This window comes from Lissotriton vulgaris, chromosome 3_1 (genome assembly GCF_964263255.1).
Source record: "Lissotriton vulgaris chromosome 3_1, aLisVul1.2, whole genome shotgun sequence".
NCBI classification, from domain to species: domain Eukaryota; kingdom Metazoa; phylum Chordata; class Amphibia; order Caudata; family Salamandridae; genus Lissotriton; species Lissotriton vulgaris.
Window position 1 is genome coordinate 1,383,821,251 of NC_141689.1, and position 72,089 is coordinate 1,383,893,339.

A 72,089-nucleotide genomic window follows, 5' to 3' on the forward strand; every position below is an offset into this window, starting at 1 on the left:
TGTGTCACAATTGCATTTGCAGAGATATAGCCCATAAGATAAACAATAAATCAATGCAAGCCGGGTCTCTATATATTGTTGATGCCGTTATGATTCTTATCCAAATAATAGGATCATCATAAGGACAGCTAAAATGTAGACCTGGGTAATTGTGACACTAAATGGGTCATATGAGGCGTGGAATCATCAAAATTATAATGAGGAGCTAGTGGTATTGAGAATTTGTCACCCTGGCAGGAGAATCTCGGATCCATGTCAAGCAATAAAAGTAAGGGGGCATTCGAAAATATGCAAAGGGTCCCATTGTGATGTTGCACTTCTGAGGATCGTGATAATTCCATTGGCGCTCCATCTCTTGTAAAAGGCAGTACACACGCTTCCAAGGAAAGCAGTGCTGTTGTCCCCTATCAGAATAGGTGCAACACACAGAGAAAGTGCTTCTGCATCAATTGATGGTGAGAACATTGGGCACGATGACATAATAGGATGCTGAAAATATAGCTTAAAATAGAAGCACCCCATCTGACTTCCACAAGTCTATCACTGTCTGCCTGGTGGAGGTGCTTCCACTGAAATCAGCAGGTGGAGGCATCCAATAGGAAGAGGACAAGGTCACAGAGAACTAGCGCTCTGCTCCACCATTTACAGACTGGTAGCCTACCAAGAATCTACGTGTGGGTAGGAGATGGATGAGCCCCTGTGTGGGTAGAGGCAGGTGTGACTGCAAGCAAGTGGTTATGAGTACTGATGGAGCAGTAATTCGCAAAAAGGAACCTGCTCGAATTAATACCCCGATAATACGTACTAACAGTGAGTAACAATTTAACCTAACGTGCACCTTACACAAACACGAGGGAAATAGCTTTGCGCATTATTGCACTAATATGAAATAATATATGAAGGAACTAAAACGTATTTGCAGTATGCTTTGAAAAAAACAAGCATTAATGCATGACTAGGTATCATGTGCATTTCGTAGTTGCATGTTGCATCTTGCTTTGAAATAATAAATAGTGCTGCTTTTGCTTAAAGCTTATGGTAGGTAACGTTAATAAGGAATAGTGCAAAGGTGGTTGGAAAACTGTGAAAATGGCATTATCATATAATTAATAATTGTTCATATTTTATTTACCATAGTGAGCTGGTTGAACCGCCATCTTTCTTAAATTGTCCGAAATAAGGGAGGGGTGAACAAAGGAGTGAATCTAATCTGTCAGAGGCACGACAGACGCGCTGTACACAGCAGAGGAGACGCACAAGTTGAAGGCCACTGTGACGATTGACTGCCAAGTGATGTGATCAACCATGTGACCAGAAACTCATTCCGTGGATAATGCTAAAACTTATGAATAAAGATTGTTTAAATGGAACTTGTGTAGAAATCGTGAGAATGAGTCAAGAACGGAACCATGGGAAAGTATGTAGAACAATAAAATGACTAAATTGCCAGTGATGTCACAGTGGTGTGACAGCACCACCTTCAAAGCCCACCAATCCCCTGCTGAGTTTCATAAAATGTTTCAAATAATGTGGGATGGACATGTAGGTTTTAGGTTATAACTGGGGTGCCTTTAGGGGTGTGGTTAAAAGTCTTACGGGAGGAAGAGAAGACAGGTGAATGCGTCACCGATTGTTAGTTTGCAGAGGCCTAGCTGTTTCCTGTCCCTGTCCTGCTCCTGGGGTTTAAACTCTTTGTTCCCTGATTCTATTACGGGGAACCCCCACCGTCACCTGGGCCAAGGGGGTGGTTTTACACTGACCAATAGGTTGGTATAATTCTGACTCGTTCTTGCAAATTTATTTGCACATGTATTTTGTCTCTAAAACTTTTGTCTCTTCAACTATCAACTACATCATAGGTGTATTGATACGCATTATTTTAGATGAAACAAATTGTCTCTTCATCTATCCCCTCCGCTAGGTGTATTTTGTTTCGCAACTATTCAACTAATTGGTTCATCGACCAAGTAGAAGGAAAGTTGATGTATAAGTTAGATATGTATTTTGAGATGGCACTATATAAATCTATGAAGGAAAAGTATTGAACGTCTTTATAAATTGACCACAGCGGACCAGGGATTCTGCGTGAATGTGTATGGGCCATTGTAGTGTGATGATATTGAGTATCGATCCCTGATTAGGTATTAGCCACGTGCTGGGTCAGTACTGAAGAGTCTGCTCCTGATCTCAATTGTTGCTCTAGGCCTAATTTCAAGTCTGCCGGTATGAGGACAGCCAGACTCCTAGTGATGTGGTGTTCCATCGACTGCCGCACCGGCGGTCCCACTGCCCCATTACGACTTAGAGTGGTCATGAGGATCTTGACTAACTGAAGCATAAACATGGGCCAGATGCAGGAGGGTGTCAGACTGCAGAAATATGAGTGAGGCTCTGCAAATGTATAAAACATGTTTTAAGTTTTGTTCTTGAAGACAGCAATACTTGGAATGGTCTGGAGTCTTGGCAGAGCAAGTCACAGAGACATACCTTTTCCCATGATTCTACTGTCTGAACCTGGCTTATGTTCTCAGGTTTCCTTGAATGATCTCAGGTTACATTTGGGAATGTAGGGCAGGAATAGGCCCTGCAAGCACTCAAACCCCCATATCGCCCTGTGCTTTGAAGGTGGGGCATTGAATTTTGAATTACGTTCTCTGTTCCAATTGGAGCCTGTGAAGTTATTTGAGATGATGCACTGATTTCTTCAAGCTGAGGCAGAGCCTGGCAGTTTGAGTTTAAAGACTGGCATTTTTCATTGCTTTCTTTGCATGATGATATTGCAATAATAAAGTCTGAAAAACGCCATGGCCTTAACTAGTTCAATACAATGGCTGTAATAGAGCAACAGAAGGCCAGTTCTTAAAAGCCTGATGTGGAACTTGGTGTTGTTCATCTCCCATGTGATTTGATGTTCAAGGGAGGCCTTATTCTTGAACTGTACTCCTAGAATCCTTACTGCAGGAATGGGAGTTGGATAGGCAGGAACTATGTTAGAGTGTACGTAAATGTTGTTTAAATGCTGCTCGGAGTGATCTATCATTGAGCTGCAGGATTTTGATCACTGACAATTAGACCCACATAGGTAATAGCTGTCAGGCATGCTGGTTTAGAGGTCTCCATGCATGTGGATGCAGGTTTAACAGAGTAGAACAAGCAAGAGTGGGGCAGTTGTAGAAGTCCCTCCTTGACTGGCATAATTAAGACTGATTTGTGTTTCTGCACCTATTAGTTTTCAAAGCTAAGAGTTCTAAATAAGGTTTAGTGGGGCTGGGAACTTGGGGTTTTAACCCACAGCCTACAGGAGGTGAGGTTATACTGAATGAGCTGCCAATGTGCACTGGGTGGGTGAGATTTGCCAGGTGGAGCAAAGGGCGTGGCAGTGTTGAAATGTTGTGGTAAAAGAGAATGGAAAGCTAAGTACCCATGGGGAAGAACCCCACTAAAGATGGTAGGGTTTGGGAAGGGTACACCTGGTCCTCTAACTTTTCCTGGAGGGTTCTACCTTAGGAGTATCAGCAGGCCAACAAAAAGCTCTGAAGTGATCCTGCATATCAGTCATAACAGCCTATTCTGTGAGAATCATGCTAACTATAGATGTGGAAGATAAAAGTTGTCCTCACTGCAGACCCACTGGCACACGTTAGTCCACGTCAGTACCAGCTCGTGACGGACTGCAGCCTCCCGAACAAGATGGCGGCACTCATTGTGATCGATACATAGCCGAGGGTACGACTGACGAGTATGGGTGCCATAAATGGGTGACATACATTTTGAGATCTTCCTTTGACCGTTGAGACCAAACTAGCTGAACGATTCCTGGTGGAGCTACCTGTTAGCTAGAGAGGAGATGGGTTGTGAACTTCCCCCTCGGCCGTCACCTACCCAGCCAGACTTTGGGCAGACTTTCCTTCGTCTCTCCATCGTATTCTCCTCCTACCCTTTTACCCTTCCCCCTACCCTTCTACGCTCCATTTATCTTGTCTTCCTATGCTCTTTAAAATGTTTTTTTAACTAAAACCTTGCTATTTGGTCGATGCCCGGTGGAGCTACCTGATAGCTAAAGAGGAGATGGGCCGTTGACTTCCCCCTAGGCCGTTACCTACCCAGCCGGACTTGTGTCAGTCTTTCCTTTGTCTCACCATCGTATCTCCCTCCTACCCCTTCACCCTACCCCCTCTACTCTTCTACACTCCATTTATCTAATCTACTGTGCTCTTTAAATGTTTTACTAGTAACTTATGTACATGTTAACTGATGTAATTTTGTAACTTTATGGTACCTCATGTAAAGCGCTCTGATACCTTCGGGTCTAGCCAGCGCTATATAAAACTCAACAAATAAATAAATAAATAAGACCAGCCCACAGTACTGCTGTCATTGTCCTAGACATGCTAGGAGATTTCTAGGAAGCTGATACAGGACACAGCATAGCTTGAGAGGCCTTGCATGATAGGAACTCTGTGAGCAGGAAGTTTGGACCTAGTCCTACTAGTCATAACATTTGAGTGTGTGTGTGTGTGTGTGTGTGTGGGTGGATGCACACATTTGTCTGTGTGTACATGTATTGGGTGATCTTAATCATTGTACAATTATTATTTTTTCTCTCTGGGAGTGTAAAATACACCCTTTCCTTTGCTCCTCAATTAAGGAGTCAAAATGTGAAACTATGTTCATTTGAGGAATGGTCCAGTAGCTTCTGGACTGTTCAAATGTAAGTGGATGTACTGTGTCTTAAAGGTTTGAGGCTTATGAGACATGAGTCATCCTCTTCCCTCATGGCTGACCTCTCGATCAAGCAAGAGGAGGATGGTATGTATCTGAAAGTGTGGCTGTAGGTGCTGGTTATAGGTGTTCCACACACTTCTGTCCCACATGATGCTTAGGTGCACAAGTTTGCCAGAACATATTTTTTGCATTGTTTCAAAGCTTGCATAGGACATTGAATCTTTGCCACGTAGGCCACACTATAAGCCCACACTTTACCAACCCAATAGAACAAAGGGATAGCCACTTATCTAACCACACAGGAGAGCCCTTTTATACCACAACAGTGGTATTAAGCACTGTACAGACGGTACAATACAGTAAAGTGCAATCTACCTCTTAGACATCTATCATGCTACAATATACAGGTTGCCTGTTTCCGTTGTTGCCTGCTTGGCGGGGAGATGCAGGACCACAGCCTCCAGCCTGCCCAGTGGCCGCCAACGTCACCAGTGCCAAGAGGTGCACTAAAGCTGGTCTGCTCCCTTTCTGTTGTTTCCTGCTTGGTGGGGGTGCAGGACCACAGCCTCCAGCCTGCCCGGCTGCCGCCAACGTCACCATTCAACGTCACCAGTGCCAGGAGGTGCACTAAAGCTGTTCGGGGCAGCGCAGGACGCATGCGGATGCGCCCGGGCCGTGCCCAGGCAAAGCCCGGGTCAAGAGCAGGCACATTTGTGCCCGTCCACGGTTGGTTGTGGCTGGGCCTGGTCCCTTGATCCTTTGACTCGACAGCTCTTGGTGCTGACCCCCGCCGTTTCACCACCATTCGAACCCAGCACAAACTACACACAGATATTTTGTTGAACAAGGAAAAGGACATCAATCAACTTCATGTGAGTACCTGGCCGCTACCTCTGATATTGACGTTGTTGTTTCCTGTTATCATTTGCCTTTGGAAGTGAGAGGCGCTCCAAGTTAATTAAGATCATTTAGGCAAAAAATGCGAAGTGGAAAGCAGGTCCTGTGAGATGCCCCCCCCCCCCCCGGGCCCTTGACACAGTGCTATTGACTCTTTCCTTGCCAAAGTAGTGGGTGCAATCACACAAGAAATAGACAGGGCGGAGAGGCGTCTCTCCTTGGACATAGGTGAAGTTTTGCTTCCCACGCCGGAGGAGCCTTCGTGTCCAGTAACAGATATTCCTATGGACAAACTACTGATTGGAGCTAATGGTCATCCTCTGGAAGGCACTGTGCCTACTGGCCAGAGTAAAGCTATACTAGGGTTCAATATGCACATTAGGGTCTTTAACGTCATTTTCAAAAAGCAGACTTGAATGGCTCCCCGGCACCCAAGAAGTTGTGGAGAACAACCAAGATAGTTGAAACTGTGAAGTCGGGGGAGGGTGTGGGCACTGAAGAATTTTGGGGTCTCTTAAAGCAAAACATAGCGAGAATATTGTCTGGCCTGTTGTCTACATTTTGTAGTGAAATTACCAAAGTCCAATGTTGCCCTTGGTAGCATTGAAAAAGCAATGGTTTCCTTCACCCAGGCCTTTCAAACATCAGCCTTGAAAACACAAGTGGTACCACCCACAATTCTCCTCTCAGAGGCCCCTCTTGCTGCTCAGACCCCTATAGTGCCGACCAGTGCTTCAGGGCCCTTGGCATAGGGCTTAGTCCCTCCATTACGCCCATTATCTAACCCTCAAAGTAGCCTGGTGCGGAATCACCAATGCCCTTCCCTACAGCAATGTATACATTCTACAGACAGCGCATCGGCCCAAAACACCAAAGTGTTAGATCTCCCACCAGCTTCAATCAATCAATCACAGCATTTATATAGCGCGCTACTCACCCGGGAGGGTTTCAAGGCGCTGGGGGAGAGGGGTATGTTACTGCTCGAACAGCCAGGTCTTGAGTTGCTTCCTAGACAGTTGTCCTGACAGGGGAAGCAGGTCACCGGCACCTTGAGCGATAAGGCAACCACCCTATTAATTAATAAGGAGACTCATTGGTTAAGCAAACACGTTAAGTTTAATATGGCAGATTATGGGCATATTCTGATGGCTAGGTGGGTCTCATTGATCTAGGAAAATATTTGATGGTGACTGCTTGGTAATCACGCTCAGATTACCGGAACCACCCCTTAAGATTATATACCATACCTCACATCCATCCTTTCTCGACTCAGACATAAAACCATTGCCACAAGTTTTTTTTACAGGCCCCTCGCATAACTATACACATCTGGAAGTGGGTGTTCCTCCCCCAGGGGGTGCATTGTTGTCACGTAACCGTTTTGCTCCACTGAGAGATCCTAATGAGATAGATTGACATCTAGAGGGCAAGGGTAGGGGTGATGACTGTGAAATGCCCCTCAATAATGGCGAGGGAAAATCGTCTGGAAGCATAGACCGCCCCTCTAGTTCTTGGTATGTAATGTAAGTAGCAGCGGGACTGACAGCCTGAGGGGGGCTCTTCTGACACACCGTTTATACAGACACGGGTCAGTGGCATCAATTTAAATATTATCTCTTGGAATGTGCCAGGGCTTATTGCAAAATTCTCAGATGAACAGTGGCTTGGTTTTATCAGGCGTTTTCACATAATCAGTTTACAGGAAATGTGGGAGCCTGAAAATACGGTTGTACGACCGTACATCACAAGCAATTACTTCGCATGCCTTTTACACGCATTTTTTAGCGCACATTTTTACCTATAAAATGCATGCCAATACCACGCATTGTTTGTATTTTTAAAAACAATGTATTTTTGGGGGGAGATCCCCCACTACTCCCAATTTACCTTAAATGTGTTGCATTGGCATGTGCTTTAAATGCATATTTGCGGTAAAAAAAAATTTGCGCTAACAATGCGTTGTAAAGGCTTACCGAGGTAAAAACCTTGTTGTAATGGCGGTTCCCCAAAAATACCTTCTTTTTGGAAGGAATATAAATGTTTTTCTGTTCGGCAGAGGATTCTAATTCTGGGTGAGCAAGGGGGATGCACATAGAACATACCACTGATGAGCGGAATTTGGGTGCCCTCCTTAATAACAATGGCTTATTATACACAATGGACTTGCACGCTATTCCCCCAGGTTTTTCCTTCCTCCAGACATATAAAGGTTGGGGCTGCTCAACAATAATTAATTTTATTTTTGTATCATCCTCCAGGAGGAAGTTTTTTAAAGTCTTTTTCTTTATTTGACTGTTGACACATGTCATGGCAAACACAATATACAGAGATACAAAAAGAAACAAGCATTTACAATGCAATAGGGTTCGCAGCATTATAGTTTGAGTTATTGGCATTGTGTATGACAATGCGTTGCATACATTTTTTAGCAAACTTTGAATTGGTGAGCAGTGAGAGTGTGTGCAAGAGTATGCTGTTGCTCACAGCTGTTATTATTCACACAGCTCTGATGATGCAACTCACGCACAGGGCTGATGCAGTTATTATTCACACAGCTCTGATGATGCACCTCAGACACGGGCTCACAGCTGTTATTATTCACATAGCTCTGATGATGCACCTGAGCACGGGGCTGACGCAGTTATTATTCACACAGCTCTGATGATGCACCTCAGCACTGGGCTGACACAGTTATTATTCACACAGCTCTGATGATGCACCTCAGCACGGGGCCGCCGGCAGGTATTATTCACACAGCTCTGATGATGCACCTCAGGCACGGGGCTCACAGCTGTAATTATTCACACAGCTCTTATGATGCACCTCAGGCACGGGGCTGACGCAGTTCTTATTCGCACAGCTCTGATGATGCACCTCAGCACGGGGCTCACAGCTGTTATTATTCACACAGCTCTGATGATGCACCTTAGGCACGGGGCTGCCACAGTTATTATTCACACAGCTCTGATGATGCACCTCAGGCACAGGGCTCACAGCTGTTATTATTCACACAGCTCTGATGATGCACCTCACGCACGGGGCTGACGCAGTTATTCACACAGCTCTGATGATGCACCTCAGGCACGGGCTCACAGCTGTTATTATTCACACAGCTCTGATGATGCACCTCAGACACGGGGCTCACAGCTGTTATTATTCACACAGCTCTGATGATGCACCTCAGGCACGGGGCTCACAGCTGTTATTATTAACACAGCTCTGATGATGCACCTCAGGCACGGGGCTCACAGCTGTTATTATTCACACAGCTCTTATGATGCACCTCAGGCACGGGGCTGACGCCGGTATTATTCACACAGCTCTGATGATGCACCTTAGGCACGGGGCTGACAGTTATTATTCACACAGCTCTGATGATGCACCGCAGGCACGGGGCTCACAGCTGTTATTATTCACACAGCTCTGATGGTGCACCTCACGCACGGGCTCGCAGCTGTTATTATTCACACAGCTCTTATGATGCACCTCAGGCACGGGGCTGACGCAGTTATTATTCACACAGCTCTGATGATGCACCTTAGGCAAGGGGCTCACAGCTGTTATTATTCACACAGCTCTGATGATGCACCTCAAGCACGGGGCTGACGCAGTTATTCACACAGCTCTTATGATGCACCTCAGGCATGGGGCTCACAGCTGTTATTATTCACACAGCTCTGATGATGCACCTCACGCACGGGCTCACAGTTGTTATTATTCACACAGCTCTGATGATGCACCTCAGGCACGGGCTCACAGCTGTTAATATTTACACAGCTCTGATGATGCACCTCACGCAATGGGCTGACGCAGTTATTCACACAGCTCTGATGATGCACCTCAGGCACGGGCTCACAGCTGTTATTATTCACACAGCTCTGATGATGCACCTCAGGCACAGGCTCACAGCTGTTATTAGTCACACAGCTCTGATGATGCACTTCAGGCACGGGCTCACAGCTGTTATTATTCACACAGCTCTGATGATGCACCTCAGGCATGGGCTCACAGCTGTTATTATTCACACAGCTCTGATGATGCACCTCACGCACGGGCTGACACAGTTATTCACACAGCTCTGATTATGCACCTCAGGCACGGGCTGACAGTTATTATTCACACAGCTCTGATGATGCACCTCAGGCACGAGGCTCACAGCTGTTATTATTCACACAGCTCTGATGATGCACCTCAGGCATGGGGCTCACAGCTGTTATTATTCACACAGCTCTGATGATGCACCTCAGGCACGAGGCTGACGCAGTTATTATTCACACAGCTCTGATGATGCACCTCAGGTACGGGGCTGACGCAGTTATTATTCACACAGCTCTGATGATTCACCTCAGCCACGGGCTCACAGCTGTTAGGCCGACGAGTGCATGCGAGGTGGGCGAGTAGTGTCGCGGGTCTCGCACTATAGTATACACGGTTAGAGGGTAAAGAGGCTGGAAAAGACAGTGGCGTGGAATGAAAGTGGGAGGGCTCGGTAGGTGCGAAGAGAGACTGTGGCTTGAGGGTGATGCGTTGTTGAAGTATGCACACTGTGCAGAAGGAGGCTGGCATAATGTGTGAGAGATGGGCTGTCAGTGCCAGTTATATTCGGGGGGTGGTGAATGGCTTGCGATGCCTTTGCGAAGGGTGGAGCTCGTAGTGTGGGTGGAATAGCAGAGGAGGCGGGCTATGCTGTTCTTATTCGCACAGCTCTGATGATGCACCTCAGCACGGGGCTCACAGCTGTTATTATTCACACAGCTCTGATGATGCACCTTAGGCACGGGGCTGACACAGTTATTATTCACACAGCTCTGATGATGCACCTCAGGCACAGGGCTCACAGCTGTTATTATTCACACAGCTCTGATGATGCACCTCACTCACGGGGCTGACGCAGTTATTCACACAGCTCTGATGATGCACCTCAGGCACGGGTTCACAGCTGTTATTATTCACACAGCTCTGATGATGCACCTCAGGCACGGGGGTCACAGCTGTTATTATTAACACAGCTCTGATGATGCACCTCAGGCACGGGGCACACAGCTGTTATTATTCACACAGCTCTTATGATGCACCTCAGGCACGGGGCTGACGCCGTTATTATTCACACAGCTCTGATGATGCACCTTAGGCACGGGGCTGACAGTTATTATTCACACAGCTCTGATGATGCACCGCAGGCACGGGGCTCACAGCTGTTATTATTCACACAGCTCTGATGGTGCACCTCACGCACGGGCTCGCAGCTGTTATTATTCACACAGCTCTTATGATGCACCTCAGGCATGGGGCTGACGCAGTTATTATTCACACAGCTCTGATGATGCACCTTAGGCAAGGGGCTCACAGCTGTTATTATTCACACAGCTCTGATGATGCACCTCAAGCACGGGGCTGACGCAGTTATTCACACAGCTCTTATGATGCACCTCAGGCATGGGGCTCACAGCTGTTATTATTCACACAGCTCTGATGATGCACCTCACGCACGGGCTCACAGCTGTTATTATTCACACAGCTCTGATGATGCACCTCAGGCACGGGCTCACAGCTGGTAATATTTACACAGCTCTGATGATGCACCTCACGCAATGGGCTGACGCAGTTATTCACACAGCTCTGATGATGCACCTCAGGCACAGGCTCACAGCTGTTATTATTCACACAGCTCTGATGATGCACCTCAGGCACAGGCTCACAGCTGTTATTAGTCACACAGCTCTGATGATGCACCTCAGGCACGGGTTCACAGCTGTTATTATTCACACAGCTCTGATGATGCACCTCAGGCATGGGCTCACAGCTGTTATTATTCACACAGCTCTGATGATGCACCTCACGCATGGGCTGACACAGTTATTCACACAGCTCTGATTATGCACCTCAGGCACGGGCTGACAGTTATTATTCACACAGCTCTGATGATGCACCTCAGGCACGGGGCTCACAGCTGTTATTATTCACACAGCTCTGATGATGCACCTCAGGCACGGGGCTCACAGCTGTTATTATTCACACAGCTCTGATGATGCACCTCAGGCACGAGGCTGACGCAGTTATTATTCACACAGCTCTGATGATGCACCTCAGGTACGGGGCTGACGCAGTTATTATTCACACAGCTCTGATGATGCACCTCACGCACGGGGCTCACAGCTGTTATTATTCACACAGCTCTGATGATGCACCTCAGGCACGGGGCTGACGCAGTTATTATTTACACAGCTCTGATGATTCACCTCAGCCACGGGCTCACAGCTGTTAGGCCGACGAGTGCATGCGAGGTGGGCGAGTAGTGTCGTGGGTCTCGCACTATAGGATACACGGTTAGAGGGTAAAGAGGCTGGAAAAGACAGTGGCGTGGAATGAAAGTGGGAGGGCTCGGTAGGTGCGAAGAGAGACTGTGGCTTGAGGGAGATGCGTTGTTGAAGTATGCGCACTGTGCAGAAGGAGGCTGGCATAATGTGTGAGAGATGGGCTGTCAGTGCCAGTTATATTCAGGGGGTGGTGAATGGCTTGCGATGCCTTTGCGAAGGGTGGAGCTCGTAGTGTGGGTGGAATAGCAGAGGAGGCGGGCTATGCTGTGGCTTGGGGGCAGGCATTTTTAGGAATATGTGAAGCGCTGTGGTTAGAGGAGGGGCGGTTTGGTTTGTTGATGTGTGAGCACTAAGGAGATAGGTGACTTGTGTAAAGAGATGAACAACGCAGATAGCTTGCAGCTTCCGTGTGAGAATGCCTGTCACGCCATTTTTTATGCCATGCATCTGTTTATATCCGACTGCACCTTTGCAAGTTTGCAGACAATAAGCATAAAAAGCATTAGTGGCTCATAAGGTTCCATTGGTTCATTTCAACACGTTCATTTTACCCTAACAGGTTTTATCATAAACCACCAACCTAAGAACACAGCTTGTGAATGTGAATAACACAGCTGTTTGATCCTAAAGTTAAAAAGGACCTGAGGCAGTCCCCTATATTTATTCTGAGAATTCCGGTGGCTCCTCCGTTGTTCTTCACTGTGCATCATAATCGATACCAGGTAATATTCATGGCATAAAAAATTGGTGCACTAGGCGCAAATTAAACAAAAATGTCAATTATAAATTATTTCCAATATCTTTTTCCCCTCATTAAGGCCATTGAGCAAAAGTGAAGGCACAGACGATTCTAATTGATTTTGAAGTCTCTCTCAATGTCCAAAAGAGAATAACATCAGGTATACATTTTTATTAACTTGCATAAAATTTTCTTACAAAGTAGGGCATTCCAAAACTTTAATGTGTAAAAATGCTAATGTTGGTTTATCAATCCAAAGCGAATAAAAATAGTCTTTCAATAAGCACATCCCTAGAACAACAGGTAGTAATAAGTGATATGTTTCCAGATACACCAGTCAGGATACTCAAATGTTAGAAGCATGATAATGTGTTATAAGTAAAAGTATCTAAAACGATGTTTTTAAATTTTTAGATTACTTAAGAAACTGTCAAAGTGTCCTGAAGAAGGTGTAAATATTTGAAAAACACACCGAAACGCAGCATCGACCCTTTGTACTTTGACCCCTTTTTTTATGTGATTATTTTTAATATTTTTTATCTAGAATGTAACCCCTAGAGGGAGGTATTTTAATAAATTTTGCCAATACTTTTCATTCTACTGGTGTGTTTACCTGTTTGTTTATATATGTTTATAATTTTAATTAGGATATACTGTTTAACCTGGGATAGTGCTTGACATTTAGTTCATCTATGTTTTCAAGTGTGGTTATTACTTTAAGGACCCCCAGTCAATAGGTTTTGTGCTAATACTGGTATGTTTTAGCTAGGACTCCTGACCTTACAGAGTCCACCACAAAAATCACAGGTCCACCTTTTCTAATTGCAGCATTCTCCCCCTACCTGTGTTTAAGTAAACCAGGGGAACCTTCCGCTCAATTTTTGTTGTCTGCTTCCAAGGAGCCATGGGAGACAGGAAGCGCACGTGACCTGATCCGTTTACGCCGCCTGCACATCACTTTTTTCTCCTGTCTCCCATGTCTCCTTGAAAGCAGAAACGATTGCAATAGAGTTTTGCAGCGACGATCGCTTCACGATCGGTTCGCAGTGCGAAACCTAAAAAGGCAATGATACAGAGACTTATTCATAAGAAACATGACATAAACTTAAAAATCCATTGTAGAACCTAGAAAAGCAAAAAGCCAAAGATAAACATACAAAAGAAACAAAGATGACAAGCACGATAGAACATATACCTATATACCTATGCCATTAACAATTGACCCATCTAATCTGTACCAATTATCCCTGGGACCATTCCTTGATAGGGGCCCATATTCTAGTACCCATCTTCCGCTTCCTTTTTCCCATTAAAAGGTACAGAGAGGACTCCTGATTATACAGTGCGAGCATCCTAGATCTTCAATTAAAAAATGTAGGGGCATTGTGACGTGATGCACAGCGAACCATTCCCATTGCCACAAACAAGAAAGTGGCAATGTACCTGGATCTACCGCACATACGGGTATCCTCATAACCCATTATAACCAGCTCTGGGGAAATTACAACCAAAATTTCTAAAACTGAGTTTATAAAGTACTCAATTTCATGAAAAAATTCACCCAGACTTGGACACAGGTAGAACATGTGAATTGCATCAGCCGCTTGAAGCCCACACCTGCCACAGCTATCGCCCTTCCGCCCCCCTACTTTGCTATCTTCGCTTCGCAGGTGTGTAGTATAAATCGAACACTGCCATATAACATTGTGTCCGTAGGATGCCAGAAACTAGACTCTGACTGGCCAGTTCTAAAGTATGACTGATATCGATCCCCATATTGCCAAGTTTTCTCTCCTACTTAGTATTTAGAGCCTCGATATCATCCGGGAAACCAGATAGGAGATATTGATCCATTATACCTATTCTTGCTTTCCTTCGAGCTAACTCGACTATAGATATCTTTTCAAACACTGAAATAATCTCATTTCGATGCTTATCAAGAAAGCTACTAATCTAGAGAAATTTTAAGAAATCATGGTTATTTAGGTAGAACTTCTCCCTTAAAAAGGAGAAGGATGCCATGTGCCCCTCCGAACACAAATCACCAATAACCTTCAAACACAGCCGCTGCCATCTAAAAATTACCTGGTCCTGAAACATCGGTGGCAGAATTCCAACAGCCTTAAACAGCGTATAAGCGTTGACATTTGGAATTTTCCATTTACTACAAATTTTCAGCCAAATCGAGTACACAGCACCAATTACTTGGAACCTCGTTTTTTAAAAATAACTCGGTTACAATATCCGAAATAGAACGCCCTTTGCCGCCTCTCCCAGACCTATTTCATAGATAGTCGGTCTATTAGCTAACGGAACCTCAGCCCTGTCCCCTACTAAAAGCACTCCAAAATGTTGTAACATGGATGACCAATAATACAATAGTATGTTTGGAACCGCCCAACCCCCACGGTCTCTAGGGAGACGCATCCATTTAGCAGCCCTTCACGACCGGCGATAGCCCCAAAGAAATCTAAAACAAATCCTCTCAGCCCTAGTCAGAAATACTTGAGAGAACTCTAAGGGGATGGTTCTAAATACATTCATAAACTTTGGAAGAACCAGCATTTTAAGTATATTACAGTGGCCGAATAACGACAAATGCAAATGGTCTAATCTTTCTAGTTTGATGTTTATAGATTCGACCACTGGCAGGATATTCAAATCGGGGAAACTAGCAACTGAGGAAGTGATTTTACCTCCCAGATATGTTGCTTCAGTGACAACAGGGACTTTGGGAGGGCACATAAAAGCTGAATGTAAAATCTGTGTCTTCTCGATATTCAACTTATAACCGGAGGTTATGCCAAATTGCTCTGCAAGAGTCTTTAAAGTCGCAAAAGCCTGAGCAACATCCCTAGTTAAAACCACAATATCGTCCCTATAAGCTAGAGTCTTATAATCTGTACCATTGACCCTAATCGACAAAATATTTTGATTCCCTTCGATTTTACTATGAAAAGGGTCAATGTACAAAGCAAAAAGCAAAGGCGAACAGGGACAGCCTTGTCTGGTGCCCCGAGTGATGTTAAATATCCCAGTTTCCTGCCCTGAGATACAAATTGTTGCGACTGGAGAAATGTACAGTGCTTGTAATGCCTGTATAAACTCCGTGCTGAACCCTTTTCAGCGAAGCACTGCGCACAAGAAGCGCCAGGAGACCCTGTCGAACGCCTTCTTGGCATCCACCAGGATCACCCCCAGGGGCGACCTTGTGGCCTGCGCCCAATCCAGCAGAGCGTTGACCCGCCTAACATGGTCAGCCGTATCCCTTCCGGGAATTAACCCATGTTGTCGTATAGAAACTAATGGTGTAAGAACTTCAGCAAGTCTAGAGGCTAGTATTTTTGAATAAACCTTGCTATCCGTATTGATAAGCGAAATAGGGTGATAAGATGAGGGATTTAACTGAGGCTTACCTTTCTTCTTAAAGAGAACCATGGTTGTTCGCCTCTAGGATTCGGGTATGACACCCTTTTGCGCCTCCTGAAAGCCGATAGAACATCCTGTCAAATTTCTTGAGACAAAGCTCTGCAAAATTCTAACGAGATTGCGTCAGTTCCGGTGGACTTCCCATTGTCTAGAGATTTTATGGCCATTTCAACCTCCTCCCATGTAATTGGTGCTAAAAGATTCTCATTCCGTTCTGCTGTAATTTTGAGAGTATCAATATCTTGCCGGAACACCACCACCAAAGACTCACTAGATACCACAGTCCTCTCTTTCTTATATAACAGAGTGTGGAATTTTTCAAACACCCCCATAACCCCCTACTGTGTATCCTGAATCTGACCATGCTGACCTTGAACTTTAAGAATTCTGTTTGCTATATTTCTCTGCTGTAACCTTTTACCAAGGACTGTACCAGAATTTTCCCCAAACTCATACATCATGGTTGATATTGAATATATTTTGCAGCCAAGTTTTCCCCAAAGAATTCAAATAATCTTGATTTGATAATAAAACCCCGCTTGTTGGCTTTGATCAGTATTATGGCCATCCTTAATATTCTGCGTTAGCTCCAGCTCTGCTACCCGCAATGCTCTTGAACCATCTTCCAGTGATAAGCCACAAAGCTCTTAGTCTCACCCCGTACTTTGGCTTTAAATGTATCCCATACTATACAATTAGAAGCAGTCTTTCTATTAATATTTCGAAATTCCGTTGTCCATAGAGACATATGTTCCCGATAAGATTGATCCAGCAATAATTTTCTTTCAAATGTCCATGGCCTAAGAACTCTATCCATATACCCCCAGGGGCATTCTACTATCAATGAATTATGGTCAGATAATATTCTTGGGGGAGTTTCAATAGATACGTCCACTACCAGCTGGTCAGACATAAAAAGGTAATCCAGACGGACCATTTTATTATGAAGGGCGGAGTAATACGGGAAGCCATCATCATCTTTTTTATGCCTGAACCAAACATCAACCAACCTGTGTTCAGAGACTAGAGTTTGAAGAGCCTTAAAAACTCTTGGTTTCTTCCCCAGGTATTCTTGATTGCTTGACAAATTAAAAACCTGCTAAATGAATATTTAAATCCCCACAGACAATCAGTGGATGTGGCCACAATGCTAGCTCAACATTTAGAAATTTCATAACCTCATGGTCATCTAGATTTGAGCCATAAATTGTACAGATAGAGATAGATCTGTTGTTAATCATAATTTCAGCTACTTCCCATCTACCCGCTCTATCCTCTTTCACTCTTTTACAGATCCTGACTCCCCGCCTTAGCAATATGGCCACACCTCTGATCATCGATGATTGTCTTGAACAGGCTACTAAATCCAAGCCTAACCCTTTCAGACACTACCGCTTTCCCCATGGAATATGTGTTTCTTGTAAACACAGACCGTCCACTTGCATAGTTTGTAGAAGTTTGGATAGAAGCCCTCTCTCTTTGCCATCATTTAGACCACAGACATTCCAAGTACTGATACGCAGCCTAACCCGCCTCATTTAAGAAAAACATAAATCCTGAGCTCAACTCATCACCAAATAATAATACTATGTTAGTGCCACCACTTTTACTCATTATCTCTGTTCCAACATCACCGTTCACATTGCAATTGCCATGACTACAGTTACAGACCAAAACCCAATGAACCCCATGAACCCCACCCCCTTAACCACCCACCTACCCCTTACCCCGACCCAACCCCTGACCCACCCCAACACTCCACCCCTCTTGTGAGGCAACAGGACCAAGGTCCTTATGATGGTACAAACTGGCTATCCTCGCTCTCCCCTGGACCCGTCCCCCCATTTTTAACCTGAGAAGGGATCTGAGCTACTACAACCAATACAATACCGACAAGCAAAAAAAAATCCACTTTTTCATAAGCTCATCCCCACCTCATTTCCTAAGCAAAGATAATCCCTGTGATGGAAAAAAAGAAGAGGATGAATGCATTAATACTTTCTAAATAGAATTAAAAAATTCCTTCACCAAATTTCCGCCAGAAAAACTCTTGTCTGACCCTGAAATCTTATTTTCAGCTTAGATGGAAAAAGCAAAAAGCTGCCACTTCCGCTCAACTGTTGCCTGACAAAAATTGAGTCTGACAAAAAACTCACAGTCCTTTCTTACTCCCTTCCTGTCTGGCCTCGCTACATCGTAAACTCACTCTCTCGCAAAAAAATTATTGAAACATAGAAATATCGCCGGAGGTTTATCCATAGCTGAACCCGACTTCTGCGTTAACTTAAAAGGAAACCGGTGTGCTTGCTGCACCTCTGCCTGCCAGTCCCACTGCTTCAAGTACGGAAATGCTTCTGAGAAAAGTTCTACGACAAACTGTTGGGCATCCGAACCCTCTCTACCTTCCAGGATTCCTAAAATTCGTAAGTTATTTCTGCTGGCACGATTCTCCAGGTCGGTCAGCTTCCATAGCATATCGTCCCTTTATGCTTTGATCAAATCCGTAATGTATGTCTGTATTGCAAGGTCGTCCTCTAGCATCGGTATCCTTTCTTCCGCCTCAACGATCCTAGAATGCTAGTCCGAGTATGTTTTGGCCACTCTCCGAATTGATTTCTGCATCTCTCAACACGCACCCTGTGTGCAAGAGCTTTCTTGGCGTGTGTCTTCCCGGTGTGCCATAATAATCTGGTAGATGGTAGACAATGTTATCTCTGCGGGGGGTCCCTGAGTAACATCTATACCACTGGACCCATCCACAACGGCACTCTCGATAGATCCAAGCTGAGTTGAGAAATAATAATCCCATACCATTGATCCCAATATCCCAGTGGCCTTGTTTGACATAAGACCCCCTTGGTCTTTTTGTTTCTTGGGCTTACGAACAGTACCCTCTCCTCAAGGTGGTACTTCGCCCTTTTGCCCTTCTCCAAAACGCCATTTAGTGATGTCACTGTCATCATCCGTCCACTCCTAATCCACACCTTCGTCTTCCGATGATCCGGTATGGTCTGACATTGAGTAGAATTTGTCTCCCCCCCTTCAAGCTCCTTTCCAAGCACATTACCATTGCATAGGTCCCTTAAGCCAGTCCCTTGAACTTCTATTCTTATAAGATCCTCACCTTTGCTGAGCGGATTGCAGTTTTGTTGATCACCCACAATCTGAGCTTCAGAGTGCTGGACTACAGTTCCCATAATTCCACTACTTGGGGGAGCCACCATGGTGTTGGATTCGCCTTTTCCCTCCAAATCAGACTAAGAGATATTTCTACTATCCTCAGCAAGCGTCATGACATTGATTGTAGAGCTCCCATTGTGACCACCGCCCGCTCCATATGCTGAGATTTACTTCAGTCGTGGACAGACACTCACTGACTCCGATTAGACGGACTCAAAATAGAGACGTTACCTGCGCTCCGCTCTGCCGCTTCTGTGTCCACATTGCTTGCGGCTTTTCCTGAGGCTGCCAGCTCTTGCTTGCTAGCCCCCCACTCACAAGAGACTCTGCTTTCTTCGTTTTCCCAGCCTGTGCCTTGAAGAGCGAGGAGAGCGTCTGCTTCCCTTTGCCGGTACCAGCAACAATCGACTGGGGGTGTACACCGACTTCAGCCGCCATCTCTGTTCCGCGGCTAGGTTGCGACTCTTTTCCCCTGCTGGAACCTTTCCTGGGGCTAGCTGACTGCGCGATCAAAGCGCGAGTTTTCAAATTCTTTGGCGGTGCTTTCGGGCCATAGCCAGTGCAATTGGAGAAATGGTCCAGAAAAGCCCACACAGATCGGCAGAAATCCCAACCAGGCTGTGCTACTAGGCAAGTCTCTTCGAAGGAGTATCAGTCGCCAGAGCATTACGACCAATTTCGATTTGCACAGCTTTTCTACCTTTTCAACTCATTCCATCACAGATGTAAGTAAACTTAGGAGGAATTGTCCAGGAGAGCTCCCAAAAGCCAGATCACTCAGCCTAGTGACCAGCCTCCATCTTGCCCCTTCTCACTGGTCGGACTTTCCTCTTTTAATATCCAGCACAGCCCATTTAGTGACCACAACCCTCTGACCGTGGAGCTCATAATTTCAGGGTGACAGCCTGAATTGGGCAGAATTACTGGGGCACGATTTCTGCCACAGACAAAGGAAGGCGTTTAAGGTGGTCACAAGTGGACGTTACTGATTTTAACAGATCTTTGTTGAGCAACAGCCAGCAGGAGCTCTTGACCTGATTAGATCTGCAAGCCTCGGGGGAAGAAACCATTCAGGCATTCCTTTTTCTTGCTAATTCAATTAACGCCCTGCTAACAGTCCCAGTAGCTTCTTCCTGTGCGGTAGCCCCAAGATGGTTTGACAGTGAGTGCTCCCCACGCGCTCAGAGACCTGAAGATGATCTTGAAGCAGATTCCGAGTGACAGAGCCCGGATGGCAGTTGCAAAAACTAGCTTGGGAAGAACTAGCAGAGCCATGTAATAAAAGGGATAGCACTGGTTTCTGGAATTTTGGAAGGTCACTAATAACCCTTGTTTTTCAGACCCGGATAAACCAGTGCTTTGTCATAACATCTCCGCAGATACATGGGAGGAACACTTTGAAGCATAGTACAATCATGGCTCTAGTAACTCCACTCACTGAACCAAAGTTCCCTCTATGGGGTGGAACATTTTAGTTTCACTTTGGCAGAAGTCAGAACAGGCATTGAAGGATTGTACCGGAATTAGGCCCCGGGGCCCGACGGGATTCCGCCCAATCTTTTTTGTCATAATCCGCACATATGGGCTCCACTCTTAACCAGAGTTCTAAATGCATCAGCCTCAAAATTTAACCCCACCTCTTGGTCCTCCGCCATTATCGTTCTGATCTTTAAGAGGGTGACAGGAACAGCACATTGTTAAAATCCTATATCTCTCATAGACGCCACAGTGAAAGTTCTGGGGTGGTCCTCCTTAATAGGCTGTCAGATTGAGCAAATGCCAATCAAATAATTACGGAGGTGCAGTATGGGTGTCGGGTCGGAAAATCCACCACAGACCAGTGTCTCAACCTTTACCTTCTAATGGCAAAATATACTCTACCCAAACAAGGTGTGATGGTCCTGGGTTTTATGGACCTCAACGCGGCTTTTCATAGGGTGAATCGTAGTAAGCTATGGAAATTACTTGGGGATTTGGGGGTTGATGCGGCGATAATTAATGTGTTAATACTCTTACACTTCAATACCTCTGCCATGATCAGATACACCCAGGAAGGGAATACCACTGATCACTTTAAATTTTCAAGCGTTGTCAGGCAAGGTTGTATATTAGCCCCTTTTTTTGTTTTCTTTTATATATCAATGGTTTAGATGCTTCCCTGACAACCCTTAAGGCAAATACTCCTAGGATAGGGGCGAGGCGGGTCCCTGTTCCATTATGCGCGAACAATGCGGTTCTTCTCCCACACACACCAAGGGGTTTACAGATCCTTCTGGATGGTTCATGTCTTTCATGAGTGAGATGGATTTGTCACCGAACCTTTCTAAGTCTTATGTAATAGAAATAGGTAAACATCGTACCTGACATAATTCTTATAAATTTTGTTCACACAGCTTAGCTAAAGTTCCGGCTTCTCTTTCCTGGGCTTATCATTTGACGAGAAACTTAATTTTAAAAACCTACAGGAGGGGAAGCTTACAGAAATGGCAAGATCTACAGGAGCAATTGCAAATTATGCGTATAGATTGGGAACTTGGTCACCAGAGATGAATGTGTGTGATGTGCTGGTCTGCCTTGCCCTCAGGACCCCCTTCAGCAAAACAGTCATTCTGTACACGTGGTGGAGGATCACACCCAATCTCACTCCAGGAAGCAGAAAGTCCGCTGAATATCAGTGATTTGGTTTTTGTGCCATTATGGTGGAGTTCCAGCCCATGAAGCCTTCAGGCTGCATCACTCCTTCTGCAGGCACCAGAAAGTCTTTCTGTCAACTTACAGGTGGTGGGGATGACAGATTGGGGTGCTTACCCATGCCAGCATGTCTGGGGTAATCAGAAAACTCACTAGACACTTGGTGTTGGTGTCCAAAAAATGGAATGTGATTGGGGTGTCGCGTGCTGTTTGATCTAAGTATTGGGTCTGTTGGACTTGGCCCTTATACAAGGTCATCCCCAAACTTTGTGTTTTCTCCCTTTTGTTTTCAGAACCTGTTTTTGTTAGCTTTTAGGACTCAGTACACTTTACCACTGCTAACCAGCGCTAAAGTCCTTTTGATTGCCCCGTTAAACATGGTAATATTGGCTTACACTCAATTAGGGTCTTTAATTTACTTGTAAGTCCTTAGTAAAGGGGTACAATATGTACGCAGGGCCTGTAAATTAAAATCTACTGGTGGAACTTCAGCACTAATTGTGCCACCCACTTAAGTAGCCTTTTAAACATGCCTCAGGTCTGCCATTGCATCCTGTGTGTTCAGTCTTTAAACTGCCATTTCAACCTGATAAAATACATCCTTTAAACAGCCTAAACCTTTTTTTTAATACATGTTAAGCAACCCTGGGGTAAGTGCTAAACAGCCCATGGGACAGGGTGCAATGTATTTAAAAAGTTGGACATGTACTTTTAACTATTACATGTCCTGGTAGTGAAGAACTCTTAATTTTTGTTTTTCACTACTGCAAGGCCTACCTCCGACATAGGATAACATTGGGTTACCTTTTTACATTTAACAGACGATAACGTTCAATTGGTAGCTGGTAAGAATTGCAAGTTTTTCTCCAAAGAATTGTAATTTAACACCCTCTTTCATGGTAATTTCTGAAAATACTGCTTTTAGAAAGTTGACCAAAAGCTGGTACCCACACGGTGCACCAGTCCTTAGGTGTACTGCTAAGACACACAGACAAAATAGTCCAATTTAATCTATACTCATCCACATTTTAAATGGCAATATTTAATTCGAAACATGATGATTTATTTTTTTATTTTTATGCAATCCATAACAAAAGTTGCTCCAAGGTGTGAAATTTCCGAGATTCGGAATAGTGATAATGACATCACCCAATGCAGTTTGGGACAAATCCCTTCTTCAGGGGTAACTGTACTATGAGACATAAAAAGAGACCATAGCAGCATCAGCAGTTAACAACATGTTGTCAATTGACAGGATAATCTAAAGTGAGCTGTTTAAAGCCCAGCGCTAATCTGAACCACAGTCATTCTCGAAATTAATCTCTGAATATCGCACCCAGTGAAGTGACCAACCAAGGACTAAACATGCATGCAAAACCCCCATTGAAAAATAAACCCCATTAAACCACCAAGAACCCAAGTGACTCATTTTCCGTGATAATATTTAATCCACCTTCCACGTCATGCTGACTGTAACCCTATGTGACTGGTGATCGTACTCTGTGTATGGTGTCCTATTACAGTTACACAATGGACTCAGTGTATGGTGTCCTATAACAGTTACACAAAGAGACTCGTCCCGAAATGATGTCTTGGGCAGAACCTGCACCAGCGAAGCACACTTAAAACTTTGCCATTGAGAATCTGTAAAGTATTAATGATTTGCAATGACGGTGTGCATTCTATCACTTACACTACAATGTTTACACTTCTGTCCTCTTGTCACTTTGCACCCCAGGATGATGCTTGATTAAAACCTGCAAAACACGTTTAAAGAAAAATGTTTAAAGTAAAGAAATGCGCGCGTTTACAACTGGGAAGAACAATGGGGATTCATATATTGTTTCATTTTAGATTCCATCTAGCTATATCGGCAAACACCAGTGTGACATACAGAGGAATGTATACTTGATTCATACAATACTAGCAGCCCGTCCCGACCTTGTCCGGGAGCAATCATGCTTCAGGACCCCCGCCCGCCCCGACGTTGTCCGTGGGTCCCCCGGATCCTTCCTTCATATATTGCAGTATTATACCTCTATGTTTCCTTTGTACGCTTTTGTGACCTGCACACGTCACATTTTGCTCATGTAATGCACCGTTTGCTAGCTGTTGTATTTTGTTGGCTCACGATTCTCACTTTTGTAATGCACTCACTTTTGTAATGCACAGTTTGCTACCTCTTTTGCTTCATTTAATGCTCACTGCTCCTCCCCGCCTGTATTTCACCTACGCTCACCGCTCCTCCCCGCCACTTTTTCCTCATGTAATGCACCGTTTGTTACCTCTTGTATGTTGTTGGCTCACGATTCTAACTTTTGTACGATTCTCACTTTTCTAATGCACTCACTTTTGTAATGTCCGTGGGTCCCCCGGAGCCTTCCTCCATATATTGCAGTATTATACCTCTATGTTTTGTTTGTATGCTTTTGTAACCTGCACGTGTAACTTTTTCCTCATGTAATGCACCGTTTGCTAGCTCTTGTATTTTGTTGGCTCACGATTCTCACTTTTGTAATGCACGGTTTGCTACCTCTTTTGCATCATTTAATGCTGACCGCTTCTCCCGCCTGTATTTCACTTACGCTCACCGCTCCTCCCCGCCTGTATTTCACCTACACTCACTGCTCCTCCTCGCCCGTATTTCACCTACGCTCACCGTTCCTCCCCACCTGTAGCTTTTGTATTTCACCTACCTCATCCGCCGCTCACCGCTCCTCCCCACCTGTCCGCCGCTCCTCGCCGCTCCTCATCGCCTGTACGCCGCTCCTCCTCGCCTGTCCGCCGCTCCTCCCCGCGCTGATGTCCGCCGCTCCTCACTGGCTCATGATGTCAGCACACGCGTCGCGGCCGGCCGGAGCTACTTCCAAGGGACTACTTTTTTTTTTTAGGTAAATATTTTAAATAACGTATATTTTTTTATTTTATATAGCCTATGTCCATCTACAGACCCTGCCAATTACAACGATGTATTGGGTGTTTGGATTGGCGCTGTGGTTCCCGAGTTTACCCGCCTCAAAGGTTCAAAGTTCTTCCTTTATAATAGTAGTATAGATGTGAGAATGTCCACCGTTATGTCTCAACACAATTGCTTGATTTACTATTTTCAAGTTTTAGTGTGTAATGCTGATCCATAGTCGTAAGGTTTTATTTTTTTAATTTTACTGCATGCAGAGCACTGCATAAACTAGCATTTTGTTTATTTTTCCGTCATGGGTTTGCCTCTGGATCACGTATTTTCAATCAACCCACCTGAGTGCTTAAACGACCTTGGATTCGCTTGTTCATGTTTATGAAGGACACATGGCTGGCCTGTCTGCTTGCTGCTAGTCAGCTCCGGGGAAGGACAGTTGCACACCTCGTGTCACAATGGTTTAGTTTCTTTCACTTCAAATGTCGGTTTAATTTTTTCACCGCATGTTTTTTTATATACAGGTCAGATTAGTTCTTGCTTTTATTTGCAATATGAAAATCACTGAACTGATCTTGAGATATTATAACAGACGTTTTAAATCAATGAACATTATGTGAGTGCCTTATGTGTTGACATTGGGGTAAGTCTTACCCCAATGCCAACACATAAGGCACTCACATAATGTTCATTGATTTGTAAGTGTGATTATTTCACCATACACGGAGTACAATCACCAATCACTTAGTGGTACATTCAGCATGACGTGGAATTCGCATTAAATGTTATCACAGAAAATGAGTCACTTGGGTTCTTGGTGGTTTCATAGGAGTTCTTTATGCAATGGGGAATTTGCATGCATGTTTAGCCCTTGGTTGGTCACTTCACCGGGTGCTATACTTAGAGTTAAAGACTGTGATTTGGAGTAGCGCTGCACATTGAAGCAGATGAGTTTGGGTTATCCTGATAATTGACAACATTTTGGTAGCTGCTGATGCTGCTATGGTCTCTTTTTATGTCTCGTATTACAGTTATCCCTGACGAAGGGACTTGTGCCGAAATGCATTAGGTTTATGTCATTATCACAGTTCTGAATGTAGGAAATATAACATGTTGGAGCAACATTTGTTATGGATTATATGAAAATAAAAAATGGAGTCAGCATGTTTTGAATAAAATATTGGCATTTAAAATTTGGATAAGTATGGATTACAGTGATTAAATTAGACTATTTGTGTCTATGTGCATTAATCGTGCACCTAGGGACTGGTGCACCCTGTGGGCAGCACCTTTTGTTCAATGTTTAGAATGTCTTTGACCGAACATGCACCAAGGTCACATACTTAGAACTTTGCCATGGACCATTTGTAAAGTATTAATGGTTTGAATTGACGGTGTGCATTCTTCCGCTTATACAACTACAACTTTGTGAAAGTTGGCATTTTCTTGTCCTACCATTTGGTGCCTGCAGCCTGCATCCTAGGGCCCATGACAAGGTGTGGTTGGCAGTTGGCATTTGTGTATTGCACCCAGAAAGTAAGACAAAGGGGGATTAGGTGTTATAGGTGTTGGCAGTATGGGCCCTCTCTGACTTGATAGGGGAACAGAGCTGTCACCTACCACACTTGCACATCACAAAGCCTCTGCATGAGCACACTCACAAAAGGTTTCAAACTAATCTTGTATGTCTTCATACAAGCTAGGGCCATGGCAGGGAGGAAAAAAACATCCAAACACCTCCAGGAGGTGGAACCTTCTATAAACATTTCCTACTCCAAAGCTGGCGCCAAGGATAAATAGTGGACCCGCAGACCCAACTCTTCAGAACACATCCGGACATGTGGGATACTCAGAAGGACTACTGTGGTGCTCTTCTACAAGATGGAATGCCACTCTGCTACCCTTCTGCCCTACTGCTTTGCTCCCTAACTGGGCAGGACTGGACCTGCATCTTGAACCCAGGACCACCAGAGTGACTTAAATGGCTAGTTGGCTGGCCTCCTGATCAGAGCCTCAGGGACAAAAAAGGCTCCAACCACCTTGAACCCAACAACTGGACTTTGTCTGCCGTGAATCTTGCTCCCAGGGGGTGCCACCTAGTCCTGGGTCATTGGAAGTGGACCTGAAGGTGGTCTGCCAGCTCAGCTGTGGTCCAAGCAGAACAGAGACAGCGTTATGTATCGCCTCGCAGTCACGCATCTAAACCACTGCATTGCGATGCAGGCCCTATGCAGGACCTTGCAGCTTCTCAGAACCATGCTGGTTGATACATCCTCAATGCAGGACCTCGCATTGCATCCTACCTGCTCCTCAGAACCGCTACTGCGCAATGCATCCCGGACACAGGACCTTTGATTGCAGCCCACGTGGTCCTCATAACTGCCTCTGTGCAATGCATCCTCGACGGAGGACCTCACATCGCAGCTTCAACTCACTACTGCGCGACGGCTCCATGACACTGGTCCTTGCAATGTTCCTCAACCAGTGCCAACTGGGTCCCTGTGTTTCGCCTGTGCTCCATCTCGGTCAGCCTGAACTTGTGACTGGACCCAGTCTACTGTGACCAAATAACTGTGGTTGGCACTTCATGCAGATTAGCGCTTGATTTTCACAAATCTTTAAAATTCATGTCTCCGGTTCTACTAATTGTATTTCTTCATTTCGGTGCCAACATTTTTTATTATTTTTTATTTATTTTTCTAAATTGGCGTGGGATTTTTCTTGTGCTGTATTTTCACTTTATTACTGTTTGAAGTACTGCATAAATACTTTACACATTTTCTCTAAGTTAAACCGGACTGCTTTCGTGCCAAGCTACCAGAGGGTTAAGAACAGGTTCATTTGGGGTTCGCTTGTGTTTCACCTTGATAAGAATTGTGTTGCTACTTGAGTATGGTTTCAACCCCATCAACCAGTAAGCCAATTTCCTACAGCCCCTAACAACCCCACAATTCCCCACCCACTGGTAACAGAGAACCTTTTTAACCTACTGGGGAGGTAGATTGGCAAGAGTATGCCACAATATAACCACCCTGGGGACAGAAAGCCCACTAAACACCAGAGATTGATGTTTAAAAATGAAAATGGCATGGGAGGTTACCCTGTCCAGGCATTAGGTTAACCCCATCTCTAGTTATCAGTCAATTTTTCTGAACCCCAACTCCATGAGGGCAGAAATGGGGGATATTCCCTCTTTGCTGGCCCAGTTCCACTTATTTTCTATGAGGAATGGTAGAAGTATTTTGGCCTTGGGTCAGCCGGCACCTAGAGAACCCTACCAACCCTGGATAGTTGGGACAAATATAGACCCTGGGGAAGCAGGTGTGGTGCGGATTGTGTAGGTTTATGCATGTTTTTCTGCACAGAGTTGTCGCTAAATATTAAAACTATGCCTACAGCACTTACTTTCCTCTCACCCTCCATTGGGGACAGCTGTGTTTTCGTGCATTAGGTCTCCTGCCACCCAGGTATTAATGATTCCTATTGAACTTCAATACCACACCTAAAACACCAATTTGTTTTCTACTTTCCAAGGAGCCTGGTCGCATTATTCGGCCTACCGAACCTTACACATTCATGAAAATTGAAATGAATTCCACTGCTTTGACTTAAAAAAGAATGCCCTGCAAATGTCACGTTTATTAGGAAAAAACTACATTTCCTATATTGATGTAACAAAAAAAGATAGAATTTGGAGCCAATAGCAAACATTCCCAAGCTTTGAATTTCCACTGATGAAAATAGTACTGCACAGTTGTGGGTGGGCATATCATACTAAAAAAGAAACTGATTAAAACTAAGACTAGTTAGCTGTACAGCTCCCCTAATGGCATCACCCTGTCTCCTCCAGATTTAATTGTGGACTTGATCAAGGACTTGATCAATGAGGTGTAACCCGAGAGTAAATTAATGAGGTTGAATATGATGTTTATGCCTTTCTGTTTAATCTCAGTTGCAATATCGGCAGAGGCAAATGGTAGCACAGAAACCCCAGTCGGGCCACTTTACCTTGCACACTGGAAAGTTGGTGTTGCAACTTACTATTTCTGGGTGAGGAGCAGAATCCAGAAATCTGTTTGTTCAGCATCAGTGTCTCTGCAGTCCATCTGCATAATCAGCACACCTATGAAAGTCACGAGCCGCTTGCTGGGCAGACACACATTAACCATAGCATTAGAAGCATCCTGGCTGAATTTGTGCAGGGCGTCTGGACTATTGCAACATCCTGTACCTAGAGGTGACCCAAAAAAATCTGAACATCCTGCAGAAGGTTCAGAATGCCGTAGCTCGACTTATTCTGAATATTCCTATGTGGGCTTCGATGGGGGAGGCCTTGAAGAAATTACACCGCCACCCCATACAGGCCAGAGTTACCTTTAAGGCCTTGTGTTTTAGCCATAGGATCTTTAACAAGAAAGGTCCTAGCTTCCTACACCCTCTTCTCACCGCCTATAGTCCTGCATGTTGCCTAAGATCCTTGAGCATGGCAAAGCTGACTGTGCCTAATGTTCGGTAGGTACGGGCTGGAGGGAGCTCTTTTGGCTTCCTTACCGCTAAGGCCTGGAATGCCCTCCTGGTTGAGTTAAGGACGTGCCCGTCTGAGTCTCTGTTCCTGAAAAAACGTAAGATGTGGCACTTCCAGCAACCCCCTGGTGGCCGGAAGTAGGCCTTCGTAGCGGTTCCCTGAGGGTCCTAGGCTGTAGGGCGGCTGTCAGGTACTATTGGTGTTCTAGCGCAGGGACACTCCGTTGGAGTAACCAGGCCCTTTATAAGCTGTACAATAATAACATAATAATATAAGGATCATATTCATACCTGTTTTTCAGGCCATCATCTGACAATGTAATTGAGTTCCATTTAGATTCATGGTTTGTAAATAAATGTTCGAATATTCTGAAATAACTATAGGACAACAATGTATCAGGGGACCTAGCAGCCCCCACCCCCCTGTTTTCTTTGCGGTGCCACTCAGTGCGCCTACAGAAATGTTACCTCAAGAATTTGGCAACTGATTTGTGCCCCCAGACTTTTGCTAAGGTGGGAGCTGTGCTAACAGGTTGGGTGTGCCTGCATTAAATGAGCAGTGATTCCCAAGAATACACTGTGGCCTTAAACATTTTGGGCCCCAAGGTCAGGGGTCAAGTTCTGCCCTGCCTCACTCTATAGGAAGAGACTTCAGCAAGACAGCTATATTGGGTATGAACAGGTGTGGCTCCCCGCCATGCACCAGAGAAAGAGACTTTAAAAAGGATGGGATGGCAAGGTGTGGCCAGGTTATAAAAGCAGACTGCATCTCCTAGAGGTTGGCAGTTATTAAGAATCTCAGCCAGTGGCAGAATTCTTGCTTGCGCATCTGAACCTACTCCTACATTTCTTCGGTAGACCAGTAAGATAGGAGACTGCATACTTTATAAGCAAAAATGCTCAGGAAGAGTGGTAAGGGGATTTTCCTAGACATTGTGGTGCCATTTTCTAAAGTTTTGGCAGATTCCCCACACCCTCCTCCAAGAAAAATGTTGACTACACGCATGGTTCTTTTGTAGACAGTTTCTTGAGAGAAATAAATAAATTGTTTTGAGACCAAGGATTTGGGTTGCACATGCTTCTTCATTTTGGAGAGAATTTTAAACTGCATATTTTACTTTGATAAGCAGTGAAATAACTATCTCTTAACAACCTAAGGGACTTTCCATGATCATAATGTGCCCTGATAGTTTTTGGAAGTTGTTTAAAAGAGGTCACAGGTGAACACTTATGTCATTGCCATAAAGTAACACATTTGAAGATTGCAAGAGTTATGTTGAGGGTGTGTATTAACATTGTTGTTAATTTACAGGGTCTCAGTTTCAAACCCAAAACTCATCTCTTCTCCTCACATCCCTACTGGAGGGTTTAACTCTCCTCTCCGTCTCATCCAGTAGGCTCAGACGTCTGATACAGGAGCTTTTACTTACCTTATTAACCCCTTGGCCGCAGCAGTAATTCTGCTGCGGAGCTGGGGGGAGGGGGGCAGCGCGGCACCGCTATGCTCGTGACGGAACCACGCCGTCATGAGCCACGGACTATGCTCATGACGGCGTGGTTCCGTCACAACTCCGCCCACTCACTAATTCGCCGCACAGGCGGGGAATCAGTGCCGCATCGGCGGAGCTGCAGCAGCATGACGGAACCACGCCGTCATCAGCACACCGCGCCCGTGGCTCATGCCGGCGTGGTTCCGTCATCAACAGAGTAGGGGTTAAAGCCATTACGTGCATGCAACCTCGAATATCTAGGTCTAACCTCTCTACACCATCTGCAGGTTCAATTCCCCAGAGTCTCTTTCCGAACTCCCTCACCACTTGTCTTGTTGTGGGCTTTCGAGTTCACCCACATCAAGGAAATGATCGTGCTGGTTACCAATCTGCTCGTGAGAAAGTAAGTAGTGGTATAAAAATATGCCTGAGCAGAAAGGAGAACTGACTCACTACCTTGTCTTCAATCTTACAAGCACTAGATAAAGTTCAAAAGTAAATGGTGCCTTTGCAAGCTGAAAATGCAAAACTTGACAACCGATTTGACCAGTTACATGCTAGAATTACCTTATTGCCTTCCCAAGCTCATCCTGGGGTGTTCACTGCCCAGTATCCAGCTCTAGTGCTGGCCTCTCCCTCTGTATTAACTTCTCCATCTTCAAGAACAGATTTCACCAACCACGTGGTGATGGGGGTTCCTCCTGTGCCTTTGGCCACTCCTAAACATCATTCATGGGAGGCCAAAAAGTTTCAATAATGTGTGACCCAAATTCAGCTTCCTTTTCTATGTAGGCCCCTTTTGTTCCCTGATGATCAGACATAGGTGGCATTTTTGATCTCTTATTTATCAGGGGATGCTACATCATGGCCAGTGCTGTTAGTTCAAGCTAATGAGCCAATTATCTCTAATTGAGAAAATTACTTATAAGAATTCAGTCCAATCTTTAACCGACGGTTGATTTTGCAGTCCATAGACAATGAACCTATGGACTTAAAAGTTGGCAATTGAGATATCCTATCTTATCTTACCCATTTAACCACCTAATAGTAGATGCTGATTGGCCCAAACAAAAGTAAACATCTGTATTCTATAGAGGGTTTAGAGATGATTGAAAATATGCTCTCTCTCATGTTGAACCTCAATCTCAAACTTGTCCCAAATTAAATGACCTTGTGTAATGTCTTGATCAATAAACCTCCGAGCAAAAGGGTGTAAGGGATGCCTCTGCTTTCCACCTCCGAAACCACTGAAAAAATCTGAAGCGAAACCAATGCAAATTGGTTCAGGAATCAAAGGCCCTTTAAATAGGGAGGAAAAGGAATGCGGATGAAAAGATAAGTTATATCTATACTATGATAAAGGGGGACATTTGGTACATGAATGTCCCACCAAACCAAAAAGAAAGCTCTACCACATTGGGAAATTCCAACTCCCGACCATAGAGGGAGAGACTTGTTGGGAAGTCAAAGAAGGCATTCTTTCGCATTTGCTTGCTAATTCCCTGCAAGCAGCTATGCCACATGTTACCTTACCTGGAATATTAAAGTTTTCTCGAAAAGAAGTAAACATTGAAATAATGGTTGACTCAGGTTTGAATGGAAATGCTAGTGATGCCTAGTTCTCTAGTTAAATAATTTGCCCATTGGTTAATGTAAAACAGCCATAAATTGTAAGGGCTGTATAGATTGGAAAAAAACTATCCTGTGGTTTGATTAAGTTTGAAACAACTGATGTAATATTTCATTGTCTAGAGTATGCTCATCAAGAGGTTATTACCTGTGAGGTTATCGCTGCCCCACAATTTAACATTTTGGTAGACGTTCCTTTGCTAACCCTTCATGGTCCTAATATTCCTTGGCCTTCATGATTTATAGTTTTCTGGTCTGAATTGTAAAGAGTATTGTTCTGCAGGACGGCCACCTGAAACTATGCCTGCTGTCCCGTGGCCAAGAGCTTGGCTCGTTTAGTGGAACATGTCATAGTTGCAACTGAAGAAAGTTCTGTGCATCTTCTAGCCTTCTATGTGTCCTTTCTGGATTTATTTGAGAAAAAGGAGGCTGAGACACTCCTGCCTCCCCATCCCTGTGGCTGATGTGTATATTTGGTGGAAAGGGCACACGTTTCTTCTAGCAGTGTGCAAACCTTCATACTGCAGAAAATGATTACTTAAAAAATTATATTGAAGATAACCTTGCTATTGGTTGCATTAGGTGATCCTGGTACCCAGCAGGCTTTCCATTATTCTTTGTGCCCAGGCCCACAGGTGAATCGAGACTCTATATGGATTACAGAGCCTTGAATAAGGTAACATTGAAGAACACTTACCTGCTTCCACTCATCTTAGCCTTGTTCAATCAGGTAAATTTGCAACTATTTACACCAAATTGGATCTTTGCAGAGCTGACAACCTGACTCGAGTAAGGGAAGGAGATGAGTGGTGACAGCTTTTAAGACTCGGTTTGGTCTTTACAAATATCAGGTGATGCTATTTGTAATTTTCAATGCACCAGCAATGTTTTAATTGTTTGTGAACTAGAATTTCTGAGAATACTTGGATATATTTTTCATCATTTACATCAATGACATTCTGATCTACTCTGAGAATGGAAAAGGGCAAGTGCCAGGTGCTAAATTGATGTTAAAGAAATTGCAAGAAAACATTGTTTGCAGAAGTTAGCAAATACTACTTCCATGTTTCTGCTGTAGAGCTCCTTGGTTTTGTACTTTCACCTCTATGAGTCATAATGGACAGGAAAAAGATTAGTGCAGTGGTGAAATTGCCAACTCCTTCAATGCTGAAAGAAGTTCAATCCTTTTTAGGAATCACCCATTCCTACTGGAGATTTTTACAAAATTTCCCAGAAATTGTGACTCATATCACAAAGTTATTGTGACAAAAAGTGCCCTGTGTGTGGAATACTGAAGCTTATCATGCCTTTACTAAATTAAAGAAGACTTTCACCACTGCACCAGTCTTAAGACACCCTCAACCAGAGTTACCATTTGTAGTTGAAGCTTACGCTTCTGATACAACAGTGAGAGCCATTTTATCAAAGAACGACCCTGAAACTTCAGAAATTCACCCAGCAGTCTACTATTCCTGAAAGTTAAACTCTGATGAGAGAAACTATGTTGTAGCTGATAAAGAGTTACTAGCAATCCGGGATGCATTCAAGGAATAGAGACAGCACTTCACGAGAAGTCCTCACCCTACAACTATCTTCACAGGCCACAGTAATTTACAATATTTTTAAACTGGCAGTTCAGATGAACGCTATTCTTTGCTGAATCCCCATTTACTATTACTTTCTGGCCAAGGATGGATATCGCAAATAGGGCTATCTATACAGAATACATGCTGAGTCTGGAATCAAAGAAGAGCCAAAACCGAACATTGGTTTAAAGCATTTTATAGGGCCTGTCTATAAGGACTCCTTTCAAGTGGATTTAGCTCAGCAGGTGTCCAAAAAGTGCTGGATACATGGATAGCTCAAAAAGACTCTAAAAATTAAAAATAGAAGCTCTCATATGAAGGAACTTTTATCTATGTCCAGAGAAAAGTTTGCAGAACCAAATCTTAAATGAGTAAGTACCATGATAGCTCATTAGGAGGCCACCCAGGGATCACCAAGAACCATAGATTTAAAAAAACAGAGGTTTGGTGGGAAACTCCGAAAGCAGATGTTACAGATCATATGGCACAGTGTCCCATCTACAAACAACGGAAATCTGAGTGTCATAAACCTTATGTTTTATTAAACTCCATGTCAGCATCACAAACCCTTGGGAGCATATCTCCATAGATTTTACATTCAACGTACTTTCTAATAGAGGCTATAACACTCTTTGGGTAGTTATAGATTATTTAACCAAGATGGCACATTTTGAACCTGTTTAAGGAATTTATTTTTGCCACTCAACTTGCAACACTGTATCTATGGAATATGGTGAGACTTCATGGACTTCCCCTTGGTATTGTCTTCAAAATGGGCACCCAGTTAACCTCGTATTTCTGGAAGGCTTTCTGTGAGCTTCTTGGAATCACTGTAAAGCTCTCCTTCAGCTGGCATCCTCAATCTGATGGTCATACAGCTGGCTGGGATTCTTAATAACTGGCTACATTGAGCAGATGCAGATGCAGTCAGCATTTATAGCCTAGCCCGACCCGCCTTGTTGAAGTCTCTTTCTCTGGTGCAAGGCATGGAGACACAACTTGCCACACCCGAGATAGCTGCCTTGCTGAAGTTTCTTCCTTTGGAGCGAGGCAGGGCAGAACTTGAGCCCTAAACACAGAATCTCAAAAAAAATTTAAGGACACAGTGCCTTCTTGGGTAACACTGCTCTTTAAATGCAGACACACCCAACTTGTTAGGCAAAACAGTTCCCAATGCTTGTTACATTTCCTGCACCTTCTTGCGCCTGATTTGCTGAACTCACAGGGTACTGCTTTTATTAACTCATTCAATAGTGAGAGAATGTGGTTTAACAGGGCTAATTGGTTTGGATCTTATATAAAAGATGCACACAGAGACAAGTAACATTTCATTGAACACACACTTGCACCCATGCGCACATGCACACATGCATGTGTCAACACAGACTTTTGAATACATTTTGCATCAGGGTGCACAAACCCGATGTGGACACTGTCTTGCAGTCTTAGTTCTGACCATGGTAACAGGTTGATTAATGTTAGGTAAAGCCAGGTCTGGCCTGAATCTGGCAGTTCAGTGAGCCCACACTGTGCCATGTTCATTCTTGCTTTTTCTGATATGCGCTATACTATAAAATAGAGTGAAGGTTATTTATCTGAAAATTTAAAGAAAAACACTATGTGGAGGGTTGAAAGGGCAGAAACCAACATGAGGGATATGGGTGGGGGAGTGTGGGACAGCAAACAGCGGGAGGAGGGCGGGGATGAGGGACAATGGACAGTAGGTGGGTAACAAAAGCTATATGCCAGTGTGGAACGTTTCATATCGGTTTTTGTAAAGCCATGCTGACCAGCACCCTGCATTGCTGTGCAAAATGTAAAGAAAAAAACAAACTGTGCTTACAAGCAAGACAAGGGTGGTGATGTGTGGGACAATGGACAGCAGCATGTATGTGGTGATGAAGTACAATGGACAGCGGGAGGAGGGCTGGAATGGGGACAATGGATAGCTTCTTTACAAAGAAAAAAGTAGCTCCAGTAAAGAAAGCTGTGTATGAACACACCAAAGGAAGAGGCACTTGGTCCATGATTGAGAGAAAACACAAACACATATGGAAGAGGGTGTGGCCTAATTGGCTAAGGCGGTCGCTCTCCAATCTGGGGAACTGGGTTCAAGTCTAAAAACAACAACACACAACATCCTGTGATTCTGGGCAAATCACTTAGGGCCAGATGTACGACCCTTTTTATTTAGTGCCTCGCAATTTGCGATTCATTGCGAGTCGCAAATTGTGAAACGCTAAATAAAGTGTACAACAGTGTTATTACACTGTTTTACGATTCCCAATGGGGCCGCAAATGCGAAGCTTATTAATATTAATGAGCCTCTCACAATTTGCTAGCCCATTGGGAATGCCAGCCCTCCCAGGGATGGTGGCCAGCAGACCACCATGTCTGGGACTGCTTTTTTTAATAAAGAAGTTTCTTTTTTTTGAAAAGCAGCCCATTTTCCTGAAGAGAAAACAGGATGAATTTAAAAAGGAAAAATTAAACTTTTCAGTTCCATTTTTTAAGGGCAGGCAGTGGTCTCTGGGACCACTGCCGGCTCTTAAAACGTATTTTCCAACATACTCACAAAGGGCCAGTGGTTTACCACCTACTTGAAGTAGGTGGTAAACTGCAAGTGTTTTGCGGCTGCAAACCATTAATACATAGCATGTTGACTAGCAATTAGAAAGGCACGCCCCTTCCTAATTGTGAGAGTCGCAAATGCTATTTTGTGAGTCAGTGACTCGCAAAATAGCATTTGTACATGCTGTTACCCTTTTTTGCGGCCCCAAACGGGAGGATCTTCCGTTTAAGGCTGCAGAAAAAGGTCGTACATCTGGCCCTTAATCTCCCCGTGCCGATCAAAAATGAATGTCTCCTTGTGTAACGCAACTGGTGCTCATGTAAAGCGCTCTGATACCCGAAACCTTTGGGTCTAGTTTACGCTATATAAAACTCTGGGAAAAAAAATGAAAAAAGCATATTAGGTTCCGAAGAGAGACAAGAAACCGATAGGAATGTGCATGTAGTAACCAATGGAAAGCAAGGAAATTAGAATGATAAGAAGCTCAACAAAGGGGAGGTAATGGGTGGGCTGTAAGCCCCTTTTATGATTTTTTTTATTTACAAGAGAGTTTGTGAGCACAGCGCAAGTGCGGTGCAGGAAAAAACTACAAATCTGTTGTTACGAATGGGGATCTCTAGTTGGCAAGGGCTTACACCTTTGTCCAAATAGGGACCCTTCTTCCTAGTCAGGATAAGGGAGTTACACTCCTAAAATACCCCCTGCTCACCCCCTTGGTAGCTTGGCACGAACAGTCAGGCTTATCTTAGAGGCATTGTGTAAAGCATTTGGACATAACCAACAGTAATACAGTGTAAGCACTACAAAAGGACACCACACCAGTTTAGAAAAATATCCATAATTTATATACAAGACCAAAAACAATAAAAATCCACAAAACAGTACTTAAAAATCAGCAGTTATCAAAATACACTTTAAAAACAGTTCTTTGATGTTGATAGCTCCGTCCAGGGCTATCGCGGCGTAGTGAGCAAACAAATCCAAACAGTTCTGGCTGACCGTGGCATCGCGGGCCAGCTACAGTGTCGGGAAGACCTGCAAGCAGTACCTTTTGGAAATGCAGGGCACCGACGACCTCTCACAGAGTTTCTGAAAACAAGGCGTCCGCAGGCGTTGGCTCCGGAGGTCGGTACAGGAGTCGTCGAACCCTCGAAGTCACATGCGTTGCAGATCGATCTCTCTGTTGAGATCCCCGGTCCACCGCGGCTTGCCTGTGCCGATTGTGTGGAGGGACAGGTTAGGCGCCATCTTGGGTGTCCCGGACCCCTACTGGAACGGAGTTAGCGCTCCAGCTCGGGGAGGGGCTTGGGCGTCAAATAGGATCGGCTTGAGCAGTCCTGTGCGTTTGAGCGAGGTGGTGGCAGCGCCTTGTGACAGCGCTGGGAAAACTAAGGCGAGCAGACTGCGAGTGATTCTCTTCTGCTCTGCTTTTCTGCATAGCACGATCGCTGCTGGCGCTTTCAATGCTTTTTAAACCTTTTTAAAAAAAACGTTTCCGTTTTCACTGACCCAATCGATTGATGAATTGTGTGGTGTTTTTAAACTGTTTGCCATTTTAATAATCATACCTCATTGCTGCTTCCTGGTCCCCCTGGTCCCCGGTCCACCGCGGCTTGCCTGTGCCGATTGTGTGGAGGGACAGGTTAGGCGCCATCTTGGGTGTCCCGGACCCCTACTGGAACGGAGTTAGCGCTCCAGCTCGGGGAGGGGCTTGGGCGTCAAATGGGGATGCCCCCTAGGACGCGCAGCGGTCGCGCTCAGCGGGCGCGCCGTCTGCGCGCCGAAGGAGCGCCAAAGGAGGGCCCGTCTGTGCCCGTCCGTGCCTCGGACGGGCCCAGGGCCAGCCACTCTGCTCGGCTTCCTCTGGTGATGGCCAGTTCAGAGATACGACAATACTTGCGCCAAGATCTTCTGAGACTTGCTCCTCCCGCTAAGGGTCTGCCATGTACACGTGCAGATCTAGCCTGTGTTCTGGGCAAGTGCACTACTTGTGGATTCTATCCCCAACCCTCCCCCCCCCCACGTTCAGTCAATAACGCCACCACTACCAACATTAGGGCGGGACTGATCAATGCTAGATCTGCGGTTAAGCATGCCGCTGATATTTTTGAACTACTAGTGGACGGCCAACTGGAGCTGCTGTTCCTCACGGAGACATGGATGACTAGTACTTCCGCTCCCAGCGTGGAACTTGCGGCCCCCAGGGGGTTCAAGATAGTTAGAGTAGATCGTCCCCTGGGTAGAAGGGGTGGATTAGCAGTTGTGTTTAAGGAGGGATGGAGTTTTGAATCTGAGCCTCAGACTGTGAGTGTAGGGGGTGAGGTTCTTCACTTCTCCTTCAAAACTTCCCCCCACTTTACCTTAGGTGGATCTCTGATCTACAGGCCCCCGGGCCAGGCCACCCAATTCTTGGACTCCCTAGAAGAATATATAGTGCCGCGGGCCTTAGGATTTCCTAAGTTTCTTCTGGTCGGCGACCTAAATATTCATATGGATGTTCCCGATTCCCCTGAAGCCCGCAGGCTTGGGGAAATTCTTGAGCTTGCCCAGCTCAAACAATGGGTCACTGGTCCGACGCATGAGGGTGGTCATCTACTTGACCTGGTGTGCGCGAATTTCCCCATTCAGTCTGTGATTGTTGAAAAAACAACCTGGTCTGACCACGATTTGGTTAGGTTTAGTTGGGAGATGGCAGAGCCCAGTCCCCCACCCTCTACATGCCATTCTCAAAAAATTAACCTACCCGCGTTTAGACAGGCTCTGTCTAATACTCGCCCACAATCTAAGTTGTGTCTGGACGAGGCAGTCTGCGAGTTTAATGAGTGGGTACGACAGGCGGCGACAGCCTCTACTAAGCAAACCATGCTGACCAGAGCCAGACGCTCTCCCTCCCAACCCTGGTTCTCCCCTGAATTGAGAGAGATGAAACTGGGGTGCAAAAAATTAGAACGAACGTGGAGGTGTGTGTACAGCTCTGAGGCTAAATCCGCCCTACTGCTCGCCCAAAAAGACTACTATGCAGCCATTAGGGTAGCTAAGGGGAATTATTATGCTGGGCGCATTAACAAAGCCGATAACAACAGCAGAGAGATCTTTGCCATTGTTAAAAGCTTTGTGTCCCCTGTCGCGGAAGCTGTGTCCCTCCCATCCTATGCACAATGGTGCGAGGAGTTGTCCACCTTTTTCATTACCAAAATAGCGAGGATTCAGCAGGGCCTTTTAGCGGCTCTTCCTACCGACTGCTCTGCAGCTGGCCTCTGGTCGTCCTCTCTCTCATCCTCTGGACAACAACTTACAACCTTCGCACAAATTGCGGAGGGTGATGTTCTCCATCTCCTCCAGTCTCTAAAATCTGGCTCTCCAGCCGACCCGTGCCCTGCCCGGGTGTTTTCGGAGGTGGCGGTAACAGTCTGCAGTGAGATCACGCAGATAGTGAATCTCTCCCTGGCTGCAGGCGTGGTTCCCCAGGTTTGGAAACAAGCCAAACTTCTGCTGCTTCTGAAAAAACCAGGACTGGATGTGTCGGCTCCTGGGAATTACCGACCCATTTCCCTTTTACCAGCACTCACGAAAATCTGTGAGAAGGTGGTTCTTCAACAAGTGGAGAGCTTTGTCGAAACATCTAACGCCCTCCACCCTGCCCAATCAGGCTTTAGGGCTGCGTATAGCACCGAGACGGCCCTGGTGGAGATGACTGAGGCAATTCGGGAATGTTTAGACGGAGGTGGCAGAGCGGTCCTAATTTTATTGGACCTCTCTGCCGCTTTCGATACCGTCCCCTACGAGCTTCTCCTCGGTCGGCTGTCCACCATTGGCATTGGGGGAGTTGTGCTGGAATGGCTGTCCTCTTTTTTATCTGATAGGACCCAGCAGGTCTGGATGCCCCCCCATGCCTCTGAGCCCAAGCCTCTGCTTACAGGGGTCCCGCAGGGGTCCACTCCTAGCCCCTTACTGTTCAATGTGTATATTACCCCCCTGGTTTATCTAGCGGAACAGTTTGGGGCTAAGATCATAGGGTATGCAGATGATACCCAACTGCTGTTTACCTGGCCAGACGACAATCTGGACACGTCTACAGTTCATCTGTGTTTGTCCTCGGTATTTCGCTGGTTAACAAAGGCCCAGCTGAAGTGCAATGAGGACAAATCTGAAGTGCTCTTTTATGGTTCCTTTCCCCCTTCATTTATGAGCACACTTTGGCCTTCTAACATTCCTAGCCCAAAAGAGATGGGGAGACCAGCCAAAAATCTGGGCATTTGGTTTACGGAGGATCTCAGATTCGAGCATCATATTAAAAAGCTTACAGGCACTTGTTTTGCCACTCTGAAAATGCTCCGTAAATTCTTCCCTTTGCTCCCTAGGGAGGCCAGGGAGTCGGTTGCCAGGGCGCTCATATTCGCCCGTCTCGACTACGCGAATGCACTGTTCAGTGGCATCCCGGCATATCTGGTGAGACGCCTCCAAATTATTCAGAATGCGGCAGTACGTCTACTATTTAACATCCCCAGATGGAACAGCGTCCGCGCTGAGCTGCGCTCGCTCCACTGGCTTCCTGTAGCACAACGCATTTTGTTCAAATCTTTGGTGCTGGCTTTTCGCGCAACTCATGACCAAGGCCCCTTGTACCTGAGAAAGAGATTCACCAGCTATGCCCCTGCACGTACCCTGAGATCTTCCACTCTGTTTAAACTGTCCCTTCCCCGCTTTAAACGTGCTAGACTTGGTGGTCAGTCGCTATCTGTGGTTGTGGCTCGGGCCTGGAATGCACTCCCTCTTCATCTGCGCTCTACGCCTACAGTGGCTGCTTTCAAAAAACATCTGAAAACCCACTTATTCAAGAGTGCATTCTAGGATGGTCCCTCTGTGTTCTGCTACCTGCCTTACTTTTTTCCCTCCCCGCGCCAGGATACTCCACAGTAACAGAGCGTGTTACAAAATGGTTTATACTATACTATACTATACTGTTGAAGCCACGGGCGCTGGCATTGGTAGGCGTCGGGTGCTGCGGTGTGAAATGCAGCGTTGCAGCGTGCGGTGTCCTCAGGTCAAGGTGTGAGCAGCGGCTCAATGGCAGCGTCAGATGGCATCATCGGTGAGACAAGGGTCACGGCGTGAGATGAAGGCAGTGCTTGTCACGGTGCTAGCAGGTCACGGTGCAAGCAGCGGCGTCGTCGTTGCTGAAGCGCTGTCGTAGGGTGATGAACTGGAGTCAATGGCGCTGGCGTCGGTAGGCCAAGGCTGCGGTGCGGGATGAGGGCGGTGCATTGTGTAACTTTATGAGCGGTGCCCTCGAACCACAGTGCAAGCAGCGGTGTCGATTTTGGCTTGGAGCTGTGTCATCGGGGATACCAAGGCGTCGTCGTGAAGCAAGGCAGTGCGGAGTGCGGTGCCCACAGGTCGCAGTGCGAGCAGCGGCTCAGTGGCGGCATCAGCAAGCGTCGTCGGTGAGACCAGAGTCTTGGTGCGGAATTGCGGCGGTGCCCTCTGCAGTGCCTTCAGGACACGGAGTCGGCAGCAGCGTCTTAGACGTCGTTGGGTTGCTTTTCCTCTGTTACAGCACAAAACACACAGTCCCCAGTGCTGCGCGCAGAAGACCTTGAAGAATTTGTTGTTCCTGAGACTGAACAGGGGGAAAGCTCTACCTCAAGCCCTTGGAGAAACTCACAAAGCAGTTTGAAGAAAGTTCAGTCCAGTCCTTTCACTACCCAAGACAGAAGCAACCACTGCAGGCCAACACAGCAAAGCACACAGCAAAGTGGTAGGTCCTCCTCACAGCTTCTCCAGCTCTTCTTCTTGTCAGTCTTCTTGATCCAAAAGAGTTCTAAAGTTCAGGGGCCTGGGCCCCAGTATTTGTACACAAAAATCCTTTGATCTGGCAGGCAGAGGGTGTCTGTGCCAGGCCACAACCAGTTTGGCCTTCTGTAGTGTGATTTCCTGGCAGGAGGTGAACACGGCATTGTCAGAGGCAGACCAGGCCCTTTGAGGTGCAAGGGAATCTCCTGCCCCTTCCCCCATCGCAGCCCCGGCGTATTCAGCCCTTTCCTGACCTACCTAGACTATCTGGAGCCTCTCAGGCTCCCAAGCCTTCTCTCATCTAAAACCCAGACAGGCAATCCACATTCCAGCAGATCCCTACTTTCTAAAAGTGGTATTTTAAAACCTAGAATGTACAAATCTCCTTCACTAATATATGCATCTTTAGATTCAGAGTTCAGGCATAATAAATTTGTTTTTCTACCATGTTCCCTGGGTCAGTTAGGATTATAAGATGTTATAACCAAACTGCCCATTCTGTCCTTCTGGAAACAGGTAGCCTTGAAATAGTGAAACATGAAATGGGCTGAAATTCACTAACAGGACATGCCACACACACCAGGGCATGCCCTACCTTTCACTTACTCTGCACCCTGCCCACTGGGGTACCTTGGGCCTACCTTAGGGGTGCCTGACATGTAAGAAAAGGGAAGGTTAGGGACTGGCAAGTGTGTGCACTGGCCAAGTCGACATGGCAGTTACAAACTGCGCGCAGACCCTGCAATGGCAGGTCTGAGGTACCTTTGTAAGGCTACTTATGTGGGTGGCACAATCAGTGCTGCAGCCCACTAGTAGCAGTTGATTTACAGGCCCTGGCACACTCAGTGCTCTTTACTAGGGACTAACAAGTAAATCAAATAGCCAATCATGGAAACACCAACCCATAACACAATTTACCACAGAAGCACATGCACTTTACCACTGATCAGCAGTGAGAAAAGTGCGCAGAAACACTACGCCAGCAAAAACAGAGTCAAAACCGGGAAGGCAGAAAGCGAAAACTCAGGGGAAACACGCCAAAAGATGCCAAGTCTAACAGGGGTGGAATAGGTATTAGGAAAGTGAGCCTGGAGTCTAACAAGAACTCTGTGCATACTTTTGTATCAGACATTTCAGGTGGTCCAAAATCTAAAGAATGAACGCATGACACATAATTCTAAGCCACCAGCCCTTTAACATCAGACAACTTCCATGTTACATCATGTACCCATCAATTAACAAAAATGTATTATGAAGACACACAACACATATCCAGCAATGAGGAAGCTAGGAATTCTGTACAAATAAGATTTTGTCTTTGAATTTATTTACGAATTAAGCATTTGTACCAAAATAGTGTACATAACATAATGGTGGCAGAAAGGTAAGTTGCATAAGAAGTACAGATCATTAGTGAGGAATGGGGTATACAATTACTGTACATTACATGCCATATGCCAATGATTATACATGTATAGAAATAACGTATAAGTCTCTGGGGTTGTGGGTCAAGAGCTAAGAAATTGAAGGGGTTATCACTGGTGAGTGCCAGCCACTCAGGCCTCAAGGGCATATTTCAATGGTGCAAGACAGCATTTGTCTGGAGTTTGCTGGGAAGGGTATTGCAGTAGATTGGTGCTAGTTGTTAAAAGTCCTGAATTTATGCAGAGTAGTTTTGTGATGGAAAGGTATGAGACGAAGAGGCTGAGAGTGGGACGAGGCTATATACTTACTCCTTTAATAACAGTAATGAGGAGGTTTGACAGAGTTATGTGTTTACAAAGAGCCAATCTTCTGTTAGTGGTGGTAGGCAGAAGTTGGTGTAAGTTTCTAGAGGTGGAAAGGAGCCTGGGTAGCCAAAATGATATAATTGTTTCGAGGGGAGGAAGAGTACTGTTGGAGACTGGATATTGGCATTTGTTCCCCTTCACCAGGGGGGCTGATTAGCTATTCAGCAGTGTGAAAGACTAATTAGGAGTGGATTTTCCTGATGATCTGCCAATTAAAGGTAGCAGCAATGGTGGTGATTGTGGTAAAGATTGACAGGCTCATGCTGGTGTAAAATCACACACACATGGATATTCCTGCAAGGGAGACATTGTGGGCCTGATTCGCAAAGGGTCTCCGCACTTGTGGCGAAGGCCCCACAGTCGTGGGGGAGTCTCCACACTTGGGATAGAATCTCCTCAAAAATAATTCAAATTACGGAAATTCTGCCCGGGTGCGGAGACTCCCCTACGAGTGTGGGGCCTCCGCTATGAGCGCAGAGGCCCTTTGTGAATTAGACCCTGTGAGTGTTTCAGGGTTGGAGGAACGGTTGGTGGAGTGGGGGTGGTGGAGATGAATTATAAAGTTAGTGGAGTCTGAGAAAAATGGCGAGGAAAAAACAAACAAAGAAAACGTTAGTCAATGGTTAGGGGGAAAAGTATAAAAGAAAAACACCAGAACAATAAATAACTAAGTGAAATAAAAGTCAGGCCTGCCTTTCTGTCATTCTTCTTCTATGTGCTGCCTTGCAAATAAATGCCAGACTTACTGTTGTAATAGAGAAAGGTTGTCTGCTTGGCTCTGGAGCTCGTGCCCCCTGCCCCAAGATTTTGACAGCAAGCACCAGATTTTTGACCCGTACCTTGTACATGGGACAAACATGCATGTGCTCAGGAGGCATGTGTGTAACGAAGATTGAGACCCAGAGCAGGGCACTATGGTCTGAAGGGACACATAATGTGCACTCTCTTTACTATGTGTGACTACTTATCCATCAGTGTTTTCAAAAACCAATTGACAGAAATAGTACATCACATTTCAACAGTCATCACCAACCCCCTATAAAACAGCATTTACCTGTTTTGCAATTTATGCAAATCAACTGCATTACATTGGATCAGGACACGTATTCGACCACCATAGAAAAATGTCATACTGACTATTCTCAACATGGTTATCCTGAACATGTACGTGATGCAAAAAGCATGATCTGGTCCCAGAATCACAATTCACATTTAGTACTGCACTGGTTAGAACACTTTTGGATGAAGTATTTGGATAGCTTACTACCTATTGGGCTGAACGGTAACATTGAAATGTTATGTTTTTTTAGGGTTCACACAGACCCTGCCCAATATCTTATAGAAATTACAGCTTTACCTACTTACCATGAGCGACAGGCTAGTCATCTGGTAAGTCAAATATGGTTTGATGGCTTAGCAGGTGGGATGATTATATAGGACTAACCTACTATGATGGGGAACTCCCTTATTGATTATTTTCATATGGGTTCATTTTAGGTCTCCACCTTTGGATTTACGTTATTTTGGATATCTTCATGATGGAATAATAATATATGTCCTTATGAACAGAATAGGGTGAGTGAATGCTCTTGATATATATGAGATCGGACACTTTGATCTCGATTTTAGAATTACTGATGTATATGATTTCTGAACAGTTAGGTGGACCAGTGGTCCCCTTTAATAGCACTGCTGTGCTGTTTACTTGACCAATGCAAAAACAACAGTTGATGGACAGAATGCAGAACAATGTCATACATTCACCCCAGTACAGAGATCTGGGCCTAAATCCATTGTTTTTTTGCTCACCATGCCATTCCAGTTTGGAGCCAGCCATATGCAAATCAGTCTTGAACCTGTGCCCAATGGGAACAGTCCAGCCCGAACTGCCAGGCCAGGTCCTTCCTAGACGGGAAACAAGTGTCCTAGGACAGGTTTCGGGTTTTCAGCCATCATCAGCCAGGAGCACGGGACCCATGTCTGGGCATACCCGTCCCACTCGGGGTGACAAATGCAAAAACAACAGTTGATGGACAGAATGCAGAACAATGTCATACATTCACCCTAGTTCAGAGAACAGGGTCAAGACTGATTTGCATATGGCTGGGTCTGAACTGGGGTGGTGTCGTGAGCAAAAGAACAATGGATTTAACACAGACTTTTGTGACTGGGGGTGAATGTTTGCATTGTCCAGCTTTCCGTACATCAATTGTTTCTTTTGCATATGTTGCCCTAAGTGGGAAGGGTATGCCCAGACGTGGGTCCCGTGCTCACTACACCACTGGATTCAAGCTAGCCTGGCTGATGAAGGTTATGCCTAGACGTGGGTCCCGTGCTCACTACACCACTGGATTCAAGCTAGCCTGGCTGATGAAGGGTGATGCCCTGAAACCGGTCCCAAGATGCTTGTTTCCAGTCCAGAGAGGACCTGGCTGTGCAGTTCTTATAAAGTGGTAGCCTTCCACCACTATGAGGGTAGCACTTTGGGCATCACTCCAGGTCCAACCGGACCACAATCCGTGTGACAGGTCTAAGTCATAGCACACACACATAATCTGTGTTTGCCTATGGCAAAAAATTTGCTTTAGGGATCGAGACAACAGTACAGTTGGACACTCAGGTACAAGTCTATTACAAGCAGAGGACTTTTTCATCCCAACAGACGTCGTGAGGAGAGGCCATCGAAGTCACTTATGTGGGCCTGAGTCCTGACTGAGGATCGGAACCAGGAATCGGCGACAACACTTCCCCTGGGGGGAAAGATCAAAGGAGACTTTCTGTTGCATTGGAGGAGCATGAGGACTCCCAGTGGCTGCCCCTCCAGAGCCACATGTGTGATCCTCACCCGAGGCAGATGCTGCAGTCACTATTTTAGGAGAGAGATGCTCTCTGGACTTCGGTCAGCCGATCCCTTCTGGTACGAGTAAAATTAAGCTTCTATCAGGAAGGCCTCAGCGGAACTTGTCTCACGGATAGTGATTCAGTGCAAGAACACATTTGACTGATCTAAAGGAGTCAGAGTGGGACTCTTGTGACTTAGACTACTAGTTGGGCCTAACATGAAAGGCCTCATCCCCCTTGGTTGGGCCCAGTAGCTCATGCTTGCCCCATAGCCATCATAATGAGGTTTTGACATATGCTAACAAACGAGTGAAGTTTATGTAAGCTCTCTTCGTCAACTTCCCCATCTTTGCTATTCCACGGTAATCTATCCATTCCTGCCACATTTTAGAGTGTTTACACAAGCAACCACATTTGAGGGGATCTCCACCTACCCGAAGTGGTCCATCCCTCGAGCCCTTGCATCTAAGCTAGGTTGATTTCTTTTTTTGCTAATTCCTGGTGATGTCTCATTTAGTGATTTCAAACTCCAAGTGTATCAGTGCCAATTTGTATCTGTTTGTGGCCACATTGAGAGTTATATGAGAAAGTTCAGTCTGGGATCTTGGTCTGTTGTATGGCGTTTTAGGATCCGAATGAATTTTCCCCGATTCATGCCCTTATATAGGTACAATTCACATTGCCCTAATATAGGCATAGAAATCATACCCATATTTAGACACAGCCCATGCAGTCCAAATACAGGCATGGCTACTTCCATTCATAACAAAACGCCACAACGATTTCTTGGAAAATCGGCTTAAGCAGTCAGGGACATCCCCTTGTTTGAATATTTATTTGTCCAAGAACTCATGGAGTTCACAAAGAACTACCATTCCCTTGGGGTTCTTTACTGATGTTATTTTGCCCGACTTTACGTCAAACTAGGCACCTTCAAGGTATAAATATGCCTTCACTTGTTCTAGCAAGACACAGTGGTTCGGAGCAGCTCGACTATCTACTTGCCTGACGCAGCTCGCTACAGAAAGTGTCGAAGGAAGCCGACCCACCAGCTGATGCACTGATCGAGAGGCTGCATTTCTCTCGGCGAGAATCCAGCTCCAGTGTTTCCAAGCTCCCCTCGCGGAGTGTTGGGAAATCGAGTCCTGAGACAAAGATACCAGACTTCCTTCATTCTAAACTAAGGTATGGAGCAGATTAGACCCTAAAAGAAATCTTGGATAGATTCTTGGCAAAGAAACGAAACCTATGCTACACCACGCTTACTTCTTCCGTCGTACTAAGACTTAGGTTAGGTACATTGGGGTAGGCGTATTTTAGAAGCACCAGTTGAGTACTTTTAGCCTTTGTTATTTATGTATGTATTTATCTATGGTTTAGAAACCATACCATGCTTTTACAGTATTATTTTATAATACTCTTCTCGCTGTATGCATTATACTTTGCCGCCTGCATTAGAATTGTAGAAGTTCGCTTTACTTGCATGAGAAAGAAGACTGTTCAATAAATCCTTTTATTGAAAACACCCGTCTTTCTCTATTTTCTCTGCACCTCTGATTAAATGAAGCGTGCAAGATTGACAAGTAAAATATCTATCTATTGTTTCCACGACTCTGAAGATACGTTTATTCTTGGGGAAACAAAGTTGTAATGTTTATGCGGTTGTCAGAAACGAATCCCTTCTTGTGAATTCCAGAAAGTTTCTAGTGACCTCTGAGCTAGCTGGCACTCACTATTAAGTTTAGTATATTCGATAGAGACCTAGTAGACATAAGTCCCACATCAAATCTATAGGATATATTATTCCAATGCGCAGAGCCTATTGGGAATATAGGAACAACACTAAAGGTCAAGTACCCTCTGAATCACTTCCTTCAACATGCATCTCACCTTCCCTTAGAAGGGTCTAATCTGGGAACAGTACCATGTAGTGTCAATGAAATCTTACAAATGTACCCCACATCTGAGGCAGTCAGTGACCTAGTTTCCCAAAGCACTGTAGCCTATATTGTGTTATATATACTCAGTCAGGTATTTAAGTTGTTTTCTGCTAAAATGGTTGCCTGTGGCCGCTTCTTTCTGTGATGTCCTGGCTGTTTGCTATTCCCCATCAGTGACTGTTCCTACATTTCTCTGCCAAGAGCGTATGAAATGGTTGAAGATAATGAGGGGGGAGTATCCCCATCAATCGGTACAGAGTTGATATCTTGCTATGAATCATGTATCCCTTCAGCAGTTGACTAAGATCAGGGAGTTCTTTAATATGGGTCTTTGAGACATGTCTCACTTGTAGCTATTTAAAAAAATGGTGTTTGTGCATAATGTGCCTGGCTTAGAGGTCCATGAATGAGCAAATAGTGGCACCTGCCATTACATTACTCAATTGCTTTTTGCCTTCCTCACTCACTTTTTCGAAATTCCTTTTTGTTGGCCTTAGGACTATGAGCACTTTGCCACTGCTAACCAGTACTAAAGTGCATGTACTCTCTTCGTAAAACAGGGTAAGATTGGTGAACCTTAAGTGGCATATTTATTTTACTTATAAGTCTCTTGTAAAGTGTACTACATGGTCCCAGGGCCTGTAATATAAATGCTACTAGTGTGTTGCAGCACTTATTGAATTACCTATGTAATTAGCCCTCTAACCATCTCTCAGGCTTGCCATTGCAGAGCCTGTATGTGCAGTTTACACTGCCATTTTGACCTGGCAAAATACACCTTTTTGCAGGCACAAACCTCTTTTTCAATACACATAAGTCACCTCTAGGGTAGGCTCTGGACAGCCCAGAGGGCAGGGTGCAATGTATTAAAAAGTAGAACATGTACTGGGGTTACCTTATTACTTATTATTTTATAAATGTAATTTCCAATTAGGAAGAGATAGAACCTTCAAGTCTGATTTCTCAGGGATCCTAATTTAAAACCCTAATTTACAGTGAAGGTTGATTTTCAATTCCGGCAATGTCACTTTCAAAAAGTTGGGAATTTCTTACTTTACGCATTTGGTGGCCGCTGCCTGTTTCTGACCACATGTCTGGGGTGTTTGACAGCTGGGCTTTGTGTAGTCTCTCTAGAAAGCCCCACATGATGGAAGCTTAGGTGTGACTTGATGGGCAATACTGGTGGAATGGGAGGTAGGAGCTAGGCATAGCCTCACTTACACTTGAATATGATGTGTCCTGTCCACACACAAAAGGCTGTGTACCCCCTGTAGTGAGACAAAACCGACATATTGCTGCTGCTGCGTGGATCAGAAATGATGCATCATGTGGATCGGCACTGATGCATCGCCGCTGCTGCCCGGACTGGACCCGATGTACCGCTTTCAGGACCACCACTGTGCAACGCTCTTCCCAGCACAAGCTCCTCGCATCTCTGTCGATTGCAGCCTTGACTATGCCACTGAACCTCCACATCACAGCTGATCACTCAGTGGAGTTGACTCATGCTGTGCAGATCAGGACCAGGGCATTGTTGCCACTGCGCAGCTTGGCACTGACACATCACCTCAACTGCACCACGCATCCTCGACACACTCCGGATTAAGGTATGTTAGTTCAGAGGGCCTCACTGGAACCCCGTATCTGGCCCCCACTCCATCGTGGTTAGCCTGAATTTTTGACCTTGTCTGGCTCAACCAGATATTCTGATAGCGATGTTTGCTTCTAGGTGCTATTTTTCACTGAAAGCTTTGGAATTCAACATCTTGCATTCTACTTATTGTTTTTTTTTTGTCATTGTCATCTTTATTTATAAAACTAAGCTCCATTTTTCTAACCTGATCTGGAATGTTATTCTGTGGTGTTTTCACTATTTTACTTTTTGAAGTGTTGCACAAATACTTTACACATTGCCTCCAAAATAAGCCAGACTGCTCTATAGCAAGCTACCAGAGGGTGAGCACAGGTTAATTTAGGGTTTGACTGCTTCTTACCCTGACTAGGATTGTGGTTGCTGCTTGACTAGGGCTCATACTCCGGTCAACCTACAACCCAGGTTCTAACAGATAACAATGTTAACCAACCCAGGAGAACAGAGAGGGCGGGAAAGGGGTGTAGAGAAGCCGGGGAGACAGCAAAGTTCAGATTGGCAGTTTAAGAAATGGCGCAAAGAAAGAGGTAAAAAGGTTGAGAGGAAGGGCACTGAAAGGCCACCGAAATGGCACAAAGAGGCAAAAAGAGCGAAAGAAATGGCCATGCTGAAAGGAGCTTATTCACTTTTCCTAAGAAGACTGAAACGCCTTATAATAATCAGCAAACTGGCTGGCCATTGACAGTATAAATCAGAATGCTTTACAGACTACTAATGATAGTTTTTAAAGACTTAAGTTGCCTATCTGGTCACTACCAATTTCAAATGGTAAGCAGGTTTGTGTCCCCACGAAATCTCTGCTCAAAACATCTACATTTTAATGTGATTTCTAAACCTTCATGTGATGATTCACATTTCCACTGATTCCATCTACTTAGACAACATCACTGGATTGGATTGTAAGGTGAACTACTTTAGGGCCCGTATTTATAACTTGGAGTTCAGGCCACCGTCTGTCTCGGTGGCGGAGGATATTACCACTACTCATCATATGTAGAGATCATTGCCAGCCTGGAGCACATGCAATGCAAATGGGATCAGGATTTAATAACGTAACAGCTAAAGAATTCCTAAATGAGGTTGAAAGCAATGACGAAACCCTGGAATGTAACAGAATCAATATTATGGCATGTTAGTGAGTCACAAATGAACATTGGTTCTGAAGACATGGAGCACTAAGATGGATGTTGAGGAATTTGGGACCACCCACTTTATTTCTTACTTTGAGCTGTGCCCAATACCAATGGGAGAAATATGTTCTTTAGATCCAGCAAATGTTTGCATCCTTTTTAATCAAAAATTCCAGACTATGCTTAGGTTTATAAGAAATAAAAAGAAAAATCCCCTTGCAGAGGTTATTGATTTCTTTTGGAGACAAGAGTTTCAAGCAAGAGGGGCACCTTCTATTCATATGCTGTTAATGGATAAAAAATTGCCCCACAATTTGGATATGACTCAGATGAATCTGTTCTTCAGTTTATTTAGCAATATGTTACTTGTGAAATTACAAATAAAGAAACAAACAAAAAACGAAGTTATTACATTTCAATGGCACACATGCAGAAAATACTGCTTTGAAAATGAAAAGTACAAACAATCAAAATAGTGCACTAAATGTAGTTTTGGCTTCCCAAGACCAATTTTAAATAAAGGAAGAGTCAACAATCTTATATCTTCTGTTAGGCAATGTTGTTAGAGGAAACTCTGCTGACAACACATGCAATTTAAAAAGAGGACATACATCACAGCGGATAAATGACTACAATCCTTTACTACTGCATATGTGGAATGCTTGTTTCTGATAATTCATTAGCTGTATGTGATTTTACACATTACTAAAGCTGAGAAAACTGATATGAAGGAAGTATGGGAAGAAATATCTGCAGCACAATCTTTAACTAAAAGGCTGTATCACTTTAACCTTCAAATGCTATCTAACAGAGATGAGCAGTTTTGATACTTGTGACAATTTAAGCTCTGCAGGTTTTTGTGCTAAATATGGGGCTATTAAATGGCTTAGCTTAAGACTAGTGTCCCCTAGAAAAAGAGTTTTAAAAAGTTTACCAAAAATGTCATATCTTGCACACTTTGAACCTGAAAATAAAAACATAGTGAAAACAAATGTGTTAGACATTTAGTATCCTAACAGAAGCCCTTTATTGGAACAGTTATCATTATATGAAGTAGCTCGATGTTATCCTTAAAGAAATAATGTCCTTGAGGATGTTAATAGAGGAACATATCATGTGAATGGAGCAGACAGCTGCTGAATAGTCATTCCAAACCTACACTAATTAATCACCGCCAATGACACATGACACTGCTGCGAATAAAGATTTATTTTTTTGGGCACTTTTACTCTTGGTAAAAAGAGGAAGACTTGATAGGAACATCAATATTATATGAGGAAACTTTTTTCAGTACAAACCCTTTTTTGCAATACCAGAGTCCAGATTTATGTTGACATGATGGACCAATTTTATACCACGAAAAATGCCACCCCCCTATTTACATTAGCCCTTGATTATAGGCGACACATCGGCTTCAGTCGGATATGTCAGGTATTTTATTTACCTTTGTATTCAAAAAGTTTTTCAAAGAATTATAACTTCTCATGGCAGAGAAAAACACTGTACATATAAAAAATAATAGACATATTGACAACAATACAGTATTTACAACATGAAAAAAATCACAAAGCGATTCATACAAAACAACTGTACCAGTTTCTGGGTATTCAGGCAAAGATGCAAAATAAATGTGCAAACCTCAATGACCATAGATGAACAAAGTTTTTAAACTATTGGACAGAATCACATTCACAAGGAGATGTCACATTACACAAATGTTGCGATTCAAAGAACTCGCAGTGATTAGAAATTGCATCTCCTTTCATGCCGACGCGTTTCGAACACCAAACAGGAGTTAAGGGTTCTCATCAGGGCCGGATTGCTTTCTGTCTGTATGTGTATGAGAGAAAGGTAACAGTGTATGAATATCAGTATGTGACCTACTTGATTAAGACTGCTAATGATGTATCACATTCAAAAGTGATAGTACCTTATTTGTCGCTGTTGTTCTCAGGTAAGATTTTGTGCATCAAAGAACTGTCGTCTGAAGGAAATTAAATTAGAACAATCAATTATAGGCATCGTTCTATGCTAGCTAGCTCTGCTGTAACCTCATGTCAAAGTGCCGCATGACGTACCTTTCAGTGATTATCGGTCTGTGTGGGCCATCCCTACGCGCGATGAGGTTTTTCCTAAAGGAAAGGCGAGGATAGTTTTACTATCATTGAGCTTCTGCGTTGTTTTGAGTGAGCACAAAACAATCAATGAGCGATTCCTACCTTGTAAGCCAGCACCGCGCGTTTCAGGAGCCGCTGGCTCCGTTGTCAGTTAGTTGCAGCCGGTGGCTTTCACCGCGGGTTCCGTGTGCTTTTGCTTTTATCTTGCGCTGTTTGAAAAAGACAGGGCGATCAGTTGGAGTCCCTGTGCCGGGCAAAGATAATCCCTGGCATCTTTTAACACGGCTCACCTCGTATCGGGCGTCTTACTCCCACCAGGATTCCGCTCGCTATGGCAGGCGGCGGCCCGGTTGCTAGGTGACTAAGAGGGATTCTGGGACCGTGGGCATTCTGGGTGATGTAGTTCACTCGCGTTGCGCTGAATGGAACAGAAGCTTTATTGTTAAACGCCTAGTCTTCTACCCTTCAGACAAGGGGGGGCATAACAGACCACGTGGAGCCCCACGTAATTCGTGACATTATAGCCTGGACACTTCTGACAGGGAGTTTAACCCATTAAGCGTGCTATTAAACTTTAGAATGAGATATGCTTCTTTCCTAAGGAGTGTTTCTTCGATATCAATTGGGCCCTTATTGGCAATGGGCGCTGTTGTCCAAAGTACAGTCCACTTAAAATCCATTTCACTGTGATTTTGATCCAGGAAATGTTGTACCATGGGAGCACTTACCACCTTTTTTTTGATTCTTGACCTGTGTTGGGTCACACGGCTGTTGACCTGCTGGGTAGTTTTGCCTATATAAATCTTCAGACAGTCACAAATGATTGCGTATACCACGTTACGCGTTTTGCAATTTGAAAAACAGGTATGTTTGCATTTGGTACCTCTATGGACAAACTCAACCCCCTCAATTGTGGAGTCGCATGAAATGCAGTTTCCACACTTGTGGTGTCCTTCAATAGGTTTAAGGCCCCATAGTGACAATAAATCACTTTTGGGCTTTGGGGCTGTCACGTCGGCTCTAATGAGGTCCTGGCCAATACTTTTATTCTTTTTGTACGCGAACAGCGGTCGCGGGAAAGGGCATTCAAGTCCCTCTAGCAAATGCCAGTTCTTTAAGATCATCTGTCTTACTTTATGCGTGTCTGGTCCAAATGTGGTTACACAGACCAGCCGGTAACCACATTTGGACCAGACACGCATAAAGTAATTTATGTCACTATGGGGCCTTAAACCTATTATACCTGTTTTTCAAATTGCAAAACGCGTAACGTGGTATACGCAATCATTTGTGACTGTCAGAAGATTTATATAGGCAAAACTACCCAGCAGGTCAACAGCCGTGTGACCCAACACAGGTCAAGAATCAAAAAAAAGGTGGTAAGTGCTCCCATGGTACAACATTTCCTGGATCAAAATCACAGTGAAATGGATTTTAAGTGGACTGTACTTTGGACAACAGCGCCCATTGCCAATAAGGGCCCAATTGATATCGAAGAAACACTCCTTAGGAAAGAAGCATATCTCATTCTAAAGTTTAATAGCACGCTTAATGGGTTAAACTCCCTGTCAGAAGTGTCCAGGCTATAATGTCACGAATTACGTGGGGCTCCACGTGGTCTGTTATGCCCCCCCTTGTCTGAAGGGTAGAAGACTAGGCGTTTAACAATAAAGCTTCTGTTCCATTCAGCGCAACGCGAGTGAACTACATCACCCAGAATGCCCACGGTCCCAGAATCCCTCTTAGTCACCTAGCAACCGGGCCGCCGCCTGCCATAGCGAGCGGAATCCTGGTGGGAGTAAGACGCCCGATACGAGGTGAGCCGTGTTAAAAGATGCCAGGGATTATCTTTGCCCGGCACAGGGACTCCAACTGATCGCCCTGTCTTTTTCAAACAGCGCAAGATAAAAGCAAAAGCACACGGAACCCGCGGTGAAAGCCACCGGCTGCAACTAACTGACAACGGAGCCAGCGGCTCCTGAAACGCGCGGTGCTGGCTTACAAGGTAGGAATCGCTCATTGATTGTTTTGTGCTCACTCAAAACAACGCAGAAGCTCAATGATAGTAAAACTATCCTCGCCTTTCCTTTAGGAAAAACCTCATCGCGCGTAGGGATGGCCCACACAGACCGATAATCACTGAAAGGTACGTCATGCGGCACTTTGACATGAGGTTACAGCAGAGCTAGCTAGCATAGAACGATGCCTATAATTGATTGTTCTAATTTAATTTCCTTCAGACGACAGTTCTTTGATGCACAAAATCTTACCTGAGAACAACAGCGACAAATAAGGTACTATCACTTTTGAATGTGATACATCATTAGCAGTCTTAATCAAGTAGGTCACATACTGATATTCATACACTGTTACCTTTCTCTCATACACATACAGACAGAAAGCAATCCGGCCCTGATGAGAACCCTTAACTCCTGTTTGGTGTTCGAAACGCGTCGGCATGAAAGGAGATGCAATTTCTAATCACTGCGAGTTCTTTGAATCGCAACATTTGTGTAATGTGACATCTCCTTGTGAATGTGATTCTGTCCAATAGTTTAAAAACTTTGTTCATCTATGGTCATTGAGGTTTGCACATTTATTTTGCATCTTTGCCTGAATACCCAGAAACTGGTACAGTTGTTTTGTATGAATCGCTTTGTGATTTTTTTCATGTTGTAAATACTGTATTGTTGTCAATATGTCTATTATTTTTTATATGTACAGTGTTTTTCTCTGCCATGAGAAGTTATAATTCTTTGAAAAACTTTTTGAATACAAAGGTAAATAAAATACCTGACATATCCGACTGAAGCCGATGTGTCGCCTATAATCAAGGGCTAATGTAAATAGGGGGGTGGCATTTTTCGTGGTATAAAACTTTTACAAGGTCCAGCCTTCCCCTCAGAATAAGGGCCTAACTCCTTCCTTCTTTAAAGACATGATGGACCAAGACATATTACAGGAAAAACAAATCCGAGCTGAAATATTATGCAATACTGCAAGCACCAATAACCTTTCTAATATTTCACGTAAAGACCCACTTGGACAACCAAATATTAGAACATATATGCTCCTATTTGCTAAAATACAAGAATACTGAACGGGAAGTGGGTTAATACCGCCAGTAATTAGTCTCTCAATATGCAGAATGATCCAATTGTTCTAATTAACCCACACTGCCTGCCTTTTTTTTGTTGGGAATTAGAGAGAATTGTTTTCGCCTCAAGCTTTTACTTCACATTTTATACAAACACCAAATGATTTTGGTTTACAACGGTCACCTCTAAGTTAATGGGTAATTTATGAGACTAGTATGGCGCACTTAAACATGTGAAACAAATCCTATAAATCAAGAAGGAGCCCTAAATCACGCGGCCGCAGGGTTGAGTGGTTTGAGAGTTCACATATCCTAGGGATGAGATGTGGGGTGATATTTCACCAGGCACACCATACATTATAGGAATGACTGTCCACCTGCCATGATGCCGCCGTGGAAACCCGATAGGGCAGCAGCTGTGCACTGATAAGTCTGTCTTTTCACACTAATATGGGCTTTAATGCTGGGCCAGAAATAAAATGGAAGTTTAGAAAGTTATTTTTCATTTTAAGTACCAAGAGGAAGGAACGTTTGTTGTAGTTTCATCTGGCATCCGGCCGCTGTGAATGACACGATGCCTGCAATAGCAGGTTGACATGTTTAGAGCCATGGTAAATCATCAATGTGATTATCCCAAGCACAAGTTGTAAAGAAACAATTAATTGTAGAACATCTGGAAAGAAATGCATTTACTACAACAAAAAAGCATATTTACCAACGATTACAGTAGCCATTTACGGGGCCGATTCACAGAACTAATCTGAGACAAACTCCTAAACTTACTAATTTTGGTATTCACAGAAGGCATTTAGTAATAGTAAGTTTAGGACTACTAACTTTACTACTACTAACTTGAGACAAAATCCTAAACTTACTACTTTTGATATTCACAGATGACATTTAGTAGTAGTAAAGTTAGTAGTCCTAACTTTACTACTACTGAATGCCTTCTGTGAATATCAAAAGTAGTAAGTTTAGGATTTTGTCTCAGACTAGTTCTGTGAATAGGCCCCAACGTCAAGACATTTCAAGCTGCTGAGAAAAGCACGTTTGTGCTGCACTGTCACTGTCACCGCCTGAGACTTCACAATTTAATGTTGTTTTCTATTTACATCTAGTACGCCATTTGGTCTAGCTATTTCCCTTATGTTTCTTTTACAATCGCATTTGCTAGAGAGGGGCCCAGTTTTTTTTATTGTGGAAGCAATTCAGCTGCACCTCTGAGGCCTTGCACTGTAAGGGGCACATTTATGGGGATTGTGGTAGGGCAGTGAAACAAGTCACATTGTTGCGCTGCCCTACCTCGAGGTGAATGGCAGGAATCAGAGGCGTAACACAGGCCCCCGCAGCCCACGTGGTGCAGGGGGCCCCTAGCTCCAATGGCCCCCCTCGGCACTGCACACTGGCCGTAGAGCTCCTGATTGAGCCCGGAGGGGGCCCCCCTAAGTACCGTGCAGGGAGGCCTCCTCACTTTTCGTTACGCCAGTGGCAGGAATGCACTGTATTTATCCAATACGGTGCATTCCTGTCCTTTCTCCCTGTCCTGGCACCCTCGCACCATGGTGCAAGGGTGCCTTTGTTGTTGACATTGAGGCGTGTTCCTCTTTCTAGTGTGCTGATACAGCACACGTAGAAAGAGGAATAAGCAAGTAGAACAAAGTTATTTGGGAAGTGTAAGGTTTAGGCGCACCCCCAGGTATATATGGTGCTGTAAATCTGAGGAGTCGTCAAAATCCATGGCGGTTGCGTGGGCAGGAACACCCACCACAACACCCATGGAACGCTTCCATAGCACAGAGATAGGCAACACAGCCATATGCCCTGGCTTGCCTTACTCCATATCTATGAGGCCATTCAAAGCCATGAAAAATGTCTTTGCGTAGCCTCATAAATATGATTTGGTTGTTTGCCCTGCCAGAGAGTCAGAAAAAGTGACGCTACGGCGGCGCAAGGGGCTCATAAATATGCCCCTAGGTCACCAAGCTTTGTACCATTGTTGAACAGCAACTGTCGCACAAGTGTGAAAGAAGCACAGCTCTTCCTGCTGAGGGATTCTCCCTCTAGTGCAATGGGCACCTTGAGTAGAATATTCTGCTTCCTCTTCTGCACCTCAGAGAGCAAAGTCTTCAAATAGGCAAATCAATGCCAGCGCCTCGGATTAGTAAGCCAAAGTCCATTGCGGAAATGTGAGGCACGCAGTTTAAAGATGCCAATGCAAGAGAGGAGAGGGCGCACCCGACATGAATGATGAAATCCGGCTCAGCATATCGGCCTGTTAGACCCATAATCAAAGACACACTATGTATTGATCCTGCCTTCTCAACACTGCCTCCCTGCTTTTACGTTTTAGGTCTCGGTTGCGACACTCGCTTATGAGAGATATTGTGTGGAAGCGAGTCTGAAATACAAGGGGTAATTAATGATAGGAAAGACAGACACAACCACAGTATTTGTCAGCTCAGAATATGGTATATTTATTAGCCACAACAAATACAATTTAACGTGCAACACGGTGACAGTCAGCATAGAAGCCTGAATGTCCAAAGATTTATTGTGTTTGGTATACTTTATAGACTCAAACCACAGGACCACCCATATGACACATGACAATAGAAGTATTATACGTAGCACAGTCCACCATGATTCCCACAGCCAATGGGTACAGAACTGTAACAAGAAATCTCCTTGTAAGGTCTGATACATCTGATGCATACATACTGTAGCTAACCATGTGATCTGAATGGGCAGTATTGGGGTCAGTCAATCAAAATGCGAGCTGTCATGGCCTGGTATATTTCCATTCAAAACTGCGACATAAACAAGGCGATGAGTAATATTGCGAAATCTGTTATTTGCTAAAAATTATATTGTGCAACCGGTGTGTCACTTCAAGCGGTGTGTCACTTATCTCGTCTGGGCATAGAGAAATGCAAGGACAGCACTTCTCTGACTGTGAAATGGTCTGAACTATCCAAGATGGAGATTACAGACAAAGGCTAAGTTAAGAGGGCCTGAAGCTACAATCATTTGGTATCAAAATCCAAGATGGCTTCAGCATTCCCAAATCTGATACCAAATCAATATACCCTGCGTGCCAACATAATCATATCCATGGCAGGTACCTCAGCCACTGCCTGTTGCTCTGGCTCATGGCTGTGCTCATGGCCACAGTGCATAGAGCGTAAGCAGTAGGAGACAAGGGATGTGCAGCAGACTGGGCAGACCTGTATCATAATGCAGAGTGTCAATAACACAGCTGCTATTATGATAACAGCCTTTATGATCCATGAGCCCTCTTCCTCATCCCTAACATCCTTTATGTTATGGATTGCCCTATCTATGTTCCTGCTGTTGTCAGGTATATAAGAACGGCACTTTTGACCTGTGCCATGTCTGAGAAGTGGACCATACGTGGTATTATTGATGCAAGGTAACAACGGCCGTACCAACCTGGAGGCAGGTAAAAGTATGCCCATGGTCCGTAGACAAAGAATAGTCCCTTGTAACCCACCAGTCCAGGTGAGGACCCAGTGTTGCTGTCCTTGATACGTGACAGTCTCGTGATGTGTGTGCAGTTGCTTTTGCCCACAAAAATCTGGTTCACCTTCCTAGGTTCCATTATTCTCCTCATCTTGTTTATCCTGTCCTTACATGCCAACAATCCTTGTTGTCCCTGCAGCAGATCCTGTAACACACAAGGGTACGGTATGCATGACTGCTGTGTTGAGCAGTTATGTGCTATAGTTATGTCTGAAGGTAATTTAGGTGTTCTGTCCCGCTGCATCCCTCCATCATATAGGATGCAGGATGCGGCTAGGGACAGCTCTTCTACCCTAAACCTTGGTATATTAACCTCCTTGTTTCCGCTCAGGTCATTGCTACTCTCCTCAGCCCTGTTTCTGGATCTCCTGTCAAATGTGCTAAGCATCTCAGTGTCTGACCTTGTAGGGTGCATATTCCTGCATGGTGCCCATTTCTTTTTAGGCTCTCTGGCACCCTGTCTGACACCCGCCATATTGGAAACATTCAATGTTGGAGCTGCCGTGAGACCAGTGTTTGGTGGTGCAACTAACACTGACATATTGTGTTCAGTGGAGAGTAACTCATGCATCAGAATACAACCCATGTATTTGGAAACTGGTAGTTCAATGTAGCTCATGCTGTGTTGTGTATCTGTTGGTAGGTGGGTACAAACATAGCATCCTGAAATGTTCATGATCTGTACATATAATTTCAGCATTTCAACATATTTATTGTTATCATATTCTTCCCACAATTCTCTATCATTCGCCTCTGTAACCTTCTTCCCCAACACAATCTGGTCTGGCACAACTATGTTTCGCTCCTCATGTTGTATAACTGTATTATTCTCATCACCCACTTTGCCATGAAGAAATGGGGTGTCAAACTCCTCTGCAAACATTATAAACATGGTTGTCAGAACTATCCCAGGTACTGGTGATAATACAGCTGCCAGAATATATGGCCATCTACGCTCATTTGTCCTTGGCCTAGGCATATTAAAAGCGTTTATGGGATTAATAATAAGCCGTTATTTTCGCCCCAATTGACGTCTGTAACAATATGTAAACCCACTGTTTTCTATGGCAATTATAATACTTTGTAAAACTTCAGTTCGTGCTGTTGCTAGCTCCTGGGCTGATGGTAGGAAGCCAACTATTGGGAAGGAAAGGTCATTCAGTATAAGTGTCTGCAGCCCGCTCAATATTGGGGGATTTGGCACTGCTACTCTCTGAACAGTTGTTACCTCTACTCCTGGTGACAACGTTGCCACTGCTGACCTTATTGTTATATATAACACCCTTTCTTCCACCACCCGTATCGTAATCCACCTGTGTACTGCAGGTGATGCAACCTGCATATCTCAATTTTATTAGCAATCAATAAAATGTGGTTACAACATCCATTATTGCCCCCCAGCCAATGTGATGTATGCCAGATATTACACTGTCCAAAATGTCAAGGCGTGTGTTTGCCAGTTCCTGTGTTGGTGCTTGGCTGCCAAATGTGGGAAATGTAAGCTGTTGCAATATCAAGTCCGTCAACTTGCTCATCAGTGGTGATTTTGGTACAATCAACTGGATTTGTCCCTTCTTCTCCACTCCTGGCCACAATAATCGCATGACTATCACCAAGGTTGACTCTTGCACCTCTATTGTCATTTGCATCAATCTACCACTCCTTGTTGTGATCAAAGGTGGTCCAGATGCAATGGTAGTCATGTAGCTGAATATAGTCTATTTTCACAGTTCAATGTTCCTCTGGTGCTTCACTAGTCCGTGTTGTGCTCACAGTTCTTAATTTAAAATATATTTGATACAGACACCAGCACCATTTGAAATCAAACACGTTGGTGCCTTTGCTGGGTCTGACAGAGGTTACCAGTACATAACAGACAATAGGCACTTGAAGGAGACAGGTGTCTCTATGATGTCATCTGGAGGATGTGTCTGCCAGGCACAGCAGACAGTTGCATTGGTCGGTCTGTTGGAGGGTTGGCCCGCAGCCAGCATGAGATCTCTTCTTCCTTATCCCCTGTCGTGCTGGTCGGGCTGGTCCTTCCTGGTGGATCGGAGGTTGTACCTATGGTCCGCCTCAGGTGCTGCTGGTGATGCTGCCGGAGTTTGCCGTCCGTCGTCCTGGTCCGCTGCCCGCTTGGTGTGAGAACTGTGGATCCACGAAGTCAATCCCTCGCACTTCACTGCGGTCGCGGTGGTCAAGATGACGGTGAAAGGACCCTTCCACCTGGGCTGAAGACAGTTCCGCCGGGTATGGGCCTTTATCCAAATCCGGTCCCCAGGCTTCAGGTCATGTGGTGGTGGAGTTGCTGCTTCTGGAAGAGCCTGCAGGACCTGGCGGTGAAGATAACGTAAAGTCTCTGTTAGTTTCTTACAGGAACACAAAAGCAAATCGTCTACTATTGGCAGAGGCGCAGTGGACATATGACGCGCAATGTTCATGGGTCTGCCAAACAACACTTCATGTGCACTTAGTTTTGTTATCCTGTCAGGCGTACTTCTCATTGCTAGCAGAGCTATTGGTTGTCCATCCACCCATGACAGTTCTGTAGAAGCGCAGATTTTCCGTATCTTATTCTTCAAGACCCCGGATTTGCCTCTCCACTTCACTGTAGTTTCTATGTGACCCCCAGACCCTTGCATAGTCCCCCTATTACCTGGGAAATGAACGCAGGCCCATTGTCTGAGTCCAGAAGTGTTGGGATCCCAAATCTTAGGATAAGTTCCTTCAGGAGACATTTAGCGACTGTTGATGCATCACAGTTCTTTGTGGGGTATGCCTCCATCCACTTACTAAACATACAGAAAATGACCAAGACATGCCTGAACTTATGGGAGGGTGGCATGTCAATGAAATCCATTTGTAGGCTTTCAAACGGTCCCTGGGGTGGAGGGAAGTGACCAGGTGCAGTGCTGGTACCCTTTCCAGTGTTATACTGTGCACAGATAGTGCACTGCCTGCAAAGTCTCTCAGCTGTGTGACGAAACTTGCTATGAAACCAGCATTGTGAAAACAGTCTAATCATTCCGTCTCTCCCCACATGTGAGGGGCCATGGAAGAGACGTGCCATTGAAGGAAGCATTGATGAAGGCAGGCAGATTTTCCCATTGGGCCCAGTCCATAATCCCTCCTCTGTTTTCACACACCCTCCTTTTGCTCACTCAGCTATCTCCTCAATGTCAACTTTTTTTTCTGGATGTGAATGGGGTCAAAATGTAATGAGTCTTGTCTAACATCCACCTCTCAGTTGCTGCCCACTATTTGTACCATTGCTAGCTGGCAGCCTGTCAGTGCTATCCTCTATGCTTCTCTATCAATGAATGCATTGCCCTTTGACACATATTCTCTAGATGATGTGTGTGCAGCACATTCTATGATGGGCTCTTTGGATGGTCTTAGTAATGCTTGGAGGAGGTCCCTTAACAACATTGCATGTTGTATTCTTTTGCCTAAGGATGTGAGGAATCCCCTCAAGGAGAGAGACAATATTTTAATAAACACAGAATGTTATTGTAATGCCAGACCTAATTTGATGCCCAGTTATGAAATAAAATCCACCCACGTTCTTTCATTAAGTGCAGATATACAACTGTTGTTAATTCACCAGGTCTTGCAGAAGTAGGCCAAGAATCAGTACTCCTAGAAAATATCTGTGAACTGCATTTAAGCATGAGCAAATATGCAGGTGTAGTTCTGCTCATGCAAAAATCTACACCTCCACTTGTATCCAACCTCAGAAGAAGTATTATGTCTGTCTCTTTCAGGAGTAAAATCTAACATGTCTCAGTATGGGAACATTTTTCAGAGAAGAGCTGGTGAAAACCCTTAAAACGTGCAAGCATTTTTGCACATACTCCAAACGGCATTTCCGTCCTGTAACTTTTTCCTTACCATTACCTTCAGCCCCTGTATGTAGATCTGTGGAACGTGGCAGCATAAGGTAATAGTTAGCATTCAAACCCTACTATGGAAGGAGCCCTGGTATAATCAGAAATGCTATTTTAGACATCTTATATAATGATATTGCTGCCATAATTTGTCACCGCATTACATGGGACAAAAGGGACAAGTGGTTATGTTATAGGACACCTATTCACACACACCCCTAGACTGCACCTGTATATTAAAAGACATATTAAATGTGTGCATACAGTATCCTTGAAATACCATAATATGAAGCACAGTTATTCAATGCACACTGTCCTTCTGTATTTGCATATATTCATTACTAAAGATCAATTAATAAACATAATATTACAACTCTGTGTCCGAATCCTTGGTGGGCCCTTGCGAATACACTGCATTTTAGCATATTCACATTACAATATAATTTGTTATATTTCGTTGAAGAACCTAGAAATGAAAACATTAATATTCATTCTTTTAGATGCATATATAAAATAGTACTTCTCCTTGCGCCATTCAATTAGGTACAACCCTTATAATCTTGTCCCCTTCCAGTACTTTTCTAGCCGTGCCCACTGTTTAAGAATTTTCAGTGAGCCTGTGTTGTTGCTGAAGCATGAACCAGAATTAGAGCCATTTCTCCATCGTGGAAAGGTGTGCCTCTTCAATCACGCTAAACATTTGCATAATTATCTGTAGCTAGCACATATGCAGTACTTTTTTTTTTTTTTTCTTCCAAACACTCCCTGTCCATGACCCATTGCTAGGTGAGAATAATTCTGTGAGAAATCAGTAGTGGTGCAATGTGTGGGCCAGATTGTCAGAATAATAGAACATATTTGCACCAGTGGATCTTTCTATCCAGATATGAGAGGATGAAAACCTCTAGCATTACACTCTGTAGGGGAATGAAGGAAAGGACCTAAAAAGTATATTATCTTCACAAGCAAGAGAAGAATCAAAACATTGTGCTTTTGTGTATTGGCATTTACCTTACCCGACCAAATTGTGTGATCCTGGCCATTTCAATCCTGGGAATTTAATCATCCCCCCTCAATATGTTTAAATGCATACATTAAAGACTAGTACTTGAAATACTGACAATACTTATCAATGCACTGCAAGAACATGATCTACCAAAATGAAACAGCTCTACATGTCTTTAACATTTCTGCTATAGACTGTTCTCCTGAAATTGATGCTATGCAGGGCTACCTCCCGTCAATTGAGTAACCTGACCTTTAAGCAAATGTTGCCTCCTGTAAATTAACTCTAAACAACTATAAATTGTAAGTCATTCCATCAATATACATTTAAGAATTTGCATTCCCTTCCATTCTCCGCTGCAAATAATACATTTCTTTTTTTTAAACCAGTTCTGTTCATACTCACAGAAAACTGTTGTAGTGTGTGGTTTAGTCTTGGCGCAATGCCCAGAATCTGTGGCCAGGCAACGATCATTATTTCAAAGCCAGTCCAAAAGAGTTTTCTTTAACCCTTCAATGCATCGTATCATCGATGGCCATGCTGGCCATTTCTCAGTACCCTTTGTTCTACACATAATTTCAGAAAGCCTTGGTAAAGGACATGAGATCTACTCTGTACCATGATACATGTACAAATGCCACTTTATTTTCCTTCCCCACATGTGGAGAAAGCAAATGTCAATGCGGTGCATTGTGGGCACTTGGAAAGAAATCAGAGAATGAAAATATTTGCGATATCCAAACTATAACATGGAGAAAGGGGGCTGCGGGCCTCAGGACCTTAGCCGATTAAGAAGCAGTATTGAACGTTTATTTTTCTGTGCGTCATTGTAACAGCTAATTTTTCTTTCCGCAGAACTTGGAAGGAGGACAGGCTGCTTCCTGTCCCATTGTTACAAAAGACGCAGTATTTGAAAGATCCTGTCTAAAGCTCTATTTCGTTAACTTCCTCATTCAAGAGTTTGTGCACAAGGTCTGTTCTCCATGAGATAGCTTGGTGGGTTGTGCCCCTGTGGTAGAGAATGCGAGTGCAAACATATATGATTGGCACGGGCAGATGTATCCTTTCCAAAGAAGCGTGCTCACTCACATATATTTAATCTAACTGAAGGGATGTGTCTATTTTGAAATAACGGGGCTGTCGACACTGCCTGGGAGCACCGAAAATAGACGTGTCACCCTGTCTAACATGACAACCAGGTGCTAAGCAGCCATAAATGTCCTCGGATTTGATAAATATTGGAGAGGGTCTATTTGAGCAGTCTAGAAATATTATTGTATGAAAATAGCAACAGAAATCGGTGTCCTTTTGTCAAAGTCAGATCAGTCAAAAATGTAGCTGTACAGTCAAATTTGACCATTGATGAACACTGGTATTGACAACAAAAATCACAAAACTCAAGAAACGTAATCCAAATAAAGGAAAACAGTAAATTACATATTCCTTCCCTGTGTGAAACCAGGCATTCACCCCCTCCTTTTCACACCATCTTACACCTTCCACCCCTGGAGCCAGCGATTGTCGCAGGCAAGACAGGGAACTGCAGAATTTCACCCTCCCTGAAACATCAGTAGTCTTGTGCTGCCTATTTTCAGGGAGTCACTGCGTGGTCAAGGAACAAATGCAAAGTTTTGCCTTCGCCGGAACTCAGTCGAGGAGGTGACAGTGCAGCAAGTATAATCTAATCCAAATATAAATCACATCATCAGAGAGAGAATACCAGGGGAGTATCTGCAGTTACAACCCCTTGCGACGCTGGGTGTGCTCAAACTGCGCCTGCACCCATGGGCCCACTTTCAAGAATTCCCACCGAATCCTCCTGACCCTGCTCCCACTTAGCAGGGTCCCCGGACCTATCAGTCTGGTTGGAGCGCCACTGGCTGCCTATGAACAGAAATCTGGAGGGGATGCAAATCACCAACCCTCCACCAGCCCCTCCAACCAAGGTCCCAAAGGGGCTCGTCAGCCCACTCATGACTGAGTTCCCTCAGAACTCTGGCTAGCCAATACGGGTGCTCCATTTGCAATGGCACCCAATTTTTCCTTTTCCGTCCCCTGACATGGTAACTGTAAGTCCTGTCTTTTTTTTTTTTATTCTGTCAAGTAATGCCATTTTCTAATAAACAAAAATGGAACCCAGTCCTAAGCGTAAAGCCACCATGTAAGCAGGTGATTTGTTTTGGTGGGGCTGGCTGGCAACTGTCCAAACTATAGTTAGTCAAAGGATTTCCCATGACAAATAATAAACAGGAAGTGTGTATGGTGTGCGTGATATGTACCGTGGGAGCAGCGCAGGGTCTTTACTCAGTAATCTACAACCACGATGAACAAAATGCAATCGTACCAGACAGATGATGGGAAAGGGTGCGCGTTACATAGGTGACATTGACACACACAGGATGGTCACAAACAGTTGCACGTGCTTTTCAGCCAGCTTGTCAGCTATGCCAATTCACAGAGGAAGCCAAAGGAAGCCATTCGCCATGTATTCATACAAGGCAGCCGATACCAGTTCACCACAGCACTGAGTCATGAAAAAAGTATATGAAGTCTTCGGGTGCTATGATTCTGGCGTCCCATAGACTGAACAGAAGGAGACAGGAAAGGGTGGTGAAAAAGATAAGTAACTCCACGTCCCCTTGCAATTCTCCTTGGCCCCAATAAACTGGGAGGAGAGGGCGGCTGGACAGAGAGAGTTTGAAAAACACACAGAACACATGCAGATTTTCATGCATATGTTGACCATACAAGGAAATAGAGAAGGTGAACTCTCTTTCGCCGCCAGATATTCACAATGAACAAATGAACAGATAGAACAGATAAACAAGTAACAGTTCGGGTCACCGCAGCAGCGCCACAAAATGTGCATGTGTGGTGAGTGTGGTCAGTGTGTGTGGGTACCGGACAAGTAATGTCTACACCACTGGATGATAACAGAGCAGACAACTGATTAACACAGTGTCAAGCTATTCGTACTATGGCAGCCAGCCAGCATATTTGGGTAAATCGGAGTGTCAGGAACAGTCACAGTTGAGTCAGTTGAGTCAATTAAGTCAGTCACTAAGCGTATTTACATCAGAATGCTAAGCAAGGCACATATCACTTCATACATATGTAAATGAGGCATAGAGCAATCAGGACAATAAATCAGTATGTGCCGAGGTCAACCCCAAGGCACAGACACCAAACGGCAGTGGCCGGGAGAAAGAGACCCAGACCACCAGAGCACCAGAAACACGATCAGAACAACAACAGAACCACGCTTGCGTACCTGGGTCCAGATCCAGCAGGGCCGAGGAACCACGCCAGGCGCCACTAGAAACACGGGGAGCAAACTGCTACAACCCACAATGGGAGCTCACAGGAAACCCATGAAAGGAGAAGGCCCCCCTGCTCAACCAAAATCAGAGGACAAAAACCTCAAATAAACACTCACCTCCAGTACACGAAGTCCGTCAAACCCACTGACCTCTGCTCCAGGCAATCAGTGGCAGCTGTCCAACCCCAGACTGGACTCTCACTGGTAAGACAGGAATCTGCAGTAGTACGCCTTCCCTCGGACCACAAGCCAACACGAGTAGGCGTCTGGGAGTCACTGCATGCATGGAACTCTGTGAGGCACACCGTCACACTGGGGTCGGACAGCGACCGGAGCCAAACACTAGGATGCAAGGAGAAAAACAGCAAATCACAAAGAAGCCCAGAGCCACCAAGGGACCCCTAGGTCCAGAACCGGCCGAGAAGGGAATCAGAGGAAGAATCACAACTCAAACCAGAGCATCAGGGACGCAGTCATCAACAGAGTGGTGGCAAAACAAAAAATAAATAATAACAGCCACCAGAAAGAGGCAGATAAAAACACACACCAACATCGTCCCAATCCATGACATATCACAGGGACCAGCCAGACAAACAGGGCAGAGCCAAGAGAAAATACCACATAAACTGAGCTGAGAAAATACAGAGGAACAGAGCAGGAACCAGAAACCCCGGGAAACAAGGCAGCCCACGAACAGGCCAGCCACCGGTAACCAATGGAGTGAAGCAGAGAGACGGATAGGAAAAATACAAAGTCATCAAACCTCAAAACTCCAGGCTCCAAAGGAAACCCGCGGCTCAGCCGCCCGAGGCCCGCGATGTCACCACGAAGTCCGGGGCTGCAATTCTCCACCAAGATGTGGAAGCGAGTCTGAAATACAAGGGGTAATTAATGATAGGAAAGACAGACACAACCACAGTATTTGTCAGCTCAGAATATGGTATATTTATTAGCCACAACAAATACAATTTAACGTGCAACACGGTGACAGTCAGCATAGAAGCCTGAATGTCCAAAGATTTATTGTGTTTGGTATACTTTATAGACTCAAACCACAGGACCACCCATATGACACATGACAATAGAAGTATTATACGTAGCACAGTCCACCATGATTCCCACAGCCAATGGGTACAGAACTGTAACAAGAAATCTCCTTGTAAGGTCTGATACATCTGATGCATACATACTGTAGCTAACCATGTGATCTGAATGGGCAGTATTGGGGTCAGTCAATCAAAATGCGAGCTGTCATGGCCTGGTATATTTCCATTCAAAACTGCGACATAAACAAGGCGATGAGTAATATTGCGAAATCTGTTATTTGCTAAAAATTATATTGTGCAACCGGTGTGTCACTTCAAGCGGTGTGTCACTTATCTCGTCTGGGCATAGAGAAATGCAAGGACAGCACTTCTCTGACTGTGAAATGGTCTGAACTATCCAAGATGGAGATTACAGACAAAGGCTAAGTTAAGAGGGCCTGAAGCTACAATCATTTGGTATCAAAATCCAAGATGGCTTCAGCATTGGATGCAACAACCGGTTTGAAGCCTGCCTATTACTAAATGTAGCTTTATTGTCACTCTTACTTGCTGCCTTCTAATTGGTTAGCACTCACTGGCTTCACTTCCTCTTCTTTTGGCTGGAACATGACTCAGGTACTGACTGCTTCAACTTGATTGCTGTCCTTCCCCTGATAGCGCTGTGATTGGGCACTAGTTTTATTTTTTCTTCTTCGCTGTCATCCTTGTGGAATCTCTTTCCATTTGCAACTATCTTTTTCCATGCCATACACAATTAAAAAAAGACTTTTTCTCCTTTGAAATGGATGTTCAGCGTGACAACAGATGGTATCTGCTTTTATTGTGACAACAGATGATATCTGCTTTCAAATGTATTTTCACTAAGACAAGGACTTGGGAGCAATTGCTTTCTTTAAGTGATATGATTTTTGCCATATGTCATTTGTTTTATTTTTCAAGCACGTGAAGATTAGCTGATTTGCTCAGAATCACAGGGTTGTTGTGCCAAGACCTAACAAACATTGGCAAAGCCAACAGCTCTCGCCTTTAAGACTATTGGATCTGCCATTGCCTTTCGTTCATTCTGTGCATTATGGGCATTGGCGACTTTGGCAATGATTTATAGCCATACTGTACAGCAGAATGCTGTACAGCAAGGCTAAAAACATTATTAAACAAATGACTGTGATGCATCCAGTGCGAATGCGCTTAAAAAAAGCACATTAGCCCTGACTGCATCATAGCGCTTTTAAAATTCGTTTGAGCCACACTGCAAAGCATCTGTGCTGCTGTACAGCATGGCTACACAGTATTGCCAAGGTCAATAACTCTCATAGGCGAGACCTATTTGCTTTGCCAGTGCTTGTTCCACTTTTGATTCAATAGACAGACACATTCCTGAAATGCATAACAGAGTTAAACAGAACAGCACCTGATTAGAGTTAAATTTGGAGTCTCAAAATACCACACATCTCAGGAAATTACTTCTTTAGCTTCATCGCAGAGCTAATAAAATCAAAATGGGTTGGGGAAGATGTGGGGGACAAAGGTCATAGATTTTGAACCACGTATTGCTTTAGGTATCAGTCTTCAGTCATCATTAAAACTGTTATTCATAACTTCCACCTCACGCACCATTCCCCCGACTTGGGAGGCCCATGTACTGCACCTCTTCAGCAGAAACAAGAAATACAGAGCTGCCACACGATCTATAGACCTGGGTCTCATAACAGCAAAACGCTAGATCACCACGAGATGGAAATCTCCCCTGTCACCTCACCCGCTTGCTTGGCGTCAATCCCTGCTTAACTGGGCGGAGGGTGTGGCTCTCCACAGGAAAGACCTACTGGGCATTCAAATGTTTCCCCTGGCCCCTCAATGGGATGCAAAGGTCTCCAAACTCTTTAGGGTGGACACTGACACAGGGACCCCAACTACAACACAAAGAGCTATCACACAGGATATATCCCCTAATGGAGTGAATGTGGTCTAACGCCAACACCCACACTGCTTCAACTCCTCTCTCTCAGAGCCACGTTGTCACTAAGTCTTGGCGGTTTTTGACCCCCAAGCTACACTGGATGGACAACAGGTTTTGAGCGACTCTCCCTTAACCTTCCTTCACTTTAGTTGTCCTCATTTGATTGTGCCTTATGTCCCCGGGTTGAGTTTGAACTGCACTGTACCAGCATTATTCACATGCTACCTAGTACCGTGGTTTGTAAGCATTGCTCTGTTCTTTTTGAGATATTGTCACACAATT